This window comes from Palaemon carinicauda, chromosome 3, assembly GCF_036898095.1.
Source record: "Palaemon carinicauda isolate YSFRI2023 chromosome 3, ASM3689809v2, whole genome shotgun sequence".
Classification (NCBI taxonomy): domain Eukaryota; kingdom Metazoa; phylum Arthropoda; class Malacostraca; order Decapoda; family Palaemonidae; genus Palaemon; species Palaemon carinicauda.
Window position 1 is genome coordinate 151,974,217 of NC_090727.1, and position 72,089 is coordinate 152,046,305.

Below are 72,089 nucleotides of genomic sequence, written 5' to 3' on the forward strand. Positions count from 1 at the left end.
CATCAGAAGGCCGGGTGGTTAAGCCAAGCATCAGAAGGCCGGGTGGTTAAGCCAAGCATCAGAAGGCCAGGCGGTTAAGCCAAGCATCAGAAGGCCGGGTGGTTAAGCCAAGCATCAGAAGGCCAGGTGGTTAAGCCAAGCATCAGAAGGCCAGGCGGTTAAGCCAAGCATCAGAAGGCCGGGTGGTTAAGTGTAAAATCGACATGGAAGGATTTGACAGTTGTCTCATGTAAGTTGAAGGCAAATTTAGTTATGGTTAGGTAATATTGAACCTATTAATACCAGGAAATTAATATTTCAGCCTTCTTCTGTTAAGTTGGTGTACTCAGATGCAAGTGAACTGTGATCATGCTGTTGGGGGTTTACGTTGGAGATTATAGGCAATTCTTGTTATCTAATTGCTTCGATAATATGAAAATGGTGAGACCTTTCTTCCGGAATCTTTAATAGAAAACATAAATTAGGAAGAATTCCGTAGAGGTAGCATAAGTTCGACAACTGTCTCCTTTGATCTGTTTTACACGTAAAGAAAAGGAAAACTCACATCACTTTGCATTTTCTATCTTCTAATATTAATACTTTAAAGCTTTGGAAGAGGATATCATTACTTCAGTTTTTTTTTTTTTTTTTTTTTTTTTTTTTTTTTTTTTTTTTTTACATTGGTCTTGTGACCGTTGTCTTTATAGTAATATTTTCTCCCTATTCATTCATCTATGTTTATATTGTCTATATCAGTTTCATAGTTATAATTGTTTGATGGTTATGATAATTTACCGATTATTTTGTCCTAATCCTTGACAAGTACAGCGGTAACGTATTCGCCTAGCATTCGCATGGCAGCAGATCCATTCCCACCTGGAACCCGTAATTTAAGCTGTTTACTGGGGAGGCCACTGCTGTGGTTGGGCACCACATTGGTGGGTTGGGCTTGTCCGGCTGACGTTCCAGTGAGCATATATTCAGATGAAACTGGAACTGAAACTAGACACCTTTACCTTTACCTTTACTTTACCTATGTACTATATTGGACTCATTGATAAATGATCTTCATTGATATATTATCTTTGTCCTTTTTGGTTTTTGTCCCTTCTCAATTTTTAAGTTCCATTATCAGGGAAAAGAAATCTAAAATTTTTTCTTATTTTGATTTGTAGGGCATTAATCTTATTCTATTCGTTTTCATTATTCAATATTTGACTGAATTTTTGCTATTTGATCTGTCCCTCCCGATGTTCCAGTATCCTATGGTTCCCCTTTCCTATTTAGAGTGACTGGGAGTTTTCACGAAATCTCTGGTGGCTCAAGTTGGTATATATATATATATATATATATATATATATATATATATATATATATATATATATATATATATATATATATATAGAAAGAAATAGAGAGAGAGAGAGAGAGAGAGAGAGAGAGAGAGAGAGAGAGAGAGAGAGAGAGAGAGAGAGAGAGAGAGAGAGAGAGAGAGAGAGAGAGAGAATACTTCGACGGCTTGTGAGTGCCTAAATTTGACGTCTCAATGCTAATAAGATGTCAAATGGTTGACTGATAAGGAGTTGGAGATATCCATAGAATCCCAAGGGGTCTATAGAAAAAAAGGAGTAGGCCTACTCATTTCATTTGAGGTTATTTGACCTAAAGACCATGGCAATTTTAAACTATTATAAGCAGTGGAAGTATTCTTATTTTAATGCAACTTAAAAAAACTCCGATTATATTATATTTTAATCATAGGTAGATTAGAAGCTGAAATATTAATACATATGAAAAGATAATGAATTTAACATAGTTTAACATTATCTCATAGTTGCCAATACTTCAAAACAAATAACTCCCTTCCGTTATATTTTAATCATAGACAACGCTGTCGATTATAAGACCAAGTAAGGAAATAATAATTCATTAAAAATAAAGGTTATTTCAATTCCAACCTTATAATTTTCAGCTTTTTCGTAGTAAACATCAGTATAATTTTTATTATCAGAAAACCTTTGGATTGTCCTTTTTCTGTCATCATTGGAGGATTTAGCGGCGTTTTTCTTCTTTTCTTTTGGGAGTTCAAGGAAAAATACAGCACACTTTATTCACTCTTGAATCACCTGTATATCCCTATTCTATGTTTGGAAAGAATAAAGTAGTGGTTCTTTTAACCTTTTCCCTGCATATCTAATAACGTGGAAAATAATTTAGTATTCAGGTGTTATTTCCTCATTGGTAAATTAGTTAATAATACAGACACACCTACATAGTTGCTTCCGATGAACAATGAATTCCGTTGATACAGCATTTTAGTATCTGTAGATGTACTAATTGTGGCCTTGAATAGATATATAATCACATTGCTAATTGCATTGTTGCAGCTATAAGAAATAGCACATTAAATTGTGTAAAATTAGTTATATTAAACATCTAATCATATGTTGGTTTGTCTTATTCGGAGGAAAGGAATCTGAGAAGCAATAATTGAAATATATATCTTGAAAGACCATATTTTATGACAGTACACCGAAAGGATTGGTTCTAAAGACTTCCATATTTGATAACAAATTACTCATTTTAACTAAGTGCTTTTGTTTTTAAAATGGTTTTTGATATATTTATTCAGCTCTATATTGAAATATAAATCAGTATATGCTCTTCATATGGCTAAATTATGATTTGTTTTTGCTGTTGTGTCACTTATTTCTGCATCCAGGGAGACCCACTCTGCAGTATTACCAGGTTGGCAAGAATATCTTGAATAATTAGAAATAAGTATAGATGACACACAGAAAGACATAAATCATTTCAACCTATCACATAGTATCAATTTAATTATTTAACCTCTATAAAGATTTTAATTGATTCTTCAAAATTCATCTAAAGATTTCTAAACTTTAGTTTCTTTTTAGAATCTTTAAGATCCTTGGCGTCAGCAGTAAACATTCACTAATGACGTCATATCTACTGATCTCTAAAAAATGACTAGATGGACATTCAGTTCCTTGAATACTGTGGTGAATTATTACCGACGGCCATGGCAGATTTGGTACCAAGAAAGATCGTAGTTTTCTGCAAAAAGAAACACTGGATTTCCTTTGATGAAAGTAAGTTTGATTTTAATTAGTATTTGAGAATTATTCTTCGCTTTTCTTTCACACAACAATTTGCATGAATGTATGCATTGTAAATATGTATATGACATATATATGTATCAAAAGAAATTTGGACACTTGAATGCTTAGGTTTTGTGAACTCAAACCTTTATATTATGATAAATATATATTTATAGATTAGCATACCATGTATATCTATATGGGCTATCGTATATGTATGTACAAATGTATATATAATATAGCTTCTTAAACACGGGCTTCCACAATAATGAAAATAATTAAAAGTACATTTATGCCTACATCTATGTGCAAATTAATTTATTTCATTGTGCTAAGTCACGTTTACTTATGTATTTCTGTATGGTATAGGTTGTATATATGCAAGTGTAATTGTATATATCATTCTGGATTGATACATGAATTGTAATTCATTTATAATTGTAGGTATCATACGTCGTATTTATGATCATAAATAAGGAACATATACACATTCAAATGCATATATTGGCACATACACTAATACATGTACAAGAATAGGTTTATTTAACTACTCAGTGTATACAGTTAAGTATATGAGAATAGAATATTTATTTTAGTCATCTTTCTATTTCCCGTTTCTGTCATTCCTTGGTAATTATCATCCTTCAGTTAAGAAAAATACAAAGAACTTTGTCTATCTTCAAGGATGTCTAACATTATGGCAATTATATCATTTCCTCAGCTTCTTATTATTTCTCCTTTGTCCTATTGATGTTTCTTCCTCATTATTTTAGTCTTTGTGAAGTCTCCTCTCTCCTAAGATTCTCTCTTATTTTGATAATAATATCCACTTTTTTCCTCATCTGAATTTTCTCGGTGTCAGAGTTAAGGTTATTATTTTTTTCAAAATCTCGTTCTTTCTTTATAACGTCTGCCTTCAAATTCAGTTTGAGCTGTCTATGCTTATATTGCTGATTTGCAAGGAGACCGTGTTTGCATTTTTTTTTCTATTATCGACCCTAAGTCTACGCAATGAGAGAGAGAGAGAGAGAGAGAGAGAGAGAGAGAGAGAGAGAGAGAGAGAGAGAGAGAGAGAGAGAGAGAGAGAGAGAGAGAAATGGAAACAATACTTCCTACTTATTGTAAATTATGATTTTGATTTCCTAATGGTAAGAAATTATCTGCTTTATTGATAAAAAGTTAGAAATATCGATGAGATTCCAATTAAGAGGTCTCTAACAAAGAAAGCAGTAGGCCTATTCATTTCACCTAAAGACTGTCCCTGTCCTTATGTGGTCACCCATAGAAATTCTCAAATCACTTTCCTTACCTTTGATTTTTGAAAGTGTCCGTTTTCTTCCCTACACACTAAAATATTTACTCTATTATAAGCAATGGAAGTATTTTGATTTCAAAGTTATTCTAAAAACCCAAGTATATTTCATTGGAATCATAGGTAGAGTTTAAGCTAATATATTAATATATTTAAAAAATAGCCAATTTAACAGTTTCTCATTGTCTCATAGTTGCCAATACTTCCAAACAAAATATCCCTTCCATTGTATTTTAACTATAAACAACGTTATCGACAATAAGATCAACCAAGGAAATACCAATGAAATAACAATATAGATGATTCTAACGCAAACATAATAATTTTTGATTTGCTTGTAACAAATATCATTATAGTTTTTATTGTCATGAAACCTTCGCTTTATCCTGTTTCTGTCTTCATTGGTGGACTCAGTGGGCGTTTTTCTTCTTTTCTCTCGGGAGTTCAAGGAAAATAGCAGCAAACGTTCCTCTCGTATGTGTTTTAAATCTGTGTTTGTTTAAAATAGAGTAATGGCTCTTTTAACTTTTTCCTTTTAGATCTAATAACGTGGGAAACTTTTTAGTATTCAGGTGTTATTTCATCGTTAGATATTCAGTTAATAATACAGTAACTCCTTCTTAGTTGTTTCCGTTGAACAATGGATTCCGTTGATATTGCATTTTTGGCATCTGTAGATGCACTCGTGTGGACATGTAATAAGCATATAATCATATTGCTAATTCCATTGATGCAGCTCTAGAATTATAGGAATATAGCAAATTAATTTATATAAGAAGTTAATTATAAGAAACATTCAATCATTTGTTGTTTTGTCTCATTCGGGGGAAAAGAATTTGAGAAGCAATAATTAAAATCTATCGTGAACGTCTAATTTGGCCTGAAGAACCAGTTCTTTTGACAGTACACCAAAAGGATTGATGCCAAAGTCTTCCAGATTTGAAAACTAATTACTGATTTTCTTTCAGTACTTTTGTGTTTTAACGATTATTTTAGTTATGTTAATACAGCTCCATGTTGAAATGTAAATGAGTATAAGCTCTTCGTATGACTAATTTATGATTATTGGTGTTGTGTTACTCATTTCTGTATCCAGGGAGACCGACACTGCAGAGTTACCAGGCTAGCAAAAATATCAGATGTCACCTGAAACAAATATTTATGATACGCAGAAAGAACTAAATAATTTCAACAAGTTGATGTAATCAATTTAACCATTTAATCTTCACGAAAACACTGATTGATTTTTTAAAAGCCCCATAGAGATTTTTTAAACTTTAGCTTCTTTGTAGAAACTTTAAGATCCTTGGTTTGAACAGTAAACATTCACTGATGACGTCATATCCACTGATCTCTAAAAGGGACTAGATGGACATTCAGTTCCTTGAATGCTGTGGTAAATTATTACCGTCGGCCATGACAGTTTGGGTACCAAGAAAGACCGTAGTTTTCTGCTGGATTCCCTTTATAAAAGTGAGTTTAATTGAGATAGTGCTTGAAGATTATCCTTTGTTTTTCTTTCATACAGCCATTTATATATGTGTGTTTATAACATACGCATGTGTCAAAATAAATTTGGGCAGTTGAATGTATGGATTTTGTGTACGTGAACCTTTATATCAATATAGATATTGTTATATATATCATTATTTATATAAGAATTAATATAACATGTATATCTATGCGGCCTTTAGTAGCCTACATGTCTATACAAATCTAAATACAAATAATCTACTGATACATGGGCTTCCACATTAATGAGAATAATTGCATGTGTATTCATGTATGTGTGTAGGTGCAAATAGGTTTAATTCATTATGCTCATGCATATTTATTTGTGTATTTCTGTATTGTAGGCCTATAGATTGTATGTTTGTATGTATAATTGCATAGGTTATTCTGAATCAATACATGAGTTATAATGCATTTACATTTGAATGTATTATACGTCTGTATTTAGTCTCTTAAATAAGGAACATACACACATTTAAATACATAATATAGTCACACACACTAATACATACAAGAGTGGGTGTATTCATATATTTAATGTACCAGTGTGCATTTATGTACATAAGAATATAAATTTTATTTCTAGTTATCCTTCTGTTTCCAGTATCTGTTAATCCCCGGGTAATTATCACCATTCAAATAAAGAAAATTCATATGGTTTTGTCTGACTTCAAGGATGTCCAACGTAATGGCAAATTTATCTTTTCTTCAGCTTTTTATCATAATTCCTTTGTCCGTTTGGTGTTCTTCTTCATTTATTTTAGTCTGGTTTATGTAAAACACTACATTTGTAAAAAAAAAAAAATGGATAATTAAGTGATAATTACCGTAATTTCAACTATTTAAAAAATTGAGAGTGGGAAAAGTGTAAGAATGTGAATTACTCTGTTGCCTAATTAAAACAAAATCACAAGAAACCATATTTCATCTTAGAAGTAATTGTGCTAGTTTAATGTATCAAGAATTCCAAAGATAAAAATTGTAATATTCTTTAGCATAGGTTATGTTGTTGATAGTGTTTGCAAATTAAGTAAGTCTCCCAATAAGACTGTCAGAATACATTTTCTATGAGGTAAAGTTCCGTTTTCTTTTTTAGGTTCGCACGTTCAAGGCACTAAGCTTGTATGTGTTGTTATACGTAATTTGGAATAAAATTGCATAGCTTTGAATTAGAAATCCTTTGCAGAAATAAAATTTTTCTCAATTTTATTAAGCATTTAAAATCTGATGTCTGTTGGCTTTTCATTCCTACATTTTGCGTCTAAATTAGGTTAAACAAGAATGAGCTTAGTTAGTTGACGTTTGGTGTCTGTAAACGTAGAAAGAGATAAAAAGATTAATGGCTAATAATTTCCCTCTGATAATAACAAACCAGCCTTTGATTTAGAAAGTTAATTCAATTAGTTTGATTTTTATCTATCCAATTTCTCCAGCTTTATGCCATACGGCAGCAGTCTTACTTCTCTGAACATTTCATATGGTAGAACACACCATTGCCGTTTGTATATTACCTATGTAATTGATATTCTTATCCACATATTCAGGTTTCTCCTCCTTTGTAATGTTTCCATCAAATTTGAGAATTACTGACGGTCATAAATTATGGGCGTAGTCTTAAATTACGAAGGAGGGCACAGGTTAAGTAAAATTTTCATTGTAAAATAGGTGGCACCAGATTTTTTTTGTTTGTAGTGGCATGTTGGTCCACCAAGATAACTGTGTAGACATATATACACATACATACATACATTCATACATACATTCATACATGCACACATGCATACATACATTCATACATGCATACATTCATACATGCATACATTCATACATGCATACATACATTCATACTTATGTATGTGTATGTATGTATGTATGTTTTGTGCATACAATTTATGGTACATGATAAACTTCTGTAGTTTTTTACTTATTTTAATTTGATCACGCCAGTACACACAGTTGGAGCTATTATTAGCGTTATTGCTGTCATTGACATTTTCTTCATTTGCATCTTATCCATAATTCCACTGACAGAGATTGGTTTATTGCCCACCAGGAATGGAAAGTAAAAGGGAAGAATTCAACCCATAGATGGCGTTGCTTGATCTCCAAGAGTTGCAGTTCCAACGAACCCTTGTGCTGTCATACACCAATCCCGTTTCCTTGAATCCTTGGATTTTCTAAAGCCAAGGTTGGAAATTTTTCCGGTAAAGGAGACAGTTCCGCATACTCTTAGGGAGTGAAATCTTTCTTTTAATCGAAATTGTAACTGGCAAGTTTTTCCGAGTTCGCAGGTTAGAGAAGCTGTTTGTTTTTATTGTGAAATACTAGCACCCAGTGGTACACAAGTTACATGTTCTGAAAATTCCAAAGATTTTGTTTGCGCTGACTTGGTGCCTTTTCACCTTGTGAAAGCATTCTAGGTTTTCATTATTATTGGTGATTGCTCACAATAGGTTAAAAGAATTTGAACAATGTAATCTGTTGAGGTAAGTCATTTTCCCACCGGTATGATGATAGGGATTTTAGCAAGATATAATTCAAGAAGTAATTAAGGATAAATCGGCTATAAGTTGCCTGGATTGCGTCAGCGAGCTAATTTTATGGCTAACATATTGCTTACCGAAAAAGGGGAAAGCCTAACAGAACAGCTGGTGTAGGTTGTTGCAAGGAAAAGTTCAAAGTTAAATTTAATATAGCCAGAATTTCTTACATGAAATGGGAATAATTTGAACTGTCTGCGGCTTCACTGTATCAGTTTTAGTTTGTATATATAATTAAAGGTAAAAAAATGGAGCTTGCGTAGTGACGATAATTAAAACTTTATTTTACCGTAATCTCAGGCCAAATATTCATTGTGGTAGATTAAGCTACCATGGTTTTTGCAATATCCGAGAAGATATTTTTATATACTTTGCGTTTTTTTAGTTTTAATTTCTCGTGTTGAACTTTGATATGTAGATAGATGGTTTTTTTTTTTTTTTTTTTTTTTTTTTTTTTTTTTTTTTTAATGCAGGTAATAGGTGCGATAAAGACTCGATTATGAATGCATTCGTGTAGCCGACCATTAAAAGCTAAATATTCTAGTTGTACCACCGAAAAATAGAATGAGTTTCAAGTTAGAGTAATATTGTATTTAAGAAAGGAACAGCATTGGTTAAAAAAAACGTAAATTAATTGTGGTAACGTGCGCTCTTTGTGCATTTATAAGTAGAAGTGCAGTAATCATGAGAAGTAGGCAAGTTTTGATTAGAACTAGTTCTTGGAAACTGGTCCAAGTGCCGCAGTATAAACTTTATAACAACCAATTTAACTAAAGTTTTTTTCCCAATAGTAATCGAGATAGGCTTGATATTAGAGCTGCAAATGTCTCTTTCATCCAAAACTATTATCAAGTGAACATCTGCAACTTGGAAAAATTGCTGTCAAGTAGAGTAACACGCGAGAATGGATTGATTTTAGAAGAAAATAAAAGAATTAGAATAAAGAAGAAAACCAAGGAGTTGCCGATGGAAAGGCGAATCCCTCCGCCCAACAACGTAAACGTGAACGTAGATGCTTGGGTAGTTTATTCATTTATGGACCTCAGAAGCCCCTTTACTATAGCTTGTGGTAACTTTTAAACTTTAAATCTTTGAATTTCTTGATGTCCACGAAGAATTGTTAGTATCGATGATTATTTGTAGACTGCTTAGGTATAACTAATTTATAAAACCAGGTTAGTTCTTTTAATAATTTAGTTTTAAACTCGCAGATCTACCCAAGAAACATCTCTTGTGACGTAGCAGTTAATACCAGCAAGCCTATTGATTCATTCTCATAGCTAGGGGCTAGACGCACTGTCAAAAAGCCCCTGTCCGGAGAGAAGCTCCTGGCAATCTAAAGATTATTTCCTATAGCAATTTAATACTTTACTACTATATATACAATTTGTTAAATTACTAATGTTTTATTATACATTATATGCTTAGCATAGATAACCTGAGGAAATAACGTAGACCGCTAACTCTTTCCACTCTTTATTATTTTAAGTGTTTTAAAGGTTTGTGTTTCTTTTAAAATTTTATTTTCATGGGATTTATGCATTTCCTCGATTTTTTTTATACATGAAAGTGTTAAAAATTGCAGTTTTAATTTTTATTCTTGGCTCAATTGAGGAATTTTTCTCATACCGTAGGTCACAGCTGGCCAAATAGCCTCCCAATAGCTATGGAGCTAAATCTATCGATTGAATGCTTGAAGTTTCTAGTTTATGCTTTGATCGAGCTTTTTAATAAGCGCTGTTGATGGAAAATAGTTGTAGAGAGTTTCTACAATAATCTACGTGCAGTTAAACATCCTGTCGCTGTCAACATTATGATTTTTGCTGAACACCATCCCTGAAGAACTTATTGCAATTCTTCTAGTGAATCCGACAGGTATGTCTATATTGGTTAGCTTTTAGCGGATCAGTAAAGTTTCCCTGATGTAGTCAGCATATTTTTGCGATTTCGTAATTTGTTGGCCACGAGGATAGTTTTAATGTTAATTTTTCTGTGTAGGAAAGTGGGGCGATTGTTGTGAAGTTTGTTCTCTTTAGTCATGGCAGTTTAGTACTGGAGTTTTGTAATTCAGTGAAATTTGTCCTTTAACTTGTTTACTTGTTTTGGGTTTAAATCCAACCTTCCACTGAAGCCGAGTGAACTACTTCTCGGGCGGGTCCATATTAATCATCTAACGAAACATTTTCATTATAACTTAAACAATTCTTTGATTGTAGCATCTTCCAAATCATATGATCTTGTGAAAAGTATTGTCTTTAGTTTCTTCTTAAATTCAATTGCTCCCTTTCGGTCCTTCATTTCAGTTGGCAGTTTATTATAATGTCTAGGCGCACAGTAGCTTTAAAGAGGAAAAGTTCTTTCCACAAGTTAGCCATAAAGGTTGATGTGTAAGTTCAGAGATGTTATACTTTTAGTTGAAGAATTATTTACATATTTAGGCATTGATCATTGAAAACGTTAATTTTCAGTGTGTTCTTTGTTTCATTAATAAAAATCTGCCACTTTTAAGTTGCTCAATAGGAGGTTTTGATGAATTTGTAAGATTTTAAACATTTTAAGACTGATAGGATGAGTTTTCACAAGTTTGGAAATTAACTAGAATATTCTTTTCATGTTTATAATTACTTTCACAAATTTCAAAGCATCTGCAAAAGTTAAATTTTTCTTAAAACGGCAGAAAATGAAATTGCCATAATTTACCTTAATCCTTGATGACATAGTAATACACCCATTTCATATTGAAAATGGCATGAATAGGTTTCCAGTTTTTTGTATTTGACTTAAAATTCAATGCAAGTCTTACACGATTTCATAGAATGTAAGTATAGGTCTTTATTTTATAATGTTTAAGTGTATCATTTAAATTAACTAAAATACTTGCAATTACAAATATATTTTATAATAAGATATGATCAATTAAGATTTTAGACAAATTATAGTTTCCCACTAAGAAGCTTTTTATCTTTAATATCGGTATTTATCGTTTTCTCTTTCTAAATATAGTTACAAATATAGTTAGGAACAAAGACACTATACTGATGGTATATAGTATATTGTTAAGAAACAATTGGATTCGTTCAGAAGAATTGTAGGCCAGCGTGAAACATCTGGCTTCTACATTTTATTTGTATATATATCTATTAAATGCTTGATGACCTACATGGAAATATACTTTGAAAGTAAATCTTATTCCAAGTAGTCTATTGACGGATTGCCATAATATATCTTTGGGAAAATACAATGTTTCTAAGTAATAAAAAACAAAATGAACGAGGCGCATGGTGGAAGTCTCTGATTGGTTGAAAGAAAGTCTTTTAGAAAATTTGTCCCTAAATAGGGAAATTTTAGCAGTAGCGTTCCAAGAGTTAATTTATTCATATTCTAAACCCTAGTGTTTTCAGCTTCATAAATACAATGATGGAAATTAAATATATATTATAATATATGTATAGAAGAGGTGGCAATATATCATTGTTGAAGAATACAAGGAGAGAATATCTTTGATTTAGGGATATTTTAGTGCTTGTCTAGGGAAGTTCTTGACACCAGTAGGCCGTCTCCCACTCTCCCGTCTGCATCATTCCAGCCACAAACACCGAGCCACTCAGACGTAATTTTACTAGTGCTGTGAAATATAAAGGGGCTAGGTAAGACGTCTCCTATTGGGGTTTATTTTTTCTCGCGGATTTTATGCAATGTTCTTAAATTGAATAAATTATTAGATCGTTTCTTAGCACGGGTAAGTTCCGAGATTGTTCACATTTTTCACAATTGTTTTTTCGTGTTTCAATTTTCTGGCTAAAAGCATAATTCACTGTGCTTTATCGATATATAACTACTGGGTTTAAATTGTTTTCATTTGATATTGGAGGCAAATTTATATGAGTTTTAAGTTGTCCTGCTTTTGATTAAATATCGTTAGAGAAATATTTTTTGCAATTTTTTTTTTGTATTGCAAAATCAAAGTAGGGTAAATTTTTAGAAAGAGGCACCAGCCTAAAATGACATGAAAATGTATTTTTCTAGGTGATTTTGATGTGTTTTGCACGAATATCATCACCTTCATTTTCCTCGGAAATGAACGGTTTTAGACTTTACTCTATAACAAACCTAACCTAACCTAATACAACCACCTAACCTAACCTAACCTAGGGCCCTGTACCCCTACCTAGGCCTAGCGGGGGTGGGCTCCGCCCCCCCCCCCCCCCACATGCGACCCCCCTTAAGGCCACAGTGATTAGTAACAGGAGAATTAAAAGAAATAGCCACTCAGTGATAGGAGGAATATTTAAATATAATTGGCTTTCGTTTGTTTAAATTGAGCCAAATATTTCGAAGTATCAAGTCACTTGGTGCGTGAATAAGTCACGTGGGGCAATCAAACGAAGTGTATAGGTGGAACAAAAAGAGGAAGCGGAGCTTTGAAGTCATTTTTTGGCGGGAGTCAAAGGGTGAACATCTCTCTTTAATAGCCACTCGCCTTAGTAAAAAAAGTCCTCATTTTTTGTAAACGTAACAAAAATCGATTACTTATGTTCTATTCATCTCCGGGCATACTTAATGGTATATTCCTAATCAGAAAAGTGCGAGTTATGCGTTTCTGAAGTATTTATAGGTCGTTAAGCTGGTTCCTCTTTCTAAAATAATACCCAAAGTAGGTCTACGTGAATTTTAGGTGATAGGTGTACGATAATTGAGGTGTAGCTTAGATTACCTATAAAGGGTATAGCTTATAGTATAGGCTGTATAGCTTATTGTCATCATTATTACTTTCAAGTAAATGTAATTTCCAACATATATACACAATTATTTTAGACTTTTTCCTATTATCTCAACACAGCTCATTTAGAACTACCGGTAGGGAACTATAATGGTTGATTAGCTAATTTTGGGAATAATTATAATTCCTGCTTTATTATTTCAACGAGAATTTGGCATTTTGAATAAGGGATACTAATTATAAATGAAGGTGGGTATTGTGAAAATTGGTTTTTTGCTCAACCAATTACTGCTTCACCGAACAGTGGAAGTCAGTAACCAGAGAGAGAGAGAGAGAACTCTATTTTCTTTGTATAGAATTTATAACTTTAAAATGGCCCATGGGGTTTTATTAACCATTATTAAAGTATTGAAATGGTACTCGTTCATTTATGCTTACTTTAAGTACATACAACCTTTTTAGATACGTAAAACTATAAGTTCTACTTATAAGACCTTAAAAACTGCAAGTTAAAATACTTTCGTCTCTAACCTGGTATTACGGTGTTAAGACTGAATTGTAATTTTCTTCATGAGTTAATTTATAATCAAAACATTAAAATATTAACATCAACAGACATAATAACCACAGAACATGGTGTTTAGTTATGATTCTGAGACCAGCCCAAGCAAACGTAGAGAAGCGTGTACAATTGTTGAATAGTTAAGGGAAGTAACATTTTACTTTTTATTACATACTGGTTAGCTTCATAAGACTAACATACGTAAAAAGTAATGCCCTTATAGACTTAAACCAGGGTATGCGAGACGTCAAAAATGATGGCTAGATATTTAGTCAACCCTTCCCACCCCCTCCCCCTTACCTAACTACAATCCGGCAGTTTCGGGTATTTGTGGGAGATTGTGGTACCCCTCTCTCTCAGGGGTATGAATACTCCCTCTATCCTAGTGACGGGGGCGGGTGACTCGCCCCTTACCTTAGGGACGGGGAAAGACACTAGTTATACGTCTGGGAAATATTTGAGGTTGAATAAACGGATTTTGAGCGAAGCGAAAAATCTACTTTTGGGTGAGGTAGCCATGTCGTCCTAATGGAAGTTCCTTCGAAGGTAGCTTCCATGGTATATTTGACTACAGTGATATATCCCAGAGAATTTACCAACGGTATCCAGAATTCTAATTCCTGGAGCGAATATCCCTTAAAATTTTACGAAGGGATATCGCGTAATGTATTCTTGACACGTCTCATGGCTATCTACGCCCCCAATAGAGCTTTCACTTAGAAGGGAAAGAGAGGCAAGAATAAGGAGAGTCGTTCCAGAGACATCGCTCTCGACGCTCCCTGCTGCTCTGCAAATAGTGCGCCAATCTGCCACCGCGAGCCGCCACCGTCATTCTTTGTAGCTTTGTAGGTGTTGCAGATACAGTACCATAGGGAGGGATTCATTATCCTTTTGTCCAAAAAGAGGGTGGGTCTATCAGGACGACATGGCTACCTCACCCAAAAATAGATTTTTCGCTTCGCTCAAAATCCGGTTTTTGGGCTCAGGCCATGTCGTCGTGATGGAAGTGTACCAGAGCATTAATGCATCTGTGGATTTTCAATAGTGCCGTTCATCTCGAGCTAAATCTTTCCTCTTTGGTCTATAGACCTTTTGACACGATGTTACCGTTATACATCAATCAGCTGATCATGAAATATGTCGGTGCTTCCTGCCTCCTACAGGGAAGAGTCTGGGTAGACTCGAGGAAAAAACCCGAGGATTGTGAGTTCAAGGAACAATCTAGCAAACAGTTTATATATTAGTGTCATCATATACGTAAAGCATAGTCTGTACTAGGATGGTATTCTGGGCAGGTTACTGTACCTTCCAGGTCTGTCGATGAAGAGATGGACAGGTTTATATATGTGTAGGAAACCTTAAACAGTAAAATGAACAGTTTAGTACGATAAGGTCTTACCTGTTTGCCTGGAACAATATGAATCTTAGTTCCGATATTTACTCAAATATCAAAAGAGTCAAGGATGCTCTGACTTACATACACTGAAATATTTGGGGCGAAAGAGACGCAAATATTCGTTCTATTGTTTACTACAAAAATAAAAATCGTTGTAATCAATTACAATGTATGCTGAATAATTCTGCATAAAAGCATAAACAGTAATAACAGGAATAAATAGTTTACCTGAAAAGGAAAACATTAGCCACTCTAAGGAAATATAAAATTTCACTATACATTCTGTTGTTACTAGGAACACTGCCTGGCACTTGTGTCAGCTTATTATGCTTAATGTCACCTGTGTAGGGAGAACAGTCTATAGTGTTATCACTTAAACACAAAACTCAACATGATATGCCTTGCGAGTCTTATCATGTACACCCTTCACTATAAGTCCCGAATAGTGCACTGTTCTTCGCAGTAATCAAGCAGTGGGTTTTATTACACTGCCCGCTGCCACCCATGAAATTTAATTTCTTCTAATTGCTTCGCGTAGTGCTTGAAGACCCTCGAGGACTTCCATCCAGTATAAGCATGAAGGCTTGCAAACGACATCGTTTGGAAGAAATTCAGAGACGAAGCAACTTTTCTTGGATCATGACCTGCGGGTGTACTGTCGGGATCCGCTCTGCGAATGAAGTAGGTGATTTTCGCCTTTATCTGTTTCAAGGATAACGTTGAACCGGAAGTCTCTCCCCTGAAAAGCTGACCTCCCTTAAAGTCTGAAGTTCTACGAAGATAGACCTTTAGGCATTCCACTGGGCAGAGGGATGCTTCTTCCTTCAGAGGGCAGATTCTCCTGGGACCCCATCTCTTAGTGGGCAGCTCGTTCTTGGCGAGAAACGTCGGGTCCGGAAAGAGGTTCAGTTCTCCATTGTCTGTGAACTGAATGTGGCCATCATCCCTTGAGAGGGCCACTATTTCGCTAACTCTGGCTCTCGAGGCTAGTGCAAATAAGAATATCACCTTCTGAGTCAAGTCTTTCAGCGAGCAATCCTCATTGTTCAGGGTTGATGCTAAATGAAGAACTTTGTCCAAAGACCATGAAATGGGCTTAGGAGGAGCTGCGGGCCGAAGTTTAGCGCAGGCTTTAGGGATCTTGTTGAAGATTTCGTTGGAAAAGTCTACCTGGAAGGCGTAAAGTATTGGTCTGGCCAGGGCAGATTTACATGTAGTAATCGTATTGGCTGCTAAACCTTGTTCATGAAGTTGATGAAGAAGGACAAACGGAAGTACGTAGAAATCTCCTTAGGTTTCTTCGCCTTGAAAAAGGCCACCCATTTCTTCCAGGAAGACTCATATTGTCTTCTGGTTGACTTTGACTTGTAATGTTCTAGGAAGTTAATACTGTCCCTAGAAATCCCTAACCGTTTCTTGACCGCTAAGGCGAGAAAATCATGAGATGAAGGTTCTGGGTTTTCACTGATGAAGCGGAGACAGTCAATTTCTGCACTTGCCGAGTCAGAACTGGGTCCGGCAACGGGATCAGTTTCAGGCGTAGTTCCGTTACCAGGGGGAACCAAACGCTGTTGGGCCACTTGTGGGCCACTATTGCTGCCGTCCCCTGAAAGGATCTGTGTTTGTCGAGGACTTTCTGCAGAAGGTTGGTTGGAAGGAATAGGTAGATCTTGGACCATCTGTTCCAATCTATGGACATTGCATCCATTGCTTCCGCTAGAGGATCCTTGTACGGGGCTACGTACCGGGGTAGTTTCTTGTTGTTGCTCGTTGCGAAGAGGTCTATCTACAGTCCTGGGACTTTACGTAAGATGAAGGAGAACGATCTTGCGTCTAGGGACCATTCTGACTATCGGTTTGGTCCTGGATAGAGCGTCCCGCTGTCACATTGCGGAACCCTTGAAGGTGGACTGCTGACAAGTGCCATATCTTCTTCTCCGCTAGGAGGAGGATGGCTAGTATCACTTGATTTATGTGAGGCAATCTCGAGCCCTGTCGGTTTAGGCATCTCATTATGACTTTGCTGTCTAGAACCAGACGGATGTGGATTGAGCAGCGGAGTTTGTTTCTTTAGGGAAAGAAAAACTGCCATGGCTTCCAGGAAATTGATGTGGAAGGTTTTGAAGAGGGGAGACCAGGTTCCTTGGACTTTCCGATGATGAGAGTGACCTCCCCACCCCTCTTTCGAGGCATCCGTGTGAACGGTGACTGACGGTGGGTGTGGTTGTAAGGGAACCTTGTTCTTTAGGTTTTTGGCCTCCGACCATGGCTTGAGTAGGGATCGCAGATGATTTGGTATCGGATCTGTCACTGAGGTGAACTGGAGAGACCCCAACACACACTCCTGTTGCCTTCTTGATATCCTTGCGGACCGAAGAAGGCTTCTGACAGGTCCTGCTATCTCTTTCCTTTTCTTTGATGGAATGGAAAGGCAGTGCGACTGCAAGTTCCAGTGGACGCCCAGCCACTGAAACTTTTGAGCTGGAGACAGTCGAGACTTTTCCAAGTTGATCTTGAATCCCAGGTGTTCCAGGAACTGGATCACTTCCTTGGAGGCTTGCTTGCACTCCTCTTCGGATGCTGCCCACACCAGCCAGTCGTCCAGGTAGGCTACCACCTGGATTCCCTTTAGGCGTAGTTGATGAATGACTGCATTCGCAAGCTTGGTGAATACCCTTGGAGCTATGTTCAGTCCGAAGGGCATGGCTCTGAAGACATACTGTCTTCTTTGTAGTTTGAATCCCAGGTAGGGGGAAACTTGATGGCTGATCGGAACGTGCCAGTACGCATCCGTCATGTCTATGGAGACTTTGTATGCCGTTTGGGCAACAGGGTCCTGATGTGTTGAAGCGTCAGTGTTTTGAACTTGTAGTTCACTATGAACTTGTTGAGTGGTGACAAGTCCAGAATTACTCTGAACTTTTCCGAGTCCTTCGGAACACAAAATAGCCTTCCTTGGAATCCGACAGACTTCGCCTTCCTTATAACTCTTTTGCTCAAGAGTTCCTGAACATATTCTTCCAATATGGGGGTTGAGTGTTGGAAGAATTGAGGGAAGGTTGGTAGAGTTGAGCTCCAACTCCACCCTAGTCCGTTCTTGATTAGGCTGTGGGCCCAGGGATCGAAGGTCCAACGATCCCGGAAGAAGTGTCTCCCTCCTACTGGTAGCATCTCACTTTGAGTGCTGGGTGGAGGATTTACCTCCTTGGCCACGTCCACCCTTGTTGCCCCTACCTCTAGAGGGGCGTCTGGAGGAACCTCGAGACTTCGGCCGAAAGGTCATAGACTGCCTTTCAAACACTGGGGTGAACACTGGTGACTGAGTCGCCAGTGTTTGGGGCACCAGTTGGAAAGTAGTGGGTAATTGTGCCACCGTCTGGGACACCGTGGCCACGGGAAGCTGTTGCTGTTGCTTAGGCCGAGAGGGCACTTTAGGTCGTTTTGGTCTATTCTTTGGCTGGGGACCCTCGTCAGCTGAAGATTTTCTTTTAGAGGACAAGCCCCATTTAGAAAGGAGGTTTCTGTTTTCAGTGGCGGCTTTGTCCACGACCTCTTTGACCACTTCACTTGGGAAGAGGTCTTTTCCCCAGATGTTAGAAGCTATCAGCTTCCTTGGTTCGTGTCTCACCGCAGCCGAGGCGAACACGAACTCTCTGCAAGCCCTCTGGGCTTTAATAAAGTTGTACAGGTCTTTTGTTACTGTCGCCAGATGGGCTTTGGCGAAGACCATGTACATGTCTGGGGTTTCTGGAATGCTTGCCATTGTCTCCAGACCTTGTCTGCTGAGACAAGGAAGCAGCAAGACGTTCTTTCGTCTCCTGGTCCCTACGCCGGAGAAAGTCCGACAGCTTGGGGAGGTCTTCGCCGAACTGTCATCCGGTAATATCTGCCTCCAGCTTCCCAACTGTGAAAGTGTTGTGTACATCCTTCCAGTCCGCATTGTCTGATGGGAAGGCAAGGGGGAAGGGTCTACGCTCCTCCAGTGTAGGGCACGGTTTCCCTGCCTCAACTGCCTTTAAGGCTGCCTTGAGCCCTTTGTCCATAAAGGGAAAGGCATGTTTAGGATCAGCAATGAAGGACGGGTGCTTCTTGCTGAGAGCCGGCACCTTAGAGCTAGTAAAGGCCCTCTCTTTTAAGGTGGTGGTGTATAAGGCCTGAGCTTTAGAGAGTTCAAGGACAATAGTTTCCTTCGGCTCTGTTTCCTCTTTGGATGTAGGTTCTGTCCTGAGACGGACATAGCAATCCGGGTAGGCCCCTTTGCTGGGCCAGAACTCAATTTCCTCCACTGGGACAGTGCCCAGTTTTTCTGAGGAAGATCTTCCCCCCCGACATGGGCATGTGCTCTGCGTACCTCCGGGGGTTAACATCAGAGAAGGCGGGGAGATCTTTAACGTTTAGCTTCTTCAGGGCCAAACGTGTCGCAACTAGTTGATGCATCTCAGTCTGAAGAGAGGCCTCCTTCTCGGACGATTTCTTTTGGATGTCCTTCACCATGGACAGCAACGAGTGCAACGTACTCGTGATCGAATCTAGTTGGGGTGCAGTGGAGGAGGTCGAAGGCACCGGCTCATTCACTGTGGCCGATGATACCGAAATAGTTTCGGCTTTCTCAGTTTGTCTCAGGTCGAACGTCATCCGTCTGATCCAATTCCTCCACTAAGAGATTGTCGGTCTCCTCTGAGACAACTGACATGTTGTCTTCTAGCTGGATGCTCTCTAAGGCATCCGAAACTTCAGATTCTACTGGAATCTGAACCAGGGGAATCTCAGGTTGAGCCTGGGGAATAACTGCATCCGAAGATGCCCTAGGGAAAAGACAAGCCCTCATCTTTTCGTTAGGAAGGTATGGGCCAGAAGTGTTCTTCTGGAAACCTCTAACCCATTTACTCAGTATTTCCCTTGCTGCGTCCCTTGACTCAGTGAACTTTTGATCATCAAAAGCCCCTCTTACCAGTTTTTCACAAACGGTACATACCTGTGGGTCCCAGAACTTGAGAGTCCCCTTGGTGACTGCGCAGTGAGCATGGGCCCTGCACATGTCGTGGCCGCAGAAGTTCCTACTGCGGACCCTGCAAAAACTATTCCCGCACTCGGGATGCTCCTCCTGTAAAGAAAGGAAAAGTCTGAGTATTCGGTGAAATTCTCAAATTTCAGCATACATATATTTTATATTAGCTTGGATAGGGTAAGCTATAAATAGGAAAGACACCTACATGTGTCTCCTGTCCAACCAATTGTTATGACCTCTTCCAATATTGAAAAGTAGAATTCTTAAGAATTTTTAGAGGAAGATGATATCCTTTGATATAAAGTGTCTCTTAACACAATCTTCCAGTTTCAATATTGGGGATTAAGGACAATAATGGATCATAACCATTAAAGGAAGAGAGAATCACTCTTAAATGTGATGGTCTCACAGTAGGCTCCCCAAGAAGCACCTTGTAGGTTGGAAAAAACTTTGAGCTACAGCACTGACTGTTTGGTAACAAGTTGTCAGGCCTGCCGGCGTCTGCCGGGCAAACCGGCACATACCGGCCTATTCTGGGCTATTGAAGGCAATTATTGTCTATAAAATTGTGTGATAGACCGCCGGCAACGGCTCTTCCGGCTGCCGGCGGCGTTGGCTCTACCAGCCGGCAGTGGTTCTGCCGGCCGGCAGCCGAGGATCCTTCCATCAAGGGGACCCAGCGGCAGTCGGCGGCAGATGACTAGGTATGGGTGGCCGGCAACCCAGCAGCCGGCAGTCCCATTGTCTTTGGGTTGTCGGTCAACTATGTTCCCAACAAGCGGCGGCAGGGCAGCTGCCGGCCGGCAGACAATGGACATGGCCCAGTACGAAAGAAAAAGAGGATGGAGGAAGGCAAGGGCTCACCCTTGCCGGCCTGCATCCAGAATGAGGGTTCAAGTGGAAGGGGGAATTAAATTCGGGCTTCCCCCAACCATATCCCAGTCATAAGGGTTATGGAAGGCAGTCCAAGGGAGGACTGAAAAACACACTAAAGAATGTGGGTACCCGCCGGCGCGGCAGACGGGGGAACCTCAGGCCAGTCCTACAAGAATCCTAAGGTCAATGTAGAACGACGGCCAGGAGGGTGTTGGATCATTCAACACGAAAGAGATAGGGGGGAGGGGGAAGGTGTCCTACAGGTAAGGTTATGCCCGAAGACACTACCTAACCTAAAGGATTCTGGTCTCATGAAGTAACCTCAGGTAGGAGATATCATTTCCCCAGGTTGGGTTAGTCAAGGGAGAAGGTGTCCCTAGGACACCATCTCACAGGAGAGCAGAATCTCGTACCAGAGACCTTAGGCAGTGAAGAAATCCTTTCTTTGGTCTAGGGTCTACCAGCACAGGACTGTCTGCTAGGTCAAGGAAAGGGGAATTGTCATACAAAACCCCCAAGTATGGCCTAGGGAGGTCTAGCCTCCTGAAAGAGCAGCTTAACCTGACATGGGAAATCATTTCACCAAGACAGGGAGATGCCTAACACAGCCTGATACTCTGATGTCCCGTTCTAAACTCAAAACAGACTCAGTGGTTAGGTGAAAGAAAACAGAACATCTCGGTATAACTTTGCCAGAACTCTGTTCACAGCAAAGAAAACTGAGAATAGCCTAGGCTAATCAGAGGGAAGGGGGATTGCTCTTAAATCTCCTAGGAGATTAGTATCGACTTATAGGAGGTGTCAGTCTCCCCTTAAAAGGCAATACAAGAGCAATGGGGACATGTATGAAAGTATGCTAAAGCCCCTAGGCTAGTAGCCTAGGAGCATTGAGAATCGTTCACCGAGACTCTGTATACTATCTTGAAAGAGGAAAGCATAATTAAGTAATATCATAAAAGTGTAAAATATTGCCTGTGCTTCAATAAAACTTTACCAGGAAGGTTATATCATGCATGAAGTGTGTAGGTGCCTAGGCTAGGAAGCCTAGCACTCGTGAGGCTCGATCATAAATAGCCAAATCCACGACAACAATGACATAATATAAGAATCCTTAGCTAAAGTTATTAAAGCGAATAATGCCGGGAAAGGGTCGTTCTGGCTAACTAAATGTACAGAAGAACGACCGCGTCCATGACGCCATCCGGCTGGCAACAGCTCTTGTTTCGTTAATTACGATCTCAATCGAAAAGCAAAACTGGCAAGAGCTTACATTTACACAAGATAAAGATATTACTTTACTTTCCAGAAGCTGATGAGGCTGGGGAAGACATCATAGCGTCCAAAATACTCTAAAATAGCAAGAGAGAACGGGGAAAACACCGGTCAAACGAAGCTATGATAGAAAAAATGGCGGTGGCGCCTCGCGGTGTCGGATTGGCACACTATTTGCAGAGCAGTAGGGAGCGTCGAGAGCGATGTCTCTGGAACGACTCTCCTTATTCTTGCATCTCTTTCCCCTCAAAGTGAAAACTCTATTGTGGGCGTAGATAGCCATGAGACGTATCAAGAATACGTGCTCTGATATTACGCGATATCCCTTCGTAAAATTTTAAGGGATATTCACTCCAGGAGTTAGAATTCTGGATACCTTTGGTAAATTCTCTGGGATATATCACTATAGTCAAATATACCTAGGAAGCTACCTTCGAAGGAACTTCCATCACGACGACATGGCCTGAGCCCAAAAATTAGTTTATCCAGGAAATTGATTTTAAATACATTTTCCATCAACCCCCCTATTATTAGTTTTGGGTCTATTATTCATACCATATTAATCTCCATAACGTAGAATATGTATGCGTGGGTGTAGCTAGAAATTTGGGGAGGGGGTACAGAAAAGGGTTTTAATTTTGAAAAGTATACTTTACTCACGTTCATTTATTTTATCCTGCTTTGAAGGCACGCCTCTCTTGGATGCCCTATACTGTCGGAACTCTACTCTCTACATGGCATATTGTTCGTTTATTATTAAATTCACATTATCGAAGCACTTGAAAAACCCTTAATATATTCTGTATTTTGGATGACTTGTTAGGACTTAGGAGCTGCTTGTGTAGTCTCGGGCCACATATTTAAAGGCTCTAGAACCTATAGCAGACACATACCTTGGTCCCAATAATTTGAAACCATCTGTTAACCATCCTTGTGTCAGCACGATTTGTTGGTTGCACAATATGTAGCAATTCTCAGATATTTTAAACTCGATGCTTGCTTGTTGCACTTGGGTAGGCTGTAATGGAATGTTAAAATTTTCTTAAGAGAATAACCCTTCTGATATTTATTTGCAAAGAATAATGTCTTTGAGATGATATCCAATGACTTAATACATTAAATCATTTGAGTATCAAGATTCAAGAGGGAATTTACAATCCAGTAATAGACTATGGTATTATTGTGGTAGGCTATGATGAATTTCGTCCATATTTCTGATTGTTTATGTATTAAGAATATTCTCCCACAACATTTTAGTGAGAACCACTACTGAATTGCTGATAGACTGATTGGGCTAGTTGAAACCTTTGTCTGCTGCCGTTCGTGAAGATAAACTATATGATTATAATCAGCTAGATTATATAGTTTTTTTTTGGGTGGGGGGGTGTTCATTCATTTTTCTGTAGGGATTAAATAATGAATGTTAGCTATAAACTAGAGAATAAATACTATTGGTAAGTATAATTACTCGCCAGAATGGAGAAGTGTTGAATAGATATTCAGTGCTGATTCAATATTGGATTATTGATTAAATAATTTATTTATTTAATACATTTCCTGTCACGCTAGCAGCTCGGTTTCCCCTTCCCTTGGGTAGGGTGAGAGGGAGTAGTCATGCTGAACCAGCGGGTACTAGTTAAGGAAAGGGGGAGGTGGTAGAATGGGTTGAATGTGTGCGTGTGTGTTTGTGCGTTAGTGCATATCTAAATATTTAGAAGTAATTTTTATAGCACGTGTACACTAGTGTGTATACAGTATAGGCTACTGTATATGCATTTATGTATTAAATAATTACATATTACAAACCGTAGGAAATACAGTATATGGTGAAACACACACTACTGTAGATTTAGTAGTATCTCTCAAACCTTTATCCAAAAAGTATCAAGATTATAATTTTCTTTCCAGACAAGGTGCCGTTACAAAACCCATGGTCATTTTGATTTAAGTCATTTCTGTACATCCATTGATTCAATATAACTCAAGCTCGGAAAATGAGTCGAGTTTTTAAGTCCTTCAAAATTTTTCCCGTTTTTTTTTTAATCAAATTATCTAGTATGTTTGAGCCAACATAATTCTATCGTTAACGTAGAATTTAAGGAACATTCGTTTAAAAAAAAAAAACAATGGTATTACGATCATCTCAAGAGATTGTTTTGAACTAAAAGTATACCTTTTTTTCATAGAAAATTGTTCTTTTTTTTTATATAATAGATTTCTTTGCTTACCAAATCGTAACTTACTAGTGCGCGGTTTTAAATTCCTTTTCTGTATCTAAATACAGCTTGATGTAATTTTGTATTTTTTTTTTTATTAAATAGACATTTCAAACCATATTATTCAAGACAAATGGTAAATTTAAAATCCTTAATTAATAATTAAAAATTAATTGTACAGTATTTAAATCCAGTGATAAGGGTAGTTAATCATATTAAATTAGTGAAATTAATAATTAACATGAGCTGTTAGCAAAGTATATCTTTAAATTGTATTAATTTGCTTTTCCAAAGTCATAGTATGGCTTGTAATAATATTGATAATTGTAATAATAATTATTAAACTTGGGTTTTATTGAATTTTTATTTGGATGTATCGATTTGACTTTAATATTGGTAACAATGACTGGAGTACCACTCCTTCAAAAATGAAAAAGAAAAAAAATGTCCAGGTAAGTTTGTGAATTTTGAACAATTAATCAATTTATCATCTGAAAAAACTGATTATATCCACACAATTATCTAAGAATATTCATAAAGTTGCTGTCCTGTACCTTAAATGTTTAATGAAAACATAATGAAAGGTATCATATTTCGTAAAATGATTGATTTTGAACTTTTGCAGGTATCTGGTACCCTCAGCAAATCAAAATTGCATTCAACGATACTGGAGGCACCTACCACAGGTGGACCTCACCTAGCTGGAATGGCCCACTACTGGAATAACCCACAAGAAGACCAACCCACTACTGGAACAACCCATAAGAGGACCAACCTACAAGAGGACCCAACCCACTACTGGAACAACCCACAACTGGACACAACCACAAGCTATATGGTAAACTAGATGTCAGTGAAGGGCCTTAGGCCCTATGTTAATTATTGTTTGTTCCGTAACTGACATACAAACCACGCTATTTAATAAGGGGTATTACTTTCGGCGTAGCTGAAATGACGAGCCATTAGAATTTTAACGAGGGTTTATTACCCCACTGCTAGTTAGCAGGGGGTAGGGGAGGGTAGCTTGCTACGCCCCCCCCCCCCCACACACACACACCTGTGCTTGAGCTCACTTTGCTTTCGGCTCGGGTGGTAGTCGGACGTGTCCGCGCTCACCCTCGCCTCTCTTGACAGCCATTAATGTCTTTTTGCTTTTTCTTCATAAGTTTGAGTGTGAAGTTGGCCTCTGTGAATATGCACACCTGTCCTGGATTACCCAACCACCCCTGTGGAACATTCATGTCGGCGGTCGAGACAGACCCTCTCACCCTTTGCCCTTACTGTAGAGGTCAACGGTGTGATAGTGGTAATAAGTGTGGTGAGTGTAAGGAGTGGTCTACCTCCCAGTGGGAGAGGTTTTCTCGGGGACGTAAGAAGAAGTTCAGGCGGGATATTTCTCCTTCGAAGTTTTCTTTGAAAGAAAATCCCAAGGACTCTTCTTCCGTTGCCCAAACCTCCTCCAAAGCTCCCGCTCGATCGGTCTCTTTCGAGAGACAGTCGAGTGGTAGCGTAGACCGTGGTTCTGTTTCCCGAACTCGGGTTTCGAGAGATGGTGTTGCCTCCCCTAGCGAGGCAGCTCCTCCTCTCCCCCCGGGGGAGGATTTAAATTTATCTAGTTTGTTTCAGCTTTGGTCTTCCTTGGGGCTCGAGGGTTCGCCCTCCAAGGAATCACTTCTTGACATCATCGGATTGAGTGCCGCTGTCAAGCAATTGCCGGCTTTGGCAGAGGTTGATCCTCTGTCTATTGTCGACGTTGTGGTGTCAGAGGTGTCCAATGCGGTATCTCCTAATACCTCTGCCTCTTCTCATCCCGCAGTAGCTGAAGGCTTAGTTTCTCCCGTTCCTGCTCAATCTACGAGGGAGAAACTAAGTCCAACAGTCTCCTGCCGGTGATTCTCTCCCTCGGGGGAGTTCACTCAGAGACTCCTCTTTGGAGGACTGGTGACGGGTCAGCTTGCTGATCCAACGGCCCCCAGTAGGCGTATACGTCGCAAGGCTCGGCTTTCCCTTAGCGGGAGAGGCCTTCCTTCACCTTATAAAGCAGTGAGGCGGCGCCTCTTCGGTTCATCATCGTCGTTGCAGTCCGCCGCAGAGAAGCCTCGTCAACAATCACTGACTGTTCCTGCTACGGTCCTGGACTTCTCTGCAGATCGTTCGCGATCCCCTGTGGTGGAAGGTCGTCCTTTCAAAGGGCACGTCGACCTTCCACCCGACAGACCTGCCGTCGCCTTTCCTGGCAGCTGGTGCGCTTTACTCGCCGACAAAACCACCTGTCTTTCATAGTCAGGCACAGGTCCCTTCGGGGCAACAAGGTCGTACGCGCCATTGCGCGCACACGTCTCTTACGTGCCGTGTTGATCATGCGCTCCAACGATCACCTGCTGTTCCTGAGATAGCGTGCCAGCGCGCCACTACGCGTCGGTGCTCGCCAACACGCCAGCGCTCCCCTACGCGTCGGCGCTCGCCAACGCGCCAGCGCTCTCCAATGCGCCAGCGCTCTCCAATGCGCCAACGATCTCCTGTTGCCCACGATCTTCGGATCTGGGGGCGGTAAGGAAGTCTAAGACTTAGCGTACTCACCAACGCGCCGCCTGCTATCTCCTGCAGCCATCCCTCGCCAGCGCCCAGTCGCGCGTTCACTTGCTGGCGCCTACGAGGATGTACGCCCACGCCCATCCCCTACAGCAGCTACACACCGCCAGCCTGACGTGCGCCCACAAGAGGCGCCCCATCGCACACAGGTTCTGACTGCGCGCCCGCGCGCAAGGGATCTCTCCTGCGCGCGCACGCCCTACGACATCTAATGGGGCGCGTGATATCTTGCCCGCACGCCCACGGGCTCATTATCCTGATCCTGCGCGCACGCAAACATTCACCCGCGCGCGCGAGCGCACAATCAGCCTCCTGCGCAATCAGCCTCCTGCGCACGCTAGCGCACAATCAGCCTCCTGCGCACGCTTCTACGCGCCTTCGCACGCTTCTACTCGCCTTCGCAATCGCCCTCGCGCGCACGCGCATCAGCAATCCCCCGCGCACGCGTGAGCGCCATCAGTCTCCCCCGCGCGACCCTGGGTATTCCCCATCGCGCTAGCGCCTGCACGCTCCCCCACTTGATTGCCAGCGTGCTCCCCCTTGCGATCGCCAATACCCTCTGAGGCTGCAGGAAACGCACGGCAAGGTAGCCATCGCCACATCCCCACCCCTCCCCCCCACCCCACGTGCTCGCCGGTTTAGGGGAAGGTTCCAGAAAGGTCCAGGGACATTTCTTCTTCCTTTTCTTTTCAGAAGAACCCCCCTATGGAAACTCCTCCCAGGGATCAGTTGATCCCTGTCCCTCCAGAGGGAGTATCTGACAGCACAGCTGTCAGCCAGCAGCCATGGTTTGGGGCACTAGTCAGAGCGGTTGCGCAGGCTTTCAAGCCTGTTCTCTCTGAACTGCGCCACAAATCCTTGGCTGCGTCTACCCCCCTGAAGAGAAAAAGAGGAGTTTCGGACGCGGTGACTTCTCCGAGAACTAAGCTGCCTCCTCGTAAGCCTTCGAGGCAGGCTCCCCCCCCCCAGACTTTTTCTCCCTCCCTGACGGACGAGGATTTCCCGTCCTCGGGAGTCACGTGAGGTGAGACGTTCCCCCATCGCACCAATGAGGGAAACCCCACCTCACGCTGAAAAGTCTTCCCGGGCAGGGGCGGAGAAGAGCCTACCTCCATCGTGGTTGGAGTCCTGCATCCCTCCCTGGAGGGAGTCGAAGGACTCTAAAACAGTGCCAAAATCCTCGACAAGACTTAGGACAGCCAGCCAGTCACTCGGAGAACGTCCGCGATTCTCCCCAAGAAGACCCTTTGGGGACAGGAGACTTCTCTGCGAGTCCAACATCCGGAGGAGAGCTACAGGAGTCAGGACATGCATTTTGGCAGGTTCTGACTCTTATGAGGACTCTCAGTGGGTTTGCTGACCCAGAGATTCCCCCTCGAGAGGACAAAGACATGGTCTTGGACAGAGTTTTTTGGACTCAAAAACCTTCTAAGGCCAGTGCGGCTCTTCCCTGGTCTCGGGGTTAAGAATACCAGGGACAAGATCGCGGTCTAGCTCTGAGTTGGCCTCCTTCAGCCGATCCAGTGTCGGCAATAAGCTTCTCCCACCTCCTCGCGTACAGCAGAGGAGGTACTTAAAGATCTTAGAGGAGCCTTGTTTAGCTCTTCCTCTTCACCATTCTTTGGAAGAGCTTACCAGGGGAGTCCCTCTTGAGAGACTCCAACCGGCAGGTCTCATTCTCAGCGACTGAGATTCTTAATCAGGAGAAGGTTGCGAAGTGTGCTATGCAGGCCACTTCGTGGCTGGATATCTGGTTAGGGACCTTAGGTATCCTGATACGTTCAGAGGATTTCTCCAAAGAACGTACCAGGAAAGCTATGGAAACCTTCCTCCTCTTAGGCACTCGCACAATCGAGTTTCTGGCCCACCAAGTCTCGAACTTGTGGGCGAACACCATCCTGAAATGTCGGGATGCGGTGTCTGAGAGGTTCCATCAGAAGGTCCCAAGATAAGCAGGCTCAGACATTCTTCCGTGGAGGGAACGAATCTGTTTGAGCCTAAAGACGTGGAACATGCTGCTGAGAGGTAGAGGAAGTCCCACCAAGACTCTCTCCTACATAGGGCTTTGACATCCAAGCCCTATAAGCCTTCAGCGCCCCAGCAGCCCCGTCCTACCAAGACCATGAAACCAACAACGGCAGCGAAGACAGTGGTGTCTAAGTCCTTTGGAAAGAAGTCCTCCAGGAGAGGAAAAAATCCTAGAAGGAACAGCCTAAGCTGCAAACGCTAGGATTGGCAGTCCACCTGCATGTCCACCAGTGGGGAGATGCCTAAAAAGTTGCGCAGACAGGTGGGAGCAACTCGGGGCCGATTCCTGGACGATTTCCGTAATCAGTCAGGGATATAGCGTCACGTTCACAACATCTCTACCTCCCCTGACGACGAATCCAGTATCATTGAGCTTCCTTGCCATGGGATCAGCAAGGGGGCAAGCCCTTCGGGCAGAAGTCCAGACCATGTTGAAGAAGGGCGCTCTCCAAGAGGTCCTCGACGGGTCCCGAGGTTTCTTCAGTCGACTCTTTCTTGTAAAGAAGACGTCTGGAGGCTGGAGACCAGTCATCGACCTCTCGGCTCTGAACAAGTTTGTCAAACAAACTCCATTCAGCATGGAGACCGCAGACATGGTCAGACTTGCAGTGAGACCACAAGACTTCATGTGTACACTGGATCTGAAGGACGCGTACTTCCAGATCCCAGTCCATCCATCTTCAAGAAAGTACTTGAGATTCAGCCTAGACAACAAGGAGTACCAGTTCAAGGTGCCGTGTTTCGGTCTCTCCACAGCACCACAGGTTTTCACCAGTGTGTTCACCCTAATATCGTCGTGGGCACACAGGATCGGCATCCATCTCCTCCGTTATCTTGATGACTGGCTGATCCTAGCAGACTCGGCGTCATCCCTTCAACACAGAGACAAACTTCTGGGACTTTGCCAGGATCTGGGGATCATGGTAAATCTCGAAGTCCTCTCTGCTTCTCAAAGACTGGTATACCTAGGCATGATTATAGACATCAATCTCCACAAAGCCTTCCCATCAGACGACAGGATAGCAAGGCTGAGGAAGGTCGCAAGCCCTTTTCTCAGACGAGAAGAACTTCCAGCCAAATAGTGGTTACATCTCCTCAGTCACCTCTCATCTTTAGCTCGTCTAGTTCCCAACGGTCGCCTCAGGATGAGATCCCTCCAGTGGCGACTCAAGTCCCGGTGGAATCAAGGTTACGATTCCCCGGACGTCATGATCCCTATGGGACCTGCGGAATGGAAGGACCTCCAGTGTGGGTGACAGACAAGAACCTACGAAGAGGAGTGCATCTTCTCGTCCTCCTCCCGGATTTGATGCTGTTTTCGGACGCCTCAAAGAAAGGGTGCGGGGCCCACGTTCTGCACCACAGGACCTGAGGCCGGTGGTCAGAATCAGAAAAGTGCCTACATATAAATCTTCTAGAGATGAAGGCCGTTTTCTTGGCCCTTCGACAGTTCCAACAATACCTGGCGGGTCACTATGTGGTGGTGAAAAGCAACAACACCACAGTAGTGGCTTACATCAACAAACAAGGAGGTACCTTTTCGAAGCAGCTATCCCATCTCGTAGTAGAGATACTGAGATGGACCAAAGTCCACTCGATTCTACTATCGGCAAGTTTCATTCCAGGCAAGAGGAAATGCGCTCGCCGACAATCTGAGCAGAGCGTCTCAGATAGTGAGTACCGAGTGATCTTTGGATCATCTAGTAGCCAACAAAGTCCTGACTTTGTGGGGTTCCCCGACTGTGGATCTGTTCGCAACAGCTCTGAACTAAAAGCTTCTGCTCTACTGCTCCCCAGTCCCGGATCCCAAGGCTCTCTGGCAAGATGCCTTCCAACAACGGGGGGACAACATCGACGTGTACGCCTTTCCCCCGTTCTGTTTGATGAGGAGGGTGCTCAACAAGACCAGAATATCGGTCAATCTTTCAATGACCCTCATAGCTCCGCTATGGCATCACGCGGAATGGTTTCCGGACCTTCTGCAACTCCTAACGGAACTTCCGAGAGAACTCCCTCCGCGACACGATCTACTCAGACAACCACATGCCAACATTTTCCACAAAGCCGTACCTTCGCTGCGACTTCACGCCTGGAGACTATCCAGCATCTCCTCGCTGAGAGGATTTTCGCAAGAAGTTGCGATCAGGATGTCTGGACATCTGTGAAAATCATCCGCATCTGTCTACCAGGCAAAATGGAAAGTCTTTTGTGGTTGGTGTCGTGGAAGGGTTATCTTTCCACTCGATGCCACTATTCCAACAATTGCGGAGTTTCTCGTGTATTTGCGGGAAGAAATACGCCTTTCAGTCTTGGCGGTGAAAGGCTATCGCGCAGCCTTAAGTCTAGCCTTCAGGCTCAAAGGAATGGACATTTCTTCTTCGCTGGAACTTTCCCTACTCATACGAAGTTACGAACGTACCTGCCCTCAGTCGGAAGTGAGACTCCTCCATGGCACGTGGTTAGAGTTCTCAGGTCTCTTTAAGAGACCTCCCTATGAACCATTACGCCAGGCTTCAGATTGCCACCTATCTTGGAAGACTGTTCCTACTAGCTTTGGCTTCGGCCAAGCGAGTCAGTGATCTTCATGGTCTCGTATGACATCGCCCATTCAAGGGGATGGGGGAGGTAACGTTCAAATTCGTCCCTGAGTTTATTGCTACGACTCAGAATCCGGGGGTGGCGGACCCTCGGTTCGATTCCTTCTAGATTTCGAGTTTCCGTTCTGTAACAGATGACCCAGACCATCTCCTATTGTGCCTAGTAAGGAGTTTGAGGCTATATCTCAAAAGAACGGCCCTCTTAATGAGAGAATGCCTTGATGAAGTCATTGAGCTTCAGCACGGCATTTCATTCCCGTGCTGAATCTTGGTGACGGGCAAGAGGGCTCTCGAACTTCGGGAAATTGCTTCCCCAGTTCGAATCTAAATTTCTCTTTCATCTTTTTCTTCTGCCTAATATTACTTCGACCTTCTCCTAATTTTATCAACTTTCTTTCATCTTGCTGTCCTATCTCTATGATTATTATTTTTCTTAGTTATATATATATGTAGATGTATGCATATATATATATTTATTAATTTTATTTGTTCATTTATTTATTTATCTATTTTTTTTCTATTTTATTTAAATGGCGTGGATATTTCCACATTCGTTATTACTGCCTGCTTAGATGAATGGGAGAAGGGATCACGGTTGGGAGGTATTCGCATTCAAAGCTATATATGAGAGTATTGGATGATCTCAGCCATCCCAAAGATGGTTTGGACCTTTTTGGCAGAACTACTCTCAAGGGTTGGGTCATCGGAATCCAGGGGGATCCAATCCTTGAGGTGGGACTCTTGGCTTTTGGCCGGAAGCCCATCATTACAGATATGGGGAGGATGAATCCATATTACCTTGGTCTCAGTCCTAACAGGCGAGTTTAGCTTACACTTGTGCCTCTATGTTTTGATGCTATCCTTCGGGTAGGGTATGGAGTGGACCATCTGGGAAGTATACTCTCATTGTGCCGATAGTGGAGAATACAAATTTCCTTTCCAACGTATGATACTTTCTTATAATTCTCAAGCAGGTACCCCAACAAAACAACAACAAAAAACATGAAAATCCCACCCTTAAATATGGACCCATCAAATGCTGACTCCCCATCCCCTGGATTTGCTGACTCCCCCCCGGCACTGTTGACGACTTCTGCTACTGTAATTAAGGAAAATTCTGTTGACGAACTTCGAACTAAAAAGGACCACTCTACTGATGTTAAAAAATCTAGCAATTTGGGTAACACAGGGAAACTACGATTCCTTCATGTTTCCCAAATCCCATTAGAGACAAATTATGATGATATATATAGAGCATTTGAGTGCTATGGATTGATAAAGGAAATAAGGATGAGACTTGGAGATGAAAAATGGGAATCTTGGATATCTTTTGAAAGTCATGATGAAGCGTTTAATGCCATAAGTAATATTAGTAGTATCAAAATTAACGAATTGAACATCATGGGAGCTCTTTGTGATAGGTCCCAAAGGAATTGGATGTGTACAAACCTGCTGATTGGTTTTAAAAAGATAGAAATGTACCCATGCCTTCAGAGAGAAAACCCAAACCACCTATGTGGCTCTTAGCTGAACCTAAAGGGATAATAGGAAATTATTTTAAGATATGTAAGTTTATCCAAAAAAAAGTAGGAACCATAGCACCTGGAGATATATCTCGTTTTGGGAAGAATAGTTATCTCATCCATGCCAAATCTTCGACTCAGTCTGCAATACTGTCTAACTTACAGACAGGCAGTGATGAAATTACATTGGAAATGAAACCTCATCTAAATTTTAGTTATGGAAGGGGAGTGGTCTTTAATAAGGACCTGTATGAATTTACAGAGGAGGAGATACTTTCTACATGTATGTGTCCATTAAATGTATGGAAAGTGCATAAGGTTCCTGGAACTTCAATGATTATACTTACTTTCCAGGATGCTGATGTACCTTTCCATATTTTTATTGAAAATGAAAGGATTAAAGTTCGGCCTTTCAAACAAAAGCCCCTGCAATGTTTTAATTGTTTTAAATTTGGACACCCATCCAAAGTTTGGAAAAATGTGTGGTATTTGCTCCAAAACTTATCATGGAGAATGTACACTTGAGGCCAGGTGTTCAAATTGCAATTTGAACCATAAATCAACTGATAGGAGATGCGAACTGTTTAAGTTGGGACACCCATCCAAAGTTTGGAAAAATGTGTGGTATTTGCTCCAAAACTTATCATGGAGAATGTACACTTGAGGCCAGGTGTTCAAATTGCAATTTGAACCATAAATCAACTGATAGGAGATGCGAACTGTTTAAGTTGGAGGAAGCTGCCCTAAACAAATCAAGTTTAGAACACATAAGTGTGGGACATGCAAAAAGACTGTTGAATAAATCAACCAGCTATGCAAAGGCCTTAAAATCAAAGGTAAATTTACCACAGGAGACAGCAACCCCACCTAGCACTGCCAGTAATCCTAAGAAAAGAAATACAACCTCTGATAATAAAGTACTGCATGACAAGGTAATCATATTGCCTTCTGAGGCTCTGCCACAGCGTATTAAAAATGGGTCATTGCCCATTTCTGTACAGCCTTCGTCCCCCATTACCAACAATAGTACTAACCTCTCCCAGGCCATGTCCTTGCCTGATTTGATGGAGATGCCACCTAACACCAAGTTACCAGGTGCACCTGTATTGGGGAAGGTGCAAAAACCTGGTAGCTCAAAACCTACTAATCGGAAAAGAGAGAGACCTCCATCTCTCTCGCCCCCTTCCATAAGAAATATCAAAATTACGACGTCAAATAAATATGATAATTTGTCTGTTGATATTTCTGATCTGGAAGTCAATTTAAATAAATCGGAAATTCAAGTGGAGGTCCACCAACCTCCTCAACAATCAGATCAAAAAGACAAAAAGAAAATCATAAATGCTAAACCCAATCTATCAAGACCCTCTTTAATAAAACCACCTAAAAATAGTGTTAGATCAAAAACTGCTAATGGGAAGACTCCATCCAAGGGGTCTACCAAATTATAAACCATAGTGTTTTCCTCCATTTTGCAATGGAATTGTTAGTGTTTAAGGGCCAAATATGAAGAACTTAAGCTCCTTATTCTTGAGCATTCCCCCATAATTATTTGTCTACAGGAGAGCAAACTTGATCATAATACCCCTTGTCCTCGCGAATATATTAGTTATAGGACACCATATGATCACCAAGTGGGGAGCCATGGCGGAAGTCTCATATACGTTCGTCGAGATGTTCCCTAAGTTTCTCTTGTCTATTCGTACACCTCTGCAGGCAGTGGTTGTACAGATTGACATAGGGCGAAAATATACATTTTACGAATAGAACTTACCTGGCAGTTATATATACATAGCTAATTATCTCTATTTCGGCAGAATTTTTCTAAAACTAGGCAACCGCCTTGTGGTGGTTGGGTGGTAACACCCGTTAAAGGGTGGTAGGAGGAATCATTCCCGTTTTCTGTTCTTCAGTTCATCTCTGCCGGCCGGATCGATAACACGTTGGTCCGTCATTAAGAGTTTTTTCTTCGATTTCCCTGCTCGGTGTACCAGTCTGCTTTTTTTGGTGAAGTACTCTGATTTGGGGTTTTGGCGATCGTTGTATTTTGTTTTCTCTTAGTTTTTTTTTTGCTGTTTTTCATTATGAGTGAAAAGAGTCATTACTGTATCTGTGCGAATGAGGAATGTAAGGTGAGACTACCCAAAATGGCGGTTGATCCTCACACTGTTTGTTCTCATTGTAGGGGTTTTGTTTGTGCCCTTGATAATAGGTGCGGGGAATGTAAGGTTTTGGATGAGAAAGATTGGTTAATTATGAAGCGCTATGTGCGTAAGCTAGAGCTCGATAGAGTTAGGAGAGCTTCTAGGTCTAAGTCTAAGTCTGTTAGTGGTAAGGAAGACGAACTTAGCGTAGATTTATCTATTGATCCTATTATTGATTCCTCTTTGGAAGTTGATCCTTCCCTTGAGGTAGTAACTCCTGCACCTACTACAGGTTCCGTATCTACGGATGACCCTCGGTACGCTAGCCTGGCGGCCGAGTTGAAGGCCATTAAAGAACAGCTGGAGGCCTTTAAAGGTAAGGAAAGTGAAAGTGCTTGTGTTAGTGCAGTGGAGGTGGCGACCGACCGAATCTGTCATACCCCTAGGCCTAGACCTCTACCAAGATCCCAGGACCAAGGGAGAAGGTACGTCGATGACCGAAAGGGGGTGAGAGGTACGTACCCTCGGTCAGCCGTCGCCTCAGACAGTCCTGTTGTCTATTCCCAGGCTGCTCTTGACCGTCACGGGAAAGACGAGTCGGATGTGTTGTTTTCTTCTCCGAATTCGTCCAGACGTAAATGGAAGTATGAAGCTTCAAGACCTACTAAGAGGAGATGGAACCGCGACGAACGGTCTCGTTCTTTCTCTCCCGGTTCTAGCAGTTTTGAACCTTGTCCGTCGGAGGATGATTTCGACTCCGTGCCTGTGAAAAGGACGAAGCCTGCTGCCGAAGATACGAGTGTTATTCGTCAGCCCCCCCCTTCGGATCCGCAAGACCCAGCTGATGTTGCTAAATCCTTTATGTCTGTCATGCAGGAACAACTTTTGACTTTAGTACAAGCCTTTAGCCGCCCTCACGCCCAGTCTGACAGACGTAAAGACGACTCGTTGCCGATTAAGAAGTCTGCTTCTAAGAGAGAACGGAGTTCTTCTTTAAAGAGAACTTCTCCCTCTCTACGCCAGGATGAGGAATGTGTGCTTGCGCCAGGCGATACTTCTTCGCGATACCAGGGCGATACGTTTTCTCGTTCTCGATACCGGGACGATACCTTATCGAACGAAGCTGCTTCTCGTTCTCGATACCAAGACGATACCGCCTCCCGTGCGCTTCGACACGACGATACCTCCTCTCGTTCGCTTCGCCACGACGATACCTCCTCTCGTTCGCTTCGCCACGACGATACCTCCTCTCGTTCACGACGCCATGACGATACCGACCCTAGTTCTCGACGCCACGACGATACCGCCTCTCGTTCACGACGCCACGACGATACCGCCTCTCATTCTCGCCGCCACGACGATACCGCCTCTCATTCTCGCCGCCATGACGATACCGCCTCTCGCTCTCGACGACAGAACGACTCTGCCTCTCGTTCTCGGTCCCAGGGCGATACCACCCTGCCTCTTCGGGACGATACTGCCTCTCGTTCCAAGGATTCTTCTAGCGCGGGACTCCAGGATGCAACCCGTCTTTTGCAGGATGATGCCTTTGATTTGCCCTTGTCGGGTTCTAAGGATTCTTCTCTTTCGAAGGATATTGCAGATGTGGATCAGGCCCTCGAGGATGTTTCTGATGACGATGATAATCCTGCCGATGCTGTGGGAGATTACAAAGTTCTCTCTCGCTCCCTTCTTGAACTTTTTGGAGAGGAATTCCAACCTGCTGCCCCTCAATCTCCTCAGTCCCAATTTAACAGAAAGAAGGCCAAGAAACAGTCGGCCTTCATCAAGATGAAGCTGTCTATCTCCGCAAAGAAGGCTCTCTCGAAGATTGATGACTGGATGATGGAGCGGAGACAAACAGTTAAGACTTCCTTCTCGTTTCCACCAGCTCGTCTTGCTTCAAGAGCGGGTATGTGGTATGCAACTGGAGAACATTTGGGTCTGGGAGTGCCTTCCTCCTCCAAGGGTGACTTCTCTGGTTTAGTGGACTCTGCTAGAAGGCATGCTCTCAACTCAGCCAAGGTCATGTGGTCAATGTCGGAGCTGGATCATCTCGTCAAAGGTATTTTTAGAGCCTTTGAGGTTTTTAGTTTCCTAGACTGGTCGCTTGGGACTCTCGCAAGGAAAACTGAACAGATGGATGGATCTAGGGACCTTACGAGCATTATGTCCTGTATGGATAAGGCCCTCAGAGATGGGGCGAATGAGTTGGCTGCTCTGTTCTCAGCTGGGGTCCTAAAGAAGAGAGCTCTGCTTTGCTCTTTTGCTTCTAGGTCTGTTACCAATGCTCAAAAGTCTGAGCTTCTTTACGCCCCCCTCTCTCAACATCTTTTTCCCGAGTCTCTGGTTAATGACATTACGCGTTCTCTGGCCCAAAAAGCCACCCAAGACCTTTTATCTCGTTCTGCTCGTAAGCCCTTTGCAGCCCCTCCTTCTTCTTTGAAACGGGAGGAAAGGAGATTCCAGCAGCCCTTTCGGGGCAGGACTACTTCAAGATCAGATTTTAGAGGGAGAAGGCAAGATTCAGGACCAAGATCTACCAGGGGTTCTTTCAGACCTCGCTCCAGGAAATGAAGTTCGTCTCCTCCAGACGGTAGGCGCAAGACTGTCAGGTTTTTGGCAGTCCTGGAAGAGGAGAGGGGCGGACACCTGGTCCCTCTCAGTCATCAAGGAAGGATACAAGATCCCCTTTCTGAAAAAACCTCCTCTCGCAGATGCTCCGCTGGCCTTAGTAGCCCGGTACTCAGATCCTGGGAAACAGAAGGCTCTAGTAGACCTTGTCAACCAAATGCTAGACAAGGGGGCGATAGAACCGGTTCGGGATCTAGTCTCCCCAGGCTTTTACAATCGCCTGTTTCTGGTCCCCAAGAACTCGGGCGGATGGAGACCCGTCCTGGATGTCAGCGCGCTCAACGTATTTGTGGAGAAGACAAAGTTCTCCATGGAGACGACTCAGTCGGTGCTGGCGTCAGTACGTCCAGGGGACTGGATGGTGTCCCTCGACTTGCAGGACGCATATTTCCATGTCCCCATCCATCCGACTTCGAGGAAGTACCTGAGGTTTGTAATGGAGGGCAAGTGCTTCCAATTCAGAGCTCTTTGCTTCGGTCTCAGCACGGCTCCTCAAGTCTTCACCAGGGTAATGGCGAATGTGTCAGGTTGGCTGCATCAGGAAGGGATAAGGATATCCTTCTATCTGGACGATTGGCTGATTCGTTCACGATCGAGGGAGAAATGTCTGGAGGATTTACGGAAGACTTTTATGATGGCTCAGGATCTAGGCCTGGTCATCAACAGGGAGAAGTCTCAGATCAGACCGAATCAGACTATTCTCTATTTGGGGATAGTTCTGAATTCAGTTCTTTTTCGGGCTTCTCCCTCTCAGGAAAGACAGGCCAAGTGTCTCGTAAAAGTCAGAACTTTCCTGGACAAGAAGAGATGCACAGCGAAGGAGTGGATGAGTTTGCTGGGGACTCTGTCCTCCCTCGAACTGTTTGTCTCTCTGGGGAGACTCCACCTAAGGCCTCTTCAGCACTTTCTTTCGAAGACATGGAACAGAAAGATGCAGGAAGACTCCTTTTCCTTCCCCATTCCAATAGAAGTCAAGACTCTTCTGAAGTGGTGGCTGGACCCAACCTTGTTAGGGGAAGGGATCTCCTTACACAAGAAGAACCCAGACCTAGTGTTGTTTTCAGACGCATCAGAGTCAGGCTGGGGGGCAACACTAGAAAGCAAGGAGGTCTCAGGCGATTGGGAAGGAATTCAGCTGGGATGGCACATCAACAACAAGGAGCTGATGGCCATTTTTCTGGGGCTAAAGGCCTTCAAGGACTTGGTGTCTGGGAAGATTGTGGAGGTCAACTCAGACAACACCACAGCTCTTGCTTACATCAGGAAGCAAGGAGGGACTCACTCTCTGTCTCTCTTCGAGACAGCAAGAGAGCTCCTTCTTTGGGCGAAGGAGAACAGGATAAGCCTGCTGACGAGGTTTGTTCAGGGACAGAAGAATGTGAGGGCGGACATGCTCAGCAGGAAAGGGCAGGTCCTTCCCACAGAATGGACCCTCAACCAACAGGTCTGTCAGAGTCTCTGGAGGCTGTGGGGGAGACCCCTCATCGATCTTTTCGCCTCCAATTTATCCAAGAGGATCCCCATCTATTGCTCCCTAGTTCCGGACAGAGAGGCAATAGCAGTAGACGCCTTTTTGATGGATTGGACGGGGATGGACACTTATGCTTTTCCCCCGTTCAAGATCATCAATCTGGTAGTCAGGAAATTCGCCCTCCTCGATTCGGGACGGATGATCCTGATAGCTCCGTTCTGGCCGATGAGGGAATGGTTCACGGAGGTGGTGGACTTGTTGATGGACTTTCCAAGAAGCCTCCCTGCAAGTCCAAATCTGCTCAGACAACCCCACTTCGAGAGATATCATCAAAACCCCCTCACTCTCAATCTGACTGCCTTCAGACTATCGAGAAGCTCGTCAGATCGAGAGGCTTTTCAGCGCAAGCTGCGAAAGCTATCGCCAGAGCGAGGAGGGTCTCTTCGCAGAGGGTCTACCAGTCCAAGTGGGAGACTTTTAGGGCTTGGTGTAGGAAGCACAAGATTTCCTCATCCACTACCTCTGTGAGCCAGATTGCGGATTTCTTGTTGTACCTCAGACAGGACGCTAAGCTAGCTGTGTCCACTATCAAAGGGTACAAAAGTATGCTCTCTTCCGTCTGTCGGCATAGAGGCTTGGACTTGTCTCGCGACAAGGACTTACATGACCTCTTGAAGTCTTTTGAGACGACCAAGCAGACCCAGTTAAAGCCCCCTTCTTGGAACCTTGATGTAGTTCTTAAATTTCTGTGCACCAAGAGATTTGAGCCCATATCACAGGCTCCCCTTAGGGAGGTTACCAAGAAGACCCTCTTTCTTTTGGCCTTAGCAACAGCTAAAAGAGTTAGTGAAGTCCATGCAATTGAAAAACAGGTAGGCTTCAATCTGAATGGGGCAGTTTGTGCCTTGAGATTAGACTTTCTCGCTAAGAACGAGAACCCTTCTAAGCCCTGGCCGAGGACCTTTGAGGTTCCTAACTTGACCAACCTAGTGGGTCAGGAGCAAGAGAGGCTGCTCTGTCCAGTACGAGCCCTCAAGACCTACTTGTCTCGCACAAAAAGTGTGAGAGGCTCTTCTAGCTCCCTGTGGTGTTCTGTGAAAGATCCTCAAAAGCCCCTTTCCAAGAACGCTTTATCCTTTTTCCTGAGGGAAGTGATAAGAGAAGCGCATCTCTTGTGTGAGGAGGAACACTTCGGACTTTTAAAAGTGCAAGCCCACGAAGTGAGGGCCATTGCGACCTCGCTTGCTTACCGCAAGAACATGTCGCTCCGTCAAATTATGGATGCGACATTCTGGAGGAGCAACTCTGTGTTCGCCTCTCATTACCTCAGAGAGGTGAGGGTGGATTATGAGAAATGTTATACCTTGGGACCATACGTAGCTACGGCTTCTGTATTAGGCAAAGGAGTTACTACCTCCCCTCAACCTTAGTTTTGTTTACTTGTGCATAGGTTGGTGTATTTTTTATTGGTTGTCTGAGGACTTCGACTTGTGTACAGTCACCTCAGTCTAGTTAGATCATTTTTATCTACTTTGCAAATGTTAGGTGGTTGGTTTGGTAAAGTTGCGGTTTTTTATTTTGGGCAATAGGTAGTCCTGAAGTCTAGTGAGATTGTTGGTCTCACCCCGTTGACAGACTCGATTGAGTGTTTTCAGCACTGCAGGTCACATCCTGGCTGACACTCCTAAGGGAAAGCGACTCAAGAGGCAGGAACCTTTGAAGTCAGCTACCTTAGCAGGTAAGGAATCAAGGTGTTTATTTATCCTACAACTTTTTTGGTTGTTTCCCCAACGATGTTACTGTCTATCACCCTCCTCCAAGTGTGTTAATCAGCTATGTATATATAACTGCCAGGTAAGTTCTATTCGTAAAAATGGAGTTTTTATGATAAAACAAAGTTTTATGAATACTTACCTGGCAGTTATATATACATTCGAAGGCCCACCCACCTCCCCTCAGGAGACAGGTCGGGCATAGATGAACTGAAGAACAGAAAACGGGAATGATTCCTCCTACCACCCTTTAACGGGTGTTACCACCCAACCACCACAAGGCGGTTGCCTAGTTTTAGAAAAATTCTGCCGAAATAGAGATAATTAGCTATGTATATATAACTGCCAGGTAAGTATTCATAAAACTTTGTTTTATCATAAAAACTCCATATTTGTTCTCTGTACTTGCCTCCAAATGATAACATTTTGTATGATAACTTAGTGGAGGTGATTCAACAACTCCCTCAACCTTTTCTTTTACTTGGAGATTTGAATGGTAGACATTCTTTGTGGGGTGATGTTTTAGCCAACACGAGGGGAAATATCATATCATCAATTGTGGAAAATGAAGATGTGGGACTCCTTAATACAGGAGAGCCCACACACTTTCATGTCCAGACAGGTACCTTGTCATGTATTGACCTATCAATCGTAAGCTCTAATTGCCTTCTCGACTTCGATTGGAGAACATTAGATGATTGGCATACTAGTGATCATGCACCAATCATTATAAACACCAACAATGGTCCACCTTTACAGGGATCGCCACGATGGAATCTTGACAGGCGGACTGGGATAAATTTCGTGAGCTAAGCGAAATTGAGGGGGATGCAGGACAAGTTGAAAATATCGATGATGCCATAGACTTACTGAATGGAACTCTCCATACAGCAGGAGTCAATTCAATTCCCAAAACAACAGGGTTATTCAAACGACGATCAGTCCTGTGGTGGTCTTCAGAACTAACTGCCCTCCACAGAGCCACAAGAAGATCTCTAACAAGATTGCGTAGACGCAGAACTGATGAGAATTTAATTATGTGCAAGAAATGTAGAGCACAGTTCCGTCGTGCCATGAAAGAAGCAAGGCGCCAGTCATGGATGTCTTTTGTTTCCTCCATTAACAGTAGAACACCACCATCTGCTGTGTGGAGGAAAGTAAAAAAGATAGCTGGCAAATTCACCCCCAACCCACCACCAGTGTTGAAGGTGAATGGCCAGTATGTAACTGAAGCAAATGATGTTAGCAATGCCCTGGCTAATCATTTTTCAAATGTATCCAGCAAGTGTGAAGGAGCCCCTGGTCACCAGTATAGGAGCACTGAAGGAAAGAAAATTTTAAATTTTGCAACAAGAAGGGAAGAGTCGTATAATTCTCCTTTCACTGAAAGAGAATTTGATTCTGCACTTGCTCATTGCAATGATACAGCCCCTGGACCCGATGGAATTCCATATGCAATGATTAAAAATGTACTTTTTAATACAAAGCTATTTATTTTAAGTATTATTAATCGAATATGGCATGATCATAGTTACCCAAGTGTTTGGGAACTAGCCATTATTTTAGCCTTTTTAAAACCCGGTAAAGACAAGTTTTTAGCAGCAAACTATCGTCCTATTGCACTGACATCTTGTTTATGTAAAATCATGGAGAAGATGGTCAATGCAAGGCTGATGTGGTACCTTGAAAAGAAAGGTAATTTATCACCGATTCAATGTGGATTCCGAAAAATGCACTCAACGACTGATGTGTTGATACGACTAGAGTCTTCTATTTGTGAAGCCTTTGCTTCCAAACAGCACCATGTTCGAGTATTTTTTGACCTTGAAAAGGCATATGATACCACATGGAGATATGGTATACTTAAAACCATTCATGAATTGGGATTGAGAGGAGAGCTGCCACTATTTATTCAGGCATTTCTTTCACGTGGAGTTTTTCAAGTGAGAGTTGGGGAAACTATCAGAGAGTAAGTGCCAGGAAGGAGGAGTTCCTCAGGGTAGTGTGCCGAGTGTAACCCTTTTTGCACTAGCAATTAATGGGATATCCTCAGCCATTCCCCTGGATGTTCTCTCAACATTATTTGTGGATGATCTCTCAATATCATTTGCTGGCACTAGAATGGCAATGGTTGAGAGAAAAATCCAACTCTCTATTGATAAAATTATCCAGTGGGCTGACATAAATGGATTTAAGTTCTCGACAAGTAAAACTACCATTGTCTATTTTTGTCGTATCCGGGGAGTACATCCAGACCCGGATATATACATTAAGGTCAACGGATACCATGTGCAAGAGAAGCTAAATTTTTAGGTTTTATATTTGATTGTAGGCTTACATGGGTTTCTCACTTAAAAGCGTTAAAAGCTAAATGTGTTGAAGCTCTGAATATCTTAAAAATATTGTCCCATACATCATGGGGGGCAGACCGCAATACTATTCTAAAATTATACAAGGCCTTGATTTTTTCCAAAATTAGTTATGGTTGTGAGGTATATTCTTCAGCCACCCCAAGCTGGTTAAAAATCTTAGACTCGATACATCATGCAGGTATTAGATTGTCTACTGGAGCTTTTAAAACCTCGCCTATCCCAAGTCTCCTTGTTGATGCTGGAGAGTTACCTCTAGACCTTTACCGAATGTCTTCCATTCTTCGGTATTGGTTTAGATTGCAAAGACTCCCTAACTCTCTAGCCTTTCAGACTGCAAGCCTTGTAAGACACGCATCATACTTTGAGTTGCACCCAAAATCTCCTCAACCTTATGGCTTTCGGGTGAAACGATTATTAAATAGTCTGGATATAATTAGAAATAGGGTACTTCCATTCAAGGTATCATCAACGCCTCCATGGAAGTTACCAGAGATATCTTTTTGTAAATATTTTATTGGAGATAAGAAGAATATGTCAGACCTAGAAGCCAGGTCTCTTTTTAATGAACATGTTAAAGAACATAGGGGATCGACTTTTATCTATACTGATGGCTCCAAATCTGATGCTGCCGTTGGATTTGGAGTACATAGTAATGGTTTTAATTGTAGAGGTGCACTTCCTCTGACCGCTTCCATATTTACTGCCGAACTGTATGGCATATTAACCGCTATTGAGAAAATAGCATTGGAGAAGGAGGGTAATTTTACAATTTTTAGTGATGCAAGGAGTGTCCTTCAAGCTATAGAAGTTTTTAATTCTAATAACCCTTTAGTTTTAAAGATTTTAGAATGGCTTTTCATTATTGGACGGAGAGGTATAGCAGTTCAATTTTGTTGGGTTCCAGCACATGTAGGTGTGTCCGGGAATGAGAAGGCAGATTCACTGGCTAAGGAGGCTGCATCCGAGTTGCTGCCAAGAAGGTATCCCATTCCCTGTAATGATTTCTTACCTGACATCAAGAAATTGGTTTGCAATAAATGGCAACAGCAATGGGATAGTCAAGATGGCAATAAAATGCAAGAGATAACAAATGACATATCTCCTTGGAGGTATAATATGATGCCCCGAAAATGGGAGAAGTCTCTTTGTCGTCTCCGTATTGGTCACACTCGGTTGACACCCGAGTTTCTGCTGAAGGGCCAACACCAACCGTATTGTGACGACTGTTTAGTACCTCTAACAGTAGGCATTTGTTGACCGAATGCCCCAATTATAACAACTTAAGGAATAGATATTTGTTTGAGGCTCGAGGTGAGGGTGGCAGGTTCATCCTTGCCAAGATTCTTGGAAATGATGTGTCCTACCATGCAAGTGGCATTTTTAGATTTATTTCAGAAGCAGGTCTTCTGAAAAATATTTAACTTTTATGATTTTAATTGAATACTTTTATTTTTTAATTTATTTTATTTTTTATTTTTGTATACAAATTAAATGTTACCGGCGTCAATGACCTCAGATGTCAGGATGCCTGAAAACTTTAAATCAATCAATCAAAAGAACGGCTGCAGTCCGTCCTCAGGTGCAAGCGTTGTTTGGGAGGACTAAGAGGAGGGTCACCAAGAACACCATCTCGACATGGATTTGTAGGGTGATTAATCTATCCCTGAATCCAGACCCTCCTCCGTCACGTCACCCTAGAGCACATGATGTCAGGGGCGTAGCTACGTCCCTGGCCTTCTAGAAGAGTTTCTCAGTGATGCAGGTTCTTCAGGTTGGGGTGTGGAAGCGTCAGACGACCTTCACAGCCCTCTACCTGTAAGATGTGACCCACAGGAGGCTCGATACGTTCTCTATCGGCCCTGAGGTGGCTGCACAACAGCTGGTTTAAAACCTCACGCTCCTTATTGGACAAGTAGCAGAAGTTTGAGGGCATTGTTACCCGGTCTTAGTCTGCATGAATGGAAGAAGTATGTCTGGCCCTTATTCTTTCTTCATCTTCCCCTCTCTTGGGGAAAGCAGCATCCTGGGTTCTCTGCACAGCTGACCTCAAACCACTGCAGGTAAACTATGTTTCCTTGTGTTCCTAGTATTAAGCTAATACTGTCACGTCCCCATACCCTGACGAGGTGGTATTGGGGAGAGTCCTAGCCTAAAGTTTCCATTTAAAGGACTACAGGTCAACTTCCTAGGACGATTCACACTTTGTTATACCTTCACACACAGCTTGCGTAGGCCGCAGTCCTTGTGTAGCAAGGTTCTAGAGAGGTGCAGGGACTCCTTATTTTTGAGTGCTGACACTCAAATAACGAGCCCCCGGGCAAAGCCAAAAGCCAGTACTGGCTGGGACGTCCACCCTTCCTAATGGGTGATTCACCCCTATTAAATAGCATGGTTTGTATGTCAGTTACGGAACAAATGACAAATTTGTAGATAATTTGTATTTTTCCTAACTATACAAACCTTAGCTATTTAATCAAACTTGCCCGCCAGCCCTATCCCCCTTGAAGTCCTACCTCCAAGCAAAGTGAGCTCAAGCACAGGTGTGTGTGAGGGGGGGGGTGGGGGGTAGCAAGCTACCCTCCCCTACCCCCCGCTAACTAGCGGTGGGGTAGTAAACCCTCGTAAAAATTCCAATGGCTCGTCATTTCAGCTACGCCGAAAGTAATACCCCTATTAAATAGCTAAGGTTTGTATAGTTAGGAAAAATACAAATTATCTACGAATGTCCTATTTTCCAGTACCCAAAGTTTATATAAGCTTTGATTTATTAGTAGAGGGAGGTTTTCCAATGCTGTACAGTAATCAGTATGCACCAACACGATAAGTGTTTGTTTGCAAATACTGTAAGTTCTAGTATTTTAATCCATAATGGGCTTTAATTCAGATATTTTTAGTAATTTTGAATAATAAAAAGGCATTTAGTAGTGTAGCTACTCAATAAAGACCAAAGTCTGTGTATTTAACTTAATTTTGTTAAAGTTTTCTGAAATTGTTAAGGTTTAAGGTTTAAATGTCACCCTAATGAGAGGTTGCAATTGAAATTCTGTAGCAAATATGCAGTAAAGAAAATTAAAAAATACTGATTAAACTACTGGTAGTATAATTTTTCGGTCACATTTGTATCATCCATAAATGGTATGGTAATCGATTTGAAGTAAGATATACACATTAAACTAATGACATTTATATTAGTTATTGTATTTTTGTTTTGTGGTAGATATTCTCAACAGTTGATGATCTACTTATTAGAACCAAATTTCCAAAATATCCAAAATTTATTACGTATTGTGCAGCCAACAAATTGTGTTGACACTAAATTATAGATGGTTTCGAATTTTTAGAATCAAGTTATGTCTACTATAGGTTATCATCATCATCATCTCCTACACCTATTGACACAAAGGGCCTTGGTAGAAATTAATCCAATATTTTCTCCAGATGTTTGTTTCTCAATATTCGCTGAAGAAAATTTGACAGATAACTGTATGTATAGTCAAGCTAAGAAAAAAACTTGTATTAATGATTTCTGGTTCTTATTCTGAAGTTATTGGGTAAAATATTCATTATAATCAATCCTTAGCAACTAACATTCAAAGTAACAATTTATTAAATTGCTTAAAACTATTCTATACATGTATAGCATCTGGTATGGATGGTGTGAAAGCTGAGATGTTGAAGGAAGGGGGTGTGACTGTAATTGAATGGTTGGTGAGATTGTTTAATGTGTGTTTTGTGTTGTCAATGGTACCAGTAGATTGGGTCTGTGCATGTATTGTACCACTATATAAGGGTAAGGGAGATGTGCATGAGTGTTGTAATTCAAGAGGTATTAGTTTGTTGAGTGTAGTTGGAAAAGTGTATGGTAGAGTACTGAATAATAGGATTAAGGATAAAACAGAGAATGCAATCTTGGAAGTACAGGGTGGTTTTAGAAGAGGTAGGGGTTGTATGAATCAGATTTTTACAGTTAGGCAGATATGCGAGAAATATTTAGCAAAATGTAAGGAGGTGTATGTTGCGTTTATGGATCTGGAGAAAGCATATGATAGAGTTGATAGGGAAGCAATGTGGAATGTGATGAGGTTATATAGAGTTGGTGGAAGGTTGTTGCAAGCAGTGAAAAGTTTCTACAAAGGTAGTAAAGCATGTGTTACAATAGGAAATGAAGTGAGCAATTGGTTTCCGGTGAGAGTGGGGCTGAGACAGGGATGTGTGATGTCGCCGTGGTTGTTTAACTTGTATGTTGATGGAGTGGTGAGAGAGGTGAATGCTCGAGTGCTTGGACGAGGATTAAAACTGGTAGACGAGAATGATCATGAATGGGAGGTAAATCAGTTGTTGTTTGCGGATGATACTGTACTGGTAGCAGACACAGAAGAGAAGCTTGACCGACTAGTGACAGAATTTGGAAGGGTGTGTGAGAGAAGGAAGTTGAGAGTTAATGTGGGTAAGAGTAAGGTTATGAGATGTACGAGAAGGGAAGGTGGTGCAAGGTTGAATGTCATGTTGAATGGGGAGTTACTTGAGGAGGTGGATCAGTTTAAGTACTTGGGGTCTGTTGTTGCAGCAAATGGTGGAGTGGAAGCAGATGTACGTCAGAGAGTGAATGAAGGTTGCAAAGTGTTGGGGGCAGTTAAGGGAGTAGTAAAAAATAGAGGGTTGGGCATGAATGTAAAGAGAGTTCTATATGAGAAAGTGATTGTACCAACTGTGATGTATGGATCGGAGTTGTGGGGAATGAAAGTGATGGAGAGACAGAAATTGAATGTGTTTGAGATGAAGTGTCTGAGGAGTATGGCTGGTGTATCTCGAGTAGATAGGGTCAGGAACGAAGTGGTGAGGGTGAGAACGGGTGTAAGAAATGAGTTAGCGGCTAGAGTGGATATGAATGTGTTGAGGTGGTTTGGCCATGTTGAGAGGATGGAGAATGGCTGTCTGCTAAAGAAGGTGATGAATGCAAGAGTTAATGGGAGAAGTACAAGAGGAAGGCCAAGGTTTGGGTGGATGGATGGTGTGAAGAAAGCTCTGGGTGATAGGAGGATAGATGTGAGAGAGGCAAGAGAGCGTGCTAGAAATAGGAATGAATGGCGAGCGATTGTGACGCAGTTCCGGTAGGCCCTGCTGCTTCCTCCGGTGCCTTAGATGACCGCGGAGGTAGCAGCAGTAGGGGACTCAGCAGTATGAAGCTTCATCTGTGGTGGAAATGTGGGAGGTTGGGCTGTGTCACCCTAGCAGTACCAGCTGAACTCGGCTGAGTCCTTTGTTAGGCTGGAGGAACGTAGCGAGTAGAGGTCCCCTTTTTTTGTTTTGTTTCTTGTTGATGTCGGCTACCCCCCAAAATTGGGGGAAGTGCCTTTGGTATATGGATGGTATTCTGTTTGACAACATTCAAAATATCTTTAGTGCTCTTTAAATTTGGTGCTCGACCTTGAAGGAAGATTATATTCTTTTATTCTTTTTTCAGGTGTAATGTTATACATCTTTAGTACATTACCTTAGGTTCCAAAAAATAAAGCTTTGGAACATTTTCCCATTTTATTCATTGGTGTTTATATTTTATAATTACTCTGCAAGGTCAGGAAGAATTTGAATTACCTCTCGATCATTTTTTTTTTCCAGTTCATTAATACAGCCATTCAAGAAAGCTCAAAGCTGCAAAGAACAAGTGAAATACTGTTACATACTCAAGACTACAGAAAATCACCAATGATGATGGCAAATTGTAGGATCCAGATGAGGAGAGATTGTAAGGCCCGATGATTTCTTATAGCAAGGCCATTTTGTCGGCTATTTAGAGCCATTATGAGGGCTGATTGCAAGGCCGAAGGTAAGTTCTCATGAGATCCGATTGTAAAACAAAGTGAGGGCTAGTCTCAGAGCCAGTTGAAGATTGGTTTTACGGCCAGATGAGGGCCCACAGCAGTCTTATAAGAGCCAATTGTAGGGTCAGGTGACGGCCAATATTGAAGACATTGACTGACCTGAAATGTAGATTTGCTGAATAGAACAAAATTGAATGCCACAAAAAGAATGAAAAGATTACCATATTTACCATGAAATAACATGTTTGGTTCGGCAATACAATGAAGTAATATTAGGAAGTGCGTACATATATGAAGCCACAACGAAAAAAAGAATGAATAGAAAGTTATAAAGTACTACAATTACATGGAAGAGTGGTGCTGTGAGTGAGCACTCTTTGATCTAATATATATCAACACCTCTAAACATTCTCCATATAGGAGTATGCTGGCGGATTGAGAGAAGATTCTGGCTGTTACAGAATAAAACTGGATCAGAAATATTTACTCAACATCCCAAGGGTTAACAAAACTATACTACTATATTCACATTGTTATTCTTACGTTAAGGGGTCTGTTGCCTGTTGTGCCCTCTCCATTGCCTTCTATCAAAGGCATCATCTTCCACCAAACCTCTTCTCTCCATATCGTTCACCTTATCTTGCCATCTAATTCTCCCTTACTAGGTTCCTCCCTCCCACCATCCGTCCGCAACACATGTCCACACCATCTCAGTTTACACTCTTTATCACCTGACAAAATGATACTGATCAAGGGCAGTCAAGAAAATCAAGTAAGGAGTGATTCAGGACAGGACAGGACATAGAAGGACAAAAATAAGAGTTCAAGCAAAGAACTTAACATGAGATAGGACATTAAACTGAAAAGGAGTCACGAATACTACAGCAGTTGCCAAAGCTGGGAACAACGTATTGTTGTAGAAAGCCGTAGAAGTAAAATTAGAAATATAAGAAGTTTATTAACATATGTCACCTACAATGAAAGTGGTTATAAGGCAAAAAGATTTGCATCCATCAGTGAGGTGATAGTGCCCCCAAACTTGATATGGTGGGATCAGAGACGAACCAGGGACAAAATGTAAATAAAAAGGAAATCTAAGCACATCCCAAATTAAGAAATGGTTTGTGATGAGTATAGGATGACACCAGAAGAAAACTGATGGTTGGCATGTTATGGTAGAAGAGACAATAGCATCTACTATGACAGTGTAACTAGACAACACACTGAAATGATGAATATGAACACCTCTGAATACAATAAAATGGAGACAATTTTATCCTTAAGAGAAAGTGACCTGTATGTAACAAATTTTGAAGAAACCATGAAAATCAGAAAATGAAACGACTAGAATAGTTTATAAATTTTTGTGAAAATCAATGAAAAATCATAGTAGTAGGTGTCCATGTCCAAAGAGACCTATGGAAGGGCAGGTGTGTGTGAGAAAACACTAAAAACCAAGGAAAAACCAGACATATAATGCCTACAGAGCAGGTGTCCACAAAAGACATGTTGAGCTTAAGCTATACTACCAAGAACACTGAAAAAACCAGGCATATAGACCATCCGAACTGGATTCTCTACAGGTGAGCTTGCAACATTTTTCAGTATATTTTTGTATGATATTGTATTTATAATGCCTGTATCATCCTTAATTCTCATCATATAACTGTATACTTGCAAAAGAGTGCACTCAGGATTTTAGTGTATTTTAAATTTTTATGGAGTACTTTTTCTGATCTTGCATTGGATTTAGTAAAGGACTTAGATTAAATTTTGTCTCATGGGAACTATAAAATGTTAGTTTTTGTTGCTTTCTCTGTATAAATCAAATTATTTTTAATCTAACATTGATAAAATTTCAGTTCTCATAATTTTATAAGGTGAAAAGTCTGTTTATCAATTATGATACAGTAGTTCCATGAAATTCCAGGTACCTATGGCATAATAGGATCTAATAGAATTTTTTTTTTCAGGCATACTAGTTTTGGTACTAACAATAATATGTGTAACTCATAATGTCTGTTTCGGCTCGCTTCTTCATATAGGTAGGCTATGCAGAGCCTCATCTGGATGTACAACTTATATAGGTAAGACGCTATATAGACTTAGGCTGTTGTACAAACCTCGACTGGATAGTGAAATAAAATTTGGTGAAGCAATGAATTTCTTTGTGTTTTAGAATTTCAAACGAACAGGTCATATAGATTACATGGTGATGATGAAAACTGTCCAAACCCCAGACACAAATTAACATGTCCTAGGCTTTTGTTCCGCAGTCGACTAGAAACGCCTGCATTTGTAGCTGTAGTATTTATATACAGTAGTTTATTTGACCTTATTTTAGAATATTTAAATCTAATAGATTTTAAAGTAGCATGCAATATAATGAACTAATTTCTCTTTCAGATGATATAGTGTGGTTTCCTAGTAGAATCTTGAAGTTCTGAATACCTCTTAAGATGCAGAGTGAAATATATAAAAGTTCTATAGTCCTGAAGTAGAGAGAGAGAATGAGGGAGAAGTTCTACAAATTATAAAGGGATTGAGTCGTCAGAAGCATTATAATAAGGTATGTTTATTGAACCTGAAATAGGCTTTATTAGGGTAATGTTCAAGTCTGGTAGGAGGTAATGCTTGTCTGAATGGTGTCAGTACAGAGATGAAACTGAAAGTGAAATTAAACGTGAATCTTAGTTTATACAGTGGCCTTAGCAATATTATTTTTTTTTTTTTTATTATTATTATTACTACTAAGCTACAACCCTAGTTGGAAAAGCACGATGCTATAAACCCAATGAGGAAAGGTAATATGGGAACAGATTGAATAGTATGCCTCAAGCAAAAGAACTATAATCCCAAGGCATTGGAAGACCATAGTACAGAGGCTCTGACACTAACAAAGGCTCTCTGAATGTTCTTTTAAACAATCCTATTGTAATTGCAAGAATAGAATTATTTAGTAAAATAGTCTCTAAATATTCTTGGAAGAATGATAAACAAAAAACTCGTACTGCAGTCTGTTATTTCATCAATAATTGTTGTTAACTTTTACTGTGTTATATAGAATGGTTAGATATTTAATAAGAAACATGAGAAAGTGAGTTAGTGAGGACAGTACTGTAAGTAGATCTTTATCTGGAAGACTTAAGGACATAAGTTTGGGAGTAACTTGACTAAGTAGAATCTAATGGATTGTTTTGAATTTATATGTTTTGATTGTGGTTATAAACAGGTCCAAATAGAAAAAAATAATAATAATGGTAATGACAGTGACTAGTGTTAACAATGTCTTTAATAATTGTACCTTTTTTGACAGAAATATGAACTAAAAAGAAATCGGTTAATATTTTCTGTTAGTCATACTTCACAATCCAGATTTTTATTGCATTAACAATTACTGAAACTATAACAAAATAGGATTTCAGATTTTTTAAATATTACAAAGCTTGTTAACATAGAAGACTAAAGTGTAAGATACTTAGATCTTGGATGTAACTAATTTCAAATTTGTTCTTTGAAAAACAATAGATCTAAATTATTTTCCCACTTTACAGATCAGTATAATCAAGAAATATCTAAAAACAAGAAACTTTTGTTTTTACCAATAAGAAAATTATCTTGGAAATGAAGATTTGTGTTTTCAAGATATCTTAAGAAATGAAGATTCTACAGCTAAGAAAGTCCATATCCCTCAAGCATCATCTGTCTCCTGTTACTGTTTTTTTTTTTTTCTCTCGAACAAAAGGTTTATTAGACTTAGAATAGGGTTATTTTTCAAACTTGAAATAGGTTTATTTATTGAGCTGAAGATAGTTATTTATGAAGCTTTAAACAGGTTATTTATTAAGCTTAAAATAGGGTTACTGGGCTTAAAATGGTTATTAAGCTTAAAAAATGTTTACAGTTTAATAAAAACGGTTACTAAGCTTGAAAAAGGTTTACCGAGCTTAAAATATTACCAAGATTAAGAAAGGGTTACCAAGCTTAAAATATAGTTACAAAGATTAAAAAAGGAATAGTAAGCTTAAAATAGGCTTCCTAATAAGCTTAAAATACTATGCAATTTCTAGAGTTCAAAATTGCTTATTACCATTTCAAAACTAAATCTTAAGAATTCTTATATAATGAGAAATTCAATATCAGGATTCTCAGTCGAATTTATTAAGCTAAATTTATATAAATTTATTAGAACAGTTATAAGGCAACTGTATCAATTCAGGATAAATATTCACGTAAACTCTTGTGTTGATTTGCTGTGTCGTGTAATTCGTAGCTCGGTTCTTGCTTTCCAAACCAATTTTTACATGTTTGATTCGGCAGTTATCTCTAACTATTTCAGCCAGAGGTTATGGTAGAATAACCAGGTGTAAATGATGTTATCTATAGCTTTAGGTATCCCATTACTTGAAAAGAGCAGAGGATTTATTTACAATTTACTAAAACTTCTTTGCGATCGTCAGGAATTGTTTTGTGACGTAGAACCTATTTGGTGTTAACTACGTTAGCCAAGTAATCTTTTGGCTAAATTATAGGTAATTACTAATAAGTTTATGCTGTCTTAAAGATAAGAGATAAACAATCTTATGTTAGGACTCTTATATCAGTTAATAGCGTATTACAAAACTTAGAATAAGTTTCTTAGTAGTCTTTGACTACTGCAAAATGAAGGACTCGTACATCAATTAATTGCTTATTGCAGATCTTAGAACAAGTTTCTTAGTAGTCGTTGACTACTGCAAAATTTAGATAAAGTACTTAGATTATGCTGGTATTTATATTTAAACAAGTGGGGTATTACTGAAATACTCGCACGGTTACATTCTAGAATAGGAAATATCAGATAATATAGAATTTACCAAAATTTCAAGCATAATGTATTCTCTTAAATGTGTGAAAATAATGTATATTCATAAACTTTGAAAGATAATTATAAGAATCACTGTTATCATGTCACTTCTGCATATTTCAAGACACTTGGCTTTTTAGATGTTTTCAAATGAAAGTGTTACTTTTTAGGAGAATTTACTGTTATTGTTGGGACTGTAATAATCCCCTAGAGACTAATCTTATATGCATACCAGTTTCCAAGCTAGGACCAGGGAGGGCCAGGCAATGACTCGTGAAGACTCAGCAGGTAGATGTATAGGCTATCCCAAACCACCCATCCCTAGTAAGCTAGGGTGTTGAAGTTACGGACTCTGCTAGAAACAATAAACCTTAAGGTGGTCTCATAATTCTGTCCAACTGATTGCCAGGCAGGGAGATTCCCAATAGCAATTTGAAATAGTTAATTTACAAGTTTTGTATAATGTATTGGTAATTTTTAGCTAATATGAAATAATAATCAAACTCAAATTGTGATAGATAGGCTGTATAGGAAGTTTTGTATCATTAATTAAAGTCCAAAACTGTTGTTAATAAGTTTGGTGTTAGAATGTTATTTAAATTTAAATTAGTTAACTCTTTATTTAGAGTTGTAGGGGTAATTTTGGGTAGTTAGCAAAGGATATATCAAGGAAAAGGAATTTATAGATAGATAAGCATTCTCAGAATTTATAGATTGATAAGCATTCTCAGAATTTATAGATTGATAAGCATTCTCAGAATTTATAGATTGATAAGCATTCTCAGAATTTATAGATTGATAAGCATTCTCAGAATTTATAGATTGATAAGCATTCTCAATTACTAGAATAATCCTTCCTTGGAGGATTGTGCAACTCTTATCAAGGTCTTAGGATTTTATTATATAAGGGAAATTAATTTCTTTGGTTATCACGATAGTTACTGTTTAAAAAGCTAATTGTTTTTTGTAAAGTAGCTGTATAAAGTATAAATAACTTTAGTGTATGTGTAATAATTCAAGTTACCAGAATTGTAATATTTCAGTAAGGAAATATTATAAGAGTTTGTGGCTTTATACTGAAAGTTCACACTAGCCTTATTGATTGATAGTTATAAATTAAAATACGAACTACTACAGCATCTTGACATATGGAGATATTTATAGGTTAAGGTATAAACAGAGGCGTAGCTAGAGATTTTGGGGCCCTGGGGTCCGAGTTAGTGATGAGGCCCACTCCCCCTTGGTGGTAATTTAAAATGTGTTCTTTCAAAATTTTGGTAATTTTATATGCGTACTTTCATAATTTTATTTTCTGACCCTGCTTTTGAGATCCCCCCCCCCTCCCCCTCTAGGTGGTCCTCTCGAATATTTTTAATAAGGCATCCCCGTCATCCCTTAGCTACGCCACTAGGTATAACTGGTCTTTTTGTGAATGTTAAAGTGCTTCACACAATTCCCATTGAATTTGATATGCTTTAGTTATGTTAAATAGTTAATTTGAATAATGGGAAACCAATGTAAGACCAAATTTTAAATTGATTTTATATCTTACTGTACAAGGAATTCTGTACTTCAACTTAATACTCTGTCCAGTTCTCATCACTTCCCTCGACCTAATTGTACTTAATAGCTAAGGAAAATTGCATTAGAATTAGGGATCTCTTTAGGTATGTCATACTATATAATCCTGCAATGTAGGTTTTTGGAATTCTAGAAATTTTAAAGACAAGTGGAAATATTTTTTTAGAGGCCAAAATTTGAAATCGCAAGGGACAGTAATCCTTTGTCCTTATTTTAAGCCACAGAAAATGGATCAGAAACTTTTAAAGAGGTAGTTGTTACCCACAAACTTTTAGAGGAAGTTGTTACCCACAGAAATGGAATCTGAAACTTTTAGAGGACGTTGTTAGCCACAGAAATGGAATCAGAAACAATTAGGGGAAATTGTTAGGTACAGAAAGGGATCAGAAACCTTTAGAGGAAGTTGTTAGCCACAGAAATGGAATCAGAAACTTTTAGAGGATGATGATAGCCACAGAAACATGATCAGAAACTTGTAGAGGAAGTTGTTAGCCTCAGAAATGGGATCGGAAGCTTTTAGGGGAAATTATTAGCCACAAAAAGGGGATCAAAAACTTTTAGGGGAAATTGTTAGCCCCAAGAGCGGGATCAGAAACTTTTAAATGAAGTTGTAAGCTACAAGAATGGAATTAGAAACTTCTAGACAAAGGATATTTGGTAATCGATGAGATTATTTTAAAAATATAACTTTTAGGTAATGAAAATACCGTAGTTGTGGTTCAAAGTTGCATAGGTTTAAAGTAGAAATAATCTTTCAATGATGACGTGTAGAAAACCTAACATTTGTACTAGTAGTGTTCTCATTCCTAATCATCGTACCTAATGGCATTTTCATTCCTAGGATTAACTCTCACAAGGCTCACACTCATAGTTGCACTGTTTTTCCATGATACAGGTAGCTTGATCATAACTCTTAGGATAGTAAACTGTGCTTCATTTAATTGTGAATTATTGATCATTTTACCATGTGGGAGCAGTTAATCTGTGCTATGATTTAAGTCTAGTTTTATCTTGCCATAATTTCTGATAGAAGAATCCTCTTGCCTTTTAGTGTTAAGGACAAAGTGAGAACTAGAGCAGTGTCTTAAAAGAATTCTTAATTAGGCACATCAAAAGAAACTATATAAGCTATTATTCCTTATTCCCAGGACCAAGTTGAAGTACAGATTTTCTCTTATATGAAATGTTTATAGAAAATGGAAAAATTGTAGATAAAAAACTTGGAAAGAACTAAAATAAAAAACTCCAGGGAGCCAGCATTGCAATGGCCTATGGAGGCTGAGTGTTCTCAGCGTGGTGTGACCAGTCGGTTATCAATTTCGAAATCAGTTCAGAGGTTTCTTAGCTGACATCCGATTGCTGAGATGGGAAGAGAAGTCCCCCTCTTCTCTTGTGTTCTTCCATATGTATATCAAATTTCTCTGTCTCTATTGAAGACTGTTAAAGTCCCTTTTTCAATGTAAAGACTACGGCAATGTGCAGATGTTTAAGGTATTGGGGTGGTGAGGATTCTCCTGTGATGTGCCTTAGCTACATTTTCTCTTTTAGTTATGATGGATTTGGTACCTAAAACTCTTGTTATTTGTCTATGAAATGTGGTGTAGAATTTCTATTGCAATTTTGAAGTCTAATGGCTCAAAAGGCCTGAGTACAGTTCTTCTATGGATGACAAAGAAAACTCTATTGGGTGTATTAATATATTTATATTATGCTTTCAATTTTTCATATGGTTTCAAACAGGACGTGCTGTTTTGGTTAAGAGAATCTGTTATTTGTTTTTTCAAGCTCATGGAATTAACGTTTTAGTTCTCGATAAAGTTGATTTTAATTCCCATGTTTGAAATACTTTATCCTGACCAATTCCATATATATTTGATGTAAAATGGAAAAAAGTATAATCATAGAGCACTTTTTACTATGAGCAGAACTTGTCATTTTTTTTATTGTGAATTTGATCGTTTATGACATGCTGATTTTTTTTTTTTTAATAATAGTTTGCATGAAACTGTTTTACAAATATAATTTACAGTATATCCTTCCAGATGTCTTTTTAGGTAGTTAAGAAATTCAATACAAGTCTAAAGTTATTCCTTCGTTTGTATATAAAAATATTTATTACATTTAAGCACACATACTATCATTAAAAAATAGTTTACCAGATTGGGATTGAAATGGCTTGAGCCTAATATTTATATCCTGTATGGAAGTAAAGGAGGGATAAATATCACGATGACCACTTTCAAAATTCTTTGAGAGAAACTTTTTATTAATGCCGTCAGAATGGCCACTTTCAGAAGTCTGTGGGAGAAACCTTACGAGTTTATAACATCTGCAGAGTTTAGATAGAGAACATTTTGTAAATACTGTATTAATCATTTGTGTATCTTGATGGAAATTCTTGTTATAGATTAAACTGGTACAAACTATGGTATTTGGAAAGTCTTGAAGTAAATTTGTATCAATGTTTCAAGAGTTAAATTTTGAGATTCGTCATATGAAATCTGTTTTTGGGAGTCGTTGCTCAAGCTTCAAATTACATGACCACAAACTTTTGGATCCTGTTTATTCTATAATCTGTGTGAGGGATCCAATCTTTTAGGGCTAGAGACTTAATTTTCTGCAAAAACAAGATATTAAAATGCTCCTGTTGTTAATGGTGATGTTGGTAGTTCAAACCTGTGCTCTCAAAGGGAAGAATCTAGATGTTGACTGTTTTATATACGTGGATTTTATTGGCCAGTGTCAAGTGTCGGGCATTTTAGAAAAAAAAACTTCCTCAGCCTACCAAAGTCACAGATTTCAGTGACCTGTGTTTGGTCTGAAAAAAATAGCCCTTGTCCTCAGGCTAAAATCACGCAAGGCTCTGTTTATCTTATCCAACAGGTCTTTGGTAATTTCAGTTTTGAATGACGGAATGCTGCCAATTTGAAAAATTACCCCAATTGTAGTTGTGCATTGTCATCATTCTGATTTTGTTTCAATTTGTTATAATAGGGCTTCGGTCCTTCTTGTATTAAAATATTAAACAAAGTGCTTGGTATATTGAAGGTAGGTTGTGAATGATGTATTACATAATTTCTAGGATGTGGGCTAGAATGGCAGCATCAGCAGCATACTCCTAGGTAAACCAATTGGAGTGTAGAGGATTTTGTACGATCCTTAAACCATTTGATGCTGAACAGGTTACCATCTATTTGGTACTCTGTTGTGGCAGAGTCTTCTTTTAGTTTACTTACATTCTAGAGGTGAACAGACTGAAAAGGCCAGGTGGCAAGAATGTCACCCCACCTTGCTCTAATATCTACAGGGATGGATGAAGGTTCAGCGATTTCATCCTCCTTGTAGAATTGAAAGAGCTGAAGTATGTTGACAAATTTAAGAAAACTGCATTTTTGCTCCTTTCTTCTGTAGGAGTTCACAGGACACCATGTGAACATTCCCCTATATTTGCCTCAGAGTGAAAATTATGTTGATGGTCTCTGTTTCCTTCTTAAACCCACACTGGGTCTCTGGTAACAGTATCAGATGTTTAGTTAAATGCAAGAGGAGAGCTCTTGTTAGTATTTTACTAGCTGTAGATAGAAGAAAAAAATCCATTTCCTGTTGTTGCAGTCCATTCTCTCCTTTATTCTTATAGGGAGGAAATTCCATGTGGTATATCAAGGGTTTACTTACCTAAATGCACACATGGTTTATGCAGCTGGATTTTGAGGGTAGCCTGCCATTCTGGGAAATTTCAAAAGAAAACCCATCAAGTTCACAGCTTCTACCTTAATGGGTTTTTTGTTTTATGTCTTGCAATTCTAGTAGCACATTAAATTCCTAGACAAGTGATAAGTTATGCAGGCATCTGTGACAGACTAGGTAACAGACTAATTGGCGGAAATACAAAAGTTCAAGCTTTCAGCGAGTGCTTTTGTTTAACAGGCTGACATGTCTTTTTATAGTTTATATGAGAGGGATCTATTTTATTGTCGCTACTGTTCTTAGCGTTTTACTGTACAGTATTTTAATTGTTCATTGCTACTTTTGTAGTTTATTTCCTTTCTTCACTTTGATATATTTTCCTGTTGGACCCCTTGGGCTTAAATTATCCTAGTGTTGTAGCTTAGCTAATAGTAATCAGAAATAGCTTTGCAATGGCTCCATGTAGCATAGAAATGCTCAGCCCAGCAGTTCTAAGTATGGTTTTGCCATCAAGTTTGCTAATTGAAATGAGTGTTTTATTGGTTATAAAAGCCTTGCTCCTTTGGCCTTTCTACCAACCAGTAGTTTTGTTGCTTATGTACGTCAGACAGTTTAGGCACACATCCTCTAAATCAGGCAATTAAGCTAATTATATTCTTGCAAATTCTATTTTCACAGACTAAGGTGACCGGTGAGGATATAGTCACCTCAGTAATATTGCCAACTACTAAACAAAAAGTCTAGTTGGGAGTTTTGTCGCTCTAAAATCAATACATGATTTTTATAAGAAAACTTTTGTGAATGCCTAAGAGAAGTCAACTTCATTTTAGGTTATTTTTCTGACTGAAGGTTTGATTGACGTGGAAGTATCTATAAAATGTTTAATAAGATTTTCGTGGAATAGAATCGTAGAAGTTAGTTCGTTTTCTTTTTAAACATAACTTTTATCTTTCTTTAATGCAAGTTTTGGTGATGTTTATATTAGTTCATAATAAGAGATTGAATCAAATTAAAGTTTTATAGTAGTTGGCTATACACATCTCTGATGTGTTGTAAAATGCTGATAGTACGCATTTGAGGAATTTTGTGGTTTTAAACACAAGATATGAATTTCTTGACCTTGTAAAGAATACCCAGATGGGAAACTAGTAAGCCTTTACGTAACAGGTTATTTAAGGTCTTATTTAAATGGACTTGCACATAATTGCCGACATAAATCAAGGCCATTATCAAATTGCAGGTTCTGAATCTTAGTCTATTGAGGTAAAGTTTTCCTTTTGGGAAAGTTGAATATGTCGAGATATAGAGAGGTTTTTGAGATCTATTGCCGTTTTAGAAAGAATTGTTTATAATATCTATATGGTGGCACTCGGGGACTACCTTGAAAATATTTGGTGTAAGGTTCAGTCTATCAACATGATAGCATTTTTTATTTACGATATTGCCCCCTTTTTTTTTTTTTTAAGTCATAACGAACTATTTTCTCCCTGATTGGAAAGCTTTTACTTTCTTAATCCTTTTCAAGTGTAGAGTTTTGGTTTGCTATTTATAGTATTAAAGCTTGAAGTTTAATATTTTTGAATAAGAGGATAGGAATATTCTGATGTTACAGTATGCATACTTCCTCATAGTGAATTTGTTTTATGATAGGTCTTGCATATGATCTGTAAATCATGATGGAATTTTACTTAAGGAAATTTTACTCATAAGATATTTCTTCTCAATTGACTTATTTTGGACAAACTCAAACCATTTATTTCATGCTAGAGGAGAGGAGATTGGAAATCTGAAAGAATTAGTATGTAATAGTGGAGTTTGGACCGCAGATATTTTTGTCTTTAGTGTTCAATAACAAGATTGTATTTGATATTTTACTGTTAGATGGTGATAAAGGATTTATCATTCAATCATTTGTATGATATAGTGGAGCTTGGGTAACAAATTCTAATGCCTCTCACTGGATTTTGACATTTACTGTAAGTTAGTTTAAAAAAAAACAGCTGCCGATTGTCGTCTTCATTTTTTTGGGTAGAAATTTGCCGTTTTTTAAATTTCTTATTACTGATCTGGATATAAATCTCTGGCACTGTCGTTCAGTTAGTTTTTTGTGTATGTTGCATAAGATTTTTTGTGATTCTGATCGTCGTTTGCATTGGGATCTACCTAGACTGTACCATCCCATATGTAGTACTTGCTATACGGTTAATTTTAACAATCATATCTTCTCTATCATAAGGCTTGATACTATGTATTATTCTAGAAGTTTTATTACAGCTGTGACTGGATTCATCTTAATCAGGTAGTTTAATCAGTGGAACTTCAGAAGTTTTAATTTACTGCAAATGTTTATATCTTGAATAGGTTGACATGTCGCTTCATAGTTTATATGTGATGGATTACAGTATTTCAATGTTGTTCCTGATCTTGGTTGTTTTTTCATTATTTCTCGTATATACTTTATTTCTTTCCCTGTTGGAGCCTGTGGACTTCTAGCATCCTGCTTTTCCAAGTAGGGTTGTAGCTTAGCTAGTAATAATCAGGATTTATGTATTTTGTGATATCAACTTTGAAATTGTTTGTCATTTACTCAGTCCTTTGAATCTCAGTCTTATCTTGTTTGATTCAGGATTAATTTTATACCACATTATCCTAACTCCTTGATAAGATATTAGCAGTTTAGGACATGTAAACTTTACATATTTTTGTGATAAAAAGAAAATGATTAAGGATGTTGCTTTTTATAAGTCTTTCTTGTAGAAGTCAGACTTGTATTTTTATGTTTGAGAGAGTTTTGTCTTGTACAGATTTTTGTCTTAAAATGTGTTGGTTTCTGTTAATCTCCTCTTTAAAATTTAATGATAGATATTGGTACCTTTGCAGATCCTTCAAAGAGAAGACAAATGGTAATTAGTGTATTAACTTTGGCTTTAAAATTCTTTTTCATAAGTCTTAACTTTCTCTCCTCTGATATATAAGTAAAAATAGGGGTACGGGTCAGTTATCAAATATATATCAATTAGTCACGGTAACTGCTTTTGTTGGCGTTGTATTACCTAATCCCAACAAATGACAAGGTCCAATTATATTTGTTATTTTGCTTCCTGAACCTCTATGATATAAAGGGCAATGTTTAACTATTTGTTGGCATTTTGCAGCCTGAACTTCTAATTTAGAATGGCCATTTTGCTTCCCAAAACTAATTTAGGATAGCCATTTTGCATCCTGAACCTCTGATTTAAGATGGCCATTTTGCATCCTGAACCTCTGATTTAAGATGGCCATTTTGCATCCTGAACCTCTGATTTAGGATGGCCATTTTGCATCCTGAACCTCTGATTTAGGATGGCCATTTTGCATCCTGAACCTCTGATTTAGGATGGCCATTTTGCATCCTGAACCTCTGATTTAGGATGGCCATTTTGCATCCTGAACCTCTGATTTAGAAGGGCCATTTTGCATCCTGAACCTCTGATTTAGAAGGGCCATTTCGCATCCTGAACCTCTGATTTAGAAGGGCCATTTTGCATCCCGAACCTCTGATTTAGAAGGGCCATTTTGCATTCCGAACCTCTGATTTAGAATGGCCATTTTGCATCTTAAACCTCTGGTTTAAGACCATTTTGCCTCCTGAACTTCTGATTTAAGTCCATTTTGCCTCCTGAACCTCTGATTTAAGATCATTTTGCCTCCTGAACCTCTGATTTAAGATCATTTTGCCTCCTGAACCTCTGATTTAAGATCATTTTGCCTCCTGAACCTCTGATTTAAGATCATTTTGCCTTCTAAACCTCAGAGGTTTGTATCTAGATAGTTTAGGGGGCTTTGCCTATCAAGTAGAGATGATATTGTTTTTCTTAGAATAGAGAGTTTACCTCGTGTGTGCTTTCAATGCAAAGTTTATTTTAGTGAAGCTTTGGTTTTGTACATTTGAAGACGCCCTTCCTGGTCCCACTCCGCAAGAAATGCTTCAGTGCAAGGCAAAGCCCAAGAGAATTGTTATACACATTCTTCAAGTATTTATAGAATCATATGTTGTCTATTTTAAGTCAGATGCTCGCTATCATAACATTGAAAACATGGAAAGCTTCAGCTTATTGAAAGCCTTGTCCATAGTCCTCATGATGTCTTGTGGGAGCTTATGCTATCTTGAGACTACATATTTGAAAGCTCTAGAACCCACAGTTTAAGTGCATCTTGGTTCCAATTGTTTGAAATTTTTTTTTTTTATTCTTCCATAACATTTTGATTATTTTCTTGGCTTAGTAGATGTCTACTCTAGACAACGAAGTCTCAATGATTGTGATTTTTTTGTCTATGTTCAATGGGAGAAATTAAACTTTTCTCCAATTATGTCTGTTTCAGATACATATTTACCAGAAAAAAATTCTGACAGTTTGGAAGTGTCTGGTTCTAGACAGTATTTGCAAGAATAGGGTTTTAGTTTTTCATTAGACATATTGAATGTTAAAAGTGACAGTATCCTAAAAAGTTAACCCTAAAATTTAAATGAAAATGAGAATTTTAGCTACTTGGATGGTTTTTTAATAGTTCTTTGCTTATAAGAAAATTTTGTTTATAAATTTACTCGAAACTTCTGTTCTCTCTTGCCTGAAATGTTATTTTGCAAGATTCTTTTCAGAGTTAAAAGTCAGTCAGTTTGTTCACAATGTCTTTTGTTTTCCACACACACAGCTAGATATTTTCTGAGGCTTTTATTCAGTGAACAGATATTTTTACAGTTTTTTTTTTTTTAAAAGTAATTTTCCTAGAAAGTGGCATATTGTTCATATAAAAAGTTGTTCCCAGTAAGGCATTTCTTGATCTAGTTTACTTTTTCCTAGAAAGGTGTTTTGTTTTCTTAAGTTTATTTTTACCTGCTGCTTCCTCCGGTGCCTTAGATGACCTCGGAGGTAGTAGCAGTAGGGGATTCAGCATTTTGAAGCTTCATCTCTGGTGGATAACTGGGGGGTGGGCTGTGGCACCCTAGCAGTACCAGCTGAACTCGGTTGAGTCCCTTATCAGGCTGGAAGGAACGTAGAGAGTAGAGGTCCCCTTTTTGTTTTGTTTCATTTGTTGATGTCGGCTACCCCCCAAAATTGGGGGAAGTGCCTTGGTATATGTATGTAAGTTTATTTTTCTTCGAAAGTCTTTTTACGTCTAAAATGTTTGTTTTTCCTAAAGGTTAATTTTTTGTAACTAGAAGGTTATTGGCCTTCTAGATGCTATTCTTGATGCACAATGTCTTCCTTTCCGGGTAGTTGATATTCCAAACCAGTTTTATTTGGTCATGAAACCTAGCAATGATAGTTATTTTGGTTATCATTACTATGAAAAGAGCAATATTCATGGCATTGTGCTCCTTTCTAGTGATTGGTACAAAACCAGCACCCTTCTTTTAAGCAAAAAATACTTGAAAAGTGATCTCTTAAGAGAAATATTTTCTGCTTCCTGGGACCATGTTCTGTGATATGAACTTCCAATATGTATTTGAAGGCCTGTTTTAGTAAAACGAAGACAAATACTTTTTATAGGTCTCTTTATAGTGAGGAATACCAGTACTATTTTCTAAGCCTGTTTTAGTAGTACTGTACAGTATTAACACAAACACCTATTTGTAGGTCTGTTTTACTAAGCAATCGTAGGATCATTTAAATAGTCTTGTAATACTGGTAAGGGGGAAGTGTGTAAAAATTCTCAAATGTCAATGTGAATAGTGGTATAATTATAAGTACTAGCAAATGATGAATAATCTAGGGCCGATCTCAGGCACTGAAATGACCCTGTGGTCCACGAATAAGGGTATTAACCTTGCATGTTGAAGACTAGCGGACTAAATTGCTTTATTTATCGATTTTGCTAAAATCTCTATTTTTAGATCATGGTCCTAGATGAAAGGAATCTGAAGTACCTTAGTTGTAAAAATTGCCCTTTTTCTTTTTTGTTGCATTTATGATGTCTAATTCTTTGTCAGCTGCGATGCAACAGGTGATATCTGGCAGCATTATTAACAGTTTATTCGCTATGGTTTTTTTTTGCAATTTATACCTTTTTCTTGACAGTTCAGGGCGCCATAAGATGAATCAAACGTCTCCACTTGTCTAATTTTAATGAAGTGTGTGTGTGTCTTTGTGTATTCATTTTATAATTATAAACAGACTGAAGGATGACTTGTAAATGTAAATAAAAAAAAATTGAACTTTATTTGGTTTATTTGTGGGATTCCCTTATTTTTTTTTTTTTTTAGACATCTGTAAGGAAAATATAAAGTTTGTAAACAAGATTTTGTGTAAACCATTAATGATTGTAGCACAAAATTAGATTTATAAAACTATCAAAGCTTTGAATTAATCTTGATTGGGATAACTAATTAATGTAGTGAGCAGCGACTAAATCATTTAAATTAACTTGATCTTGTAAGATTTTAGTCCAGAAAATAATTGGAATTAACTTGGGTAATTTATCATCTTGTATTAATCAGTATGGGGTTAGCCATGATAAGTCAATTTAATGAAATTATCAATTTTATTCTAAATTAGCATTTTTTTTTCTTTTTGCAAATAACCAAAAAATGGCCTGTTAAACTTTCATTAATTAAATCTTGTTAAATAACTTAGTGGCCAAGCAATGATATTAGTCCAAATTGCTTAGAATTATGTAATTTTACCTAAGTAAATTTAAAACCAACAGTTTCACAAAGTTTAAGTCTAAAGCAAATTAATCAAGGTTTAATAATTGGGGAAATGTGCTACAATCAAAGATAAAAATCAGTGTGGTTGAGAGATTTACAAAAGTATTTCATTATATTTTTCGAAAGTATAAGCTCCATTGAGCTTTTAGTCGATTTAATTTAAAAATTGAATAGTTAATAATCTGAAAAAATGACAAGATAAAAGCTCTGAAAAATGCTACTTATTTTTTAAAATTAAATTGAAATTTTTAAAGAATATCAACCTATAATCATTTAATAGTAGGGAAATGTTTAACTATTGTAAAGATTAGCAAAAGTGTTTAGTTCTAAAGTAACCCCCCCCCCTAAAAAAAGTAAAAAGTTATTTTAATTAGTCAAGTCCAGGGTTGATTAAATCTCAAAGTAGAGTAAAGGCCATATTAAACAAGTCCAGTAGATATTCTTAAAAAAAAAAAAAAATAAATAAAATAAAATTGAAAAGAATAAATTGGTACTTTTGCCAACAGAATGACTAAGCATAAAATTGAAATGGAACCAAGTCCAGTAGACTAAAAAATAGCATTAAATAATTTTTTCAAGTTCTAATTCCATCATCAAATGTACAAGGAAATGGTCAGATAAAGGTATTTGAAAGAACGAAATAGTTTTCATATGGTAAAGCAAGATTTTTTCCCCATTTGTAGTTAAAAGTTGCAATTAATTTTCTAGAGTAATTTTTGCAACTGCCATAATTTCTGGAAAAAAAAAAATAGAATTTTTTGATGCCACATATAGCCTACACCAAGATGTCAATTATGTTGATATAGAATAGTAGTTCGTGATTATAAGTCTATAATCATGAAAATATTTCAATGATGTCATCCTAATTGATGTCTTTGATGTCCAAATTGTGGAAAATGTAAAAAAAAAAAAAAAAAGAATTGGTTGTTTAAAGTCTTAATAGTTCGTTAAATAATTTCATATTGATGTTAAAATCGAGTAAAATAAATAATTATAAATATCCTACCTTTAAAAACGTTTAAAATTTTGTAATATTTATGATTTGATTAATTACTGCTTTAAATCATAAAAGTTCTTTCGGTCACTGTCAGTATCCCATTAGCTTAAAATTCTATAGTTTCCCATGAGCACGAAAAGACAATTACATCCATTTTCTATAAACCGAAACAGAAACTCCTGTTGGAAATATCAAAGAACGTTAAAGCAATATAGATTTATTTTTTTACACCCCGTAGAGTTTTCCAAGTCATCCATGAGGAACTTTGCTTAGAGTTTTTTTTGAGTCATTGGACTTTGAACTTGGAATGAAGTTCTGCGTGTAAACTCTACGGAGTTTTCACTCCACATTTCAGAAGGCTACGATGACGAGAGTAGCTTCGGTACCAAAGTAAATCATAACCATAAGAGCGAATGTAAGCTCAGGCATGTCTCAGGGGGTATTTCCCTCCCCCCTAACCCCCTTAGACTTCTGTTCAAAGCAGTTTTCTTTACATTATAAAGGCACTTGCAGTTTTAATAGACAGAAAATGGGTATGCATCTGGGGGAGGGGGACTTCTCTTCCCATCTCGGTAATTAGATGTCAGCTTAGATACCTTCGAAATTGATAACCGACTGGTCATACCTCGTCGAGACCACTCGGCTTTTATAGGTCCATTGTAATGTTGGCTCCTTTGGAGTAAAAATATCTTTTTTATACTGATCATATCTAGACTTTTAATTCTCTCAAGGATTCAAATTAAAGTGTCCGATTATTCTGGTTTTTATTTTATTCCCGCAAAGTATTACAATTATAAATTCATTATTACCTGAAATAACTAATGTGATCTAGTCATAAAAAATTCAATTTAAAAACAACCAAATTGATTTTAATCTATGGAACTTATTAAATCCTACTATAAGGTATATTATAGTACACCTATGAAAAGCTGCTGGTCTTCATGAGAGCACTAGATAGCCTTTTTATAGCCATTTCTCTAAATCTACTTTATCAAACATGATTTTTATAACTTGTTTTGTCGATGAGGAAGAGAACAGTTGAAGAGGAATAAACTAAAATGGGGGAGGGAGAGGAGAGAATGAGAATTTAAGCCAGCTTGCAGAGAAAAAAAAAGCCAATTTAGATAAATGAAAATATGTTTTGGCAGAAAATAAGCCAATTGAGAGGGGGAAAAACACTTGTTTTGAGAGAAGAATAAGCCTATATGAAAAGTCTGGATAGAAATAAAATGTTTTGCTAAGAAAAAAAAATACCGTTTAAAGCAAAAAACTAATTTGAAAAAAAGCCTTTCAAGATAACAGAAAAAAACTGTTTGGATAGAAAAAAAATGTTAGGAAAAACTGTTGAGAAAAAAGTTTTTTTTAGATAAAATAACTATTTAGATATAGAAAAAGAAAGCAAGTAAAACAGAGAACAAATCCAGCTTCTAGAAATAGCCTTTTTAAAGAAAATCATCAAAACAAGAGAAAATGTTTAGGTAGAGAAAAATAACCGTAGAACAAATAGCCTGTTTAGGTAGTGGAAATTGGTTAGAGAAAAAACCTGTAGCCTACAGATAGAGAAATAAAAAAGAAAGAAAACCTGTTTAGATTGAGAAAAGAGCATCTTGAGATAAAGCCTGTTTAGGGAAAAAGTCAGTATCGAGACGAAAAGCCTGTTAGATGGAAGAAAAAACCTGACTAGAAAAAAAAAACCTGAATAGAGAATAAAACCTGACAAGAGAAAAAACCCTTAATAGAGGAAAAACCTGACTAGAGACAACACCCTAGAGAAAAACCCTGACAAGAGAAAAAACATGACTAGACAAAACCATGAATAGAGAAAAACCTGACTAGAAAAAACCCTGAATAGAAAAAAAAACTGACGAAAAAAAATCTAACTAGAAAAAACCCTGAAGAGAAAAAACCCTGAATAGAGAAAAACCTTGACTAGAAAAACCCTTAATAGAGGGAAAAACCTGACAAGAAAAAACCCTGACTAGAGACAACACCCTTGAGAAAAAACATGACTAGACAAAACCATGAAGAGAAAAAACCTGACTAGCATAAACCCTGAATAGAAAAAAAAACCTGACTAGAGAAAAAACCTAACTAGAAAAAAAATCCTGAATAGAGAAAAACCCTGAATAAAAAAAACCTGACGAGAAAAAAACCTGACTAGAAAAAACCCTGAATAGAGAAAAAACCTGACTAGAAAAACCCAGACTAGAGACAACACCCTAGAGAAAAAACATGACTAGACAAAACCATGAAGAGAAAAAAAACCTGACTAGAAAAACCCAGAATAGAGAAAAGAACCTGACTAGAGAAAAGAACCTGACTAGAGAAACGCAGTCTAGAGAAAAAACCTGACTAGAAAATACCTGACTAGAGAAAAACCCTGACTAGAGAAAAAACCTGACAAAAAAAAACCCTGACGAGAAAAAACCCTCAAGAGAAAATACCTGACGAAAAACCATGAAGAGAAAAAAAGACCCTTCCGAGTAAAAACCTGACTAGAAAAAACCCTTCATAGAGAAAAAACCTGACTAGAAAAAACCCTGGAGAAAAAACTCTGGAGAAAAAACCCTGAAGAGAAAAAACCTGACTAGCAATAACCCTAGAGAGAAAAACCCTGACTAGAGAAAACACCCGACTAGAGAAAAATCTTTAATAGAGAAAAAATCTGACTAGAAAAAACCCTGAATAGAGAAAAAAACCTGACTAGAAAAAAAAACCCAATAGAGAGAACACCTGACTAGAGATATAACCTGACTAGAAAAAACCTTGAATAGAGAAAAAAACCTGACGAGAAAAAACCTGACTAGAAAAAAACCCCAAACTAGAAAAAAAAACTTTAAGAGAAAAAACCTGACTAGAAAAAAAACCTGAATAAAGAAAAAACCTGACTAGAGAAAAACCTAAAAAAAACCCTGAATAGAGAATAACCTGACTAGAGAAAAAACCTGAATAGAGAAAAAAATGGACAAGAGAAAAAACCTGACTAAAAAAACCTTGAATAGAGAAAAAACCTGAGTAGAGAAAACCCTGAGTAGAGAAAACCCTGAATAGAGAAAAAACCTCACAAGAAAAAACCTGACTAGAAAAAAACCCTGGAGAAAAAACCTGACAAGAGAAAAATCATTGCTTGAAAAAAACCCTGAATAGAGAAAAAAACTAACTAGAAAAAACACCCAATTAGAGAAAAACACTGACTAGAGAAAAACACTGACTAGAGAAAAAACCTGACTAGAAAAAAACCAGAATAGAGAAAAAAACCTGACTAGAAAAAACTCTGAATAGGAAAAAAACCTGACTAGAAAAGTACCTGACGAGAAAATACCTGACTAGAGAAAAACCCTGACTAGAGAAAAAACCTGACTAGAAAAAACCCTGAGAAAAAAAAACCTGACGAGAAAAAACCAGAGAAAAAAACTGACTAGAAAAAACCCTGAAGACAAAAAACCTGACAAGAAAAAAACCCTGAATAGAGTAAAAATCTGACTAGAAAAAACCTGACGAGAAAAAACCTGATGAGAAAAAACCCTGAATAGAGAAAAAACCTGACTAGAAATAACCCTAAAGAGAAAAACCCTGACTAGAGAAAACACCCGACAAGAGAAAAACCCTTAATATAGAAAAAACCTGACTAGAAAAAACCCTGAATAGAGAAAACACCTGAAGAGAAAAACCTCTGAAGAGAAAAAACCCTGAATTGAGAAAAAACCTGACTTAGAAAAAACCCTTAATAGAGAAAACCTGACTAGAGAAAAAACCTGACTAGAAAAAACCTTAGAGAAAAAAACCTGACGAGAAAAAACCTGACTAGAGAAAGAAACCTGACTAGAAAAAACCTTGAATAGAGAAAAAACCCTTCATAGAGAAAAAAACCTGACTAGAAAAAACCCTTCATAGAGAGAAAACCTGACTAGAGAAAAAACCTGACTAGAAAAAACCTTGAATAGAGAAAAAACCTGACTAGAGAAAAAAACCTGACTAGAAAAAACCCTTAAGAGAAAAAGCCTGAATAGAAAAAAATCTGAATAGAGAAAAAACCTGACTAGAGAAAAACCCCACCTAGAAAAAAACTCTAAGAGAAAAAACCTGAATACAGAAAAGACCTGAGAAAAAACCTGACTAGAAAAAATATTTAAAAAAAACCCTGAAGAGAAAAATAATGACTAGAGAAAAAACCTAAAAAACCTGAATAGAGAAAAACCTGACAAGTGAAAAAATCTGACTAGAAAAAACCCTGAAGAGAAAAAACCTGACTAAAAAACCCTGAATAGAAAAAAACCCTGAATAGAAAAATACCCTGAGTATAGAAAAAACCTGACTAAAAAACCCCTGAATAGAGAAAAAAACCTGACTAGAAAAAACCCTGAATAGAGAAAAAACCTGACTAAAAAAGCCCTGAATAGAGAAAAAACCTGACTAAAAAAGCCCTGAATAGAGAAAAAACCCGACTAAAAAACCCCTGAATAGAGAAAAAACCCTGAATAGAGAAAAAACCTGACTAGAGAAAACCCTGAATAGAGAAAAAACCTTAAGAGAAAAAACCTGACTAGAAAAAAACCCTGGAGAAAAAAACCTGACGAGAAAAATCATTACTAGAAAAAACCTGGCTAAAAAAACCTGACTCGAGAAAAAACCTGACTAAAAAAATGATTCGAGAAAAACATGACTAGAAAAAAAAATTAAGAAAGACTGTACAGGTAAAGAAAAAAAAACTTACAATAGAAAAAAAAAGTCCCGTTTACAAGAGAAAGAAAATGCTGTTTTGATAAGGAAAACAGTATGTTTAGATGGAGACAAAAATCTTGTTTATAAAAGAAATTTAG

General features: G+C 39.0%; 2 long non-coding RNA genes across 2 annotated transcripts; both read left to right on the top strand.

The window, feature by feature from the left end:
- Positions 1-25,135: 25,135 nt before the first annotated feature.
- LOC137638651 (uncharacterized) lies at positions 25,136-49,394 on the top strand. The gene is made up of 2 exons (XR_011044162.1): positions 25,136-25,353; positions 49,268-49,394. It is a non-coding gene; the product is annotated as an uncharacterized lncRNA (long non-coding RNA).
- Positions 49,395-51,504: 2,110 nt separating this feature from the next.
- On the top strand, positions 51,505-53,174 carry LOC137638652 (uncharacterized). The gene is made up of 3 exons (XR_011044163.1): positions 51,505-51,557; positions 51,877-52,039; positions 53,025-53,174. It is a non-coding gene; the product is annotated as an uncharacterized lncRNA (long non-coding RNA).
- The last annotated feature ends 18,915 nt before the right edge of the window (positions 53,175-72,089 follow it).